The sequence below is a fragment of the Psammomys obesus genome, unplaced genomic scaffold (genome assembly GCF_907164565.1).
Source record: "Psammomys obesus unplaced genomic scaffold, mPsaObe1.curated_primary_1811, whole genome shotgun sequence".
NCBI classification, from domain to species: Eukaryota; Metazoa; Chordata; class Mammalia; order Rodentia; family Muridae; genus Psammomys; species Psammomys obesus.
This window is the reverse complement of record NW_026592636.1, coordinates 544,869-614,300: the sequence shown is the minus strand read 5'-3', so window position 1 is coordinate 614,300 and position 69,432 is coordinate 544,869. Positions and strand designations below refer to the sequence as shown.

At 51.5% G+C, this 69,432-nt stretch overlaps 4 protein-coding genes across 5 annotated transcripts in view; 1 reads left to right on the top strand and 3 right to left on the bottom strand.

The window, feature by feature from the left end:
* The window catches only part of Kcnq1 (potassium voltage-gated channel subfamily Q member 1), a 331,420-nt gene extending 330,084 nt beyond the window's left edge, over positions 1-1,336 (bottom strand). Inside the window, exon 1 of the mRNA XM_055614763.1 lies at positions 951-1,336. Within this exon, the coding sequence (XP_055470738.1) occupies positions 951-1,336 (386 nt within the window). The remainder of the gene's footprint in view (positions 1-950) is intronic.
* Positions 1,337-18,660: 17,324 nt separating this feature from the next.
* Positions 18,661-37,467, top strand: Trpm5 (transient receptor potential cation channel subfamily M member 5). The gene is made up of 25 exons (XM_055614679.1): positions 18,661-18,709; positions 18,936-19,062; positions 19,506-19,686; positions 21,457-21,623; positions 22,292-22,478; positions 23,839-23,903; positions 24,041-24,232; positions 24,517-24,619; positions 25,775-25,893; positions 26,246-26,584; positions 26,650-26,790; positions 26,899-27,022; positions 27,433-27,578; positions 28,250-28,362; positions 28,508-28,600; positions 28,959-29,217; positions 29,852-29,970; positions 30,143-30,275; positions 30,939-31,113; positions 33,785-33,938; positions 34,853-35,034; positions 35,320-35,452; positions 36,185-36,257; positions 36,659-36,725; positions 37,061-37,467. The coding sequence occupies exons 1-25, from the start codon at positions 18,696-18,698 to the stop codon at positions 37,147-37,149; spliced, it is 3,495 nt and encodes a 1,164-aa protein (XP_055470654.1). The 5' UTR covers positions 18,661-18,695; the 3' UTR covers positions 37,150-37,467.
* A 929-nt stretch (positions 37,468-38,396) lies between these two features.
* Tssc4 (tumor suppressing subtransferable candidate 4) lies at positions 38,397-40,255 on the bottom strand. 2 transcript variants are annotated; one of them, XM_055614651.1, is made up of 3 exons: positions 40,005-40,255; positions 39,670-39,757; positions 38,397-39,554 (listed from the first exon to the last, which is right to left on the bottom strand). In XM_055614651.1, the coding sequence occupies exon 3, from the start codon at positions 39,530-39,532 to the stop codon at positions 38,573-38,575; it is 960 nt and encodes a 319-aa protein (XP_055470626.1). In that variant the 5' UTR covers positions 39,533-39,554; positions 39,670-39,757; positions 40,005-40,255; the 3' UTR covers positions 38,397-38,572. The 2 variants fall into 2 exon arrangements, with proteins under 2 accessions (XP_055470626.1, XP_055470625.1); XM_055614650.1 differs by having other exon boundaries at positions 38,397-39,576; positions 39,670-40,255.
* A 1,067-nt stretch (positions 40,256-41,322) lies between these two features.
* Positions 41,323-57,131, bottom strand: Cd81 (CD81 molecule). The gene is made up of 8 exons (XM_055614649.1): positions 56,832-57,131; positions 46,724-46,838; positions 43,852-43,949; positions 43,123-43,197; positions 42,813-42,917; positions 42,442-42,543; positions 42,010-42,096; positions 41,323-41,922 (listed from the first exon to the last, which is right to left on the bottom strand). The coding sequence occupies exons 1-8, from the start codon at positions 56,895-56,897 to the stop codon at positions 41,860-41,862; spliced, it is 711 nt and encodes a 236-aa protein (XP_055470624.1). The 5' UTR covers positions 56,898-57,131; the 3' UTR covers positions 41,323-41,859.
* Positions 57,132-69,432: the final 12,301 nt, after the last annotated feature.

The following is a 69,432-nucleotide window of genomic DNA, read 5'->3' as shown; positions in this document are numbered from 1 at the left end:
GATCTTTGTCTCCCTCTGCAAGGCCAGCAGCCATCAGAACTCACCTTCCTGAGCCCAGCTCTTGCTGTGCCTCAGAGGAGTAAACAGAACCCCACACGCCCAGTGGAGGCCCTGCCCAGGTGGCAAGACAGGAGGTCACCTAATGGAGCTTCCAAAGCAATCAGCTGTGGGGTCGGAAGAGTAGGATCCTGAGCCAGAGGCTGGCAGGGCACCAAGGAACTTGGGCAGCCGGGAAGTGCTGCCTCAAGGTGGCCAGAGGGAGGCAGCAAGGAGGTCAGCCAGACCCGTTCCCAGAGATGACTTTTCTGTGCCCCTGCCCTTGGAAAAAGGAGTGCCCTGCCCCTCTCAGGCAGCCCGTGAAAATGAGAGCCACCTGGGAGGAGTGAAGGCCAGGCGCAGCTCTGCTCCCTTCCAGTTCAGCAGGTGCTGCTCACGGACTCCAGGCAGTGTGTCTGCTGGGCTAAGGGCATGCAGCCCGCCTTCATCAGCTTGGGTTGCTGAAGCTGTGGGCACTCTGCACCTGCCAGCCTATCTTGTTCACATCCCTGCCGCTCTGACTGCCCAAGACAGAGACACCTGCCCCAAACCTGGATGGGTTTGCACACAAACTCCTGGGGGCTCCCGAGTTTCTTGTCACAGCTGACCCACACCAAAAGGCTGGCAAGGCCGGCCCCCAGCTTGCGTACTTCTCCTGTGGGGACTAACACCTAAACCTAGTTCCCTCGCCCCCCATCCCAAGTGCATGACCTGGGGGAACACCCAGGCTGATGTACCCCCCTGTTTCAAGGGTCCCCTCCACTCGCCTCCTCTCTGCCACAGCAGAGTCCCTGAACGTAAGGGGCTGGCTCCTAGTCTGATTTCTATTTTCTGTGATTAGCCCTTCCTCGCCTCCCGGAGGGTCGCAGCGGCACCAGCCCAGAGGAGTCGCGTGTGCAGGGAGGTTTACTTACACGGTGAAGTGGTACACGAAACACTTCCAGCCCGTGGGTCGCTCCAGGAAGTTGTAGACGCGGCCCTGGATGTGGGTGCGCGCCAGCAGCGGGCGGCGCGTGCTGTAGATGGAGACACGCGGGTCAAGGCTCACGCGCGGACGTGGGCCGAGGTCTGCGGGGACCGGGGCTGGCGACACAGGGGACGACAAGGGGGGCGTGAGCCCCGGGGCTCCGGGTGGCGCGATGGGAGCATAGAGCGTGCTGCCCTCCGGGCCACCCTCGGCCAGCTCCAATGAGAAGGGACACTTCTTGGCCAGTCCCGCGCTGCCCCGCCGGGCGCCCAGCAGGCGGCCCCAGCCTGTGCGCTTCCTCTCAGCACTGGGCGGGGACGAGGCCGCGTCCATGGCTAGGCAGGACCCCGGGGCCCCGCCGCGCCTCGGAGCTGAGGTGAAGGGCGCTGGGTGCAGTGCGGGTGGCCTCTGCTGCCAGCCCAGCCACTGGGGAGCCGCTGTCTGCTCCGCTAGGGGGCGGGGGCGGGGCCGGTCCCCTGAGATGGCACGCCCCGCCCCCGGGACGCCCCACCCCCGGGAGCCACCGCTTGCCTACCTGTGGCTCCGCTCAGCCAACAGGTCACCCGGTAAGCCAAGCCCGGCTAGGCTGCTCGCTAGCTCCCCTTGCACCTGCTGGGCGCACCTGCTTCTCCGCACCCCGACGCCTGCTTGCCCTGGTAGGCTCTAGGTCCTCCAACTTGGGACCAACAGGTTCCACCACGAACTGGGCGGAGCACGAGCACCCACTTTCTCGCCCTCTGAACCCACCCTAGAGAGGAAGCGGGAGGCAGAAAGAAGGGCATCCTGGGCCACGCGTGGACACCCTCGGGCACAGATGAGGAAATGTTGGCTCAAAGAACACTTGAGCACCCTTAGATGTCCAGAAGCCCCTGCTCGTGGCGGGGAATGCAAAAATGCCTCCCAGTAGCTAATCGCTGCCCACTAAGGCTGTGAGATTGAGGTAGGGACCGACTATGGATAGCAGTCAGGGAGAGTGGGCTAAAGCTGGCCCAAGCAAGGGCTAGATTTCGGCTTTTACTGGTAGACACCATCCGCAGGGCTGCCTAATCAGGTAAAGGGAGTTTGCACCTCCCCAGGGTCACACAGAAGGAGCTTCTTGTCCTGGGGCTGCTGTCCTGTGGTGGTATGGGAATAGTCAGAAGGTTTATGCAGCTGGGTCTTGGGAGCTGTCTCAGTCAGAACTATACTGCCCTTGATGTGGGGTGGGAGAAGACTTGCATCCCAGGACAATGTACACGGATGTGATTAACATCTACAACTCCACATCCCAAACACAACAGAAGAAAAGTGTGCCTTCAATAAGCATCCAGGTAGTGGGGCAAGCCTATAATCCCAGGACTTGGGAGGTAAAGGCAGGAGGATCAAGAGTTCAAGATCAGCCTGGGCTACACAAGACCCTGCCTCAAAACAACAAAGCATTGACAGTAGAAGGGCATGTAGAGAAGGATAAGAATAACGTTCAGATGGTGCCTTTGTTAGTTTCAGTTGACACAGCCTAGGGTCATTTGAGAAGGGAATCTCAGCTGAAGGACCGCCCAGATTAGATTAGCCTGTGGGTGTGTCTGAGGGACTGTCTTGATTGTCTTAATTGTTGTGGGAGGACACAACTCATTGTGGGCAGCACTGTTCCCTGGGCAGGTGGTTCTAAGCTATGTTTGAAAGCTGAGCGTAAGCCTGAGAACAAGCAAGCGAGCAAGCAGCAAGCAGCATTCCTGTGGGGTTTCTGCTGTACTTCCTTTGGCTGTGAATGAATTCTTTGATGGGATTTGTGCTATGTGGAATGGCGAGCAGGTTCGTGATTGAGGTCCTCCGCTGGCTTTCCTTGAGGACAGACTGCAACCAGGAAACCGAAATAAACCCCTTCCTCATCTAAGTTGCTCTTGGTCCTGGTGTTTTATCACATCAACAGAAGAAAACTAGGACAAGTGGGTCAGAAGCTTCGGTATAAAAGTTAAAATAAAGCTGTGCAGAAAGAACTCAAGGGTGAGGGCTGATGGTATAGCCAGGGGTAGAGTGTGTGCAGACCTGGGTCTAGGGTGGTGGTGGGGCAGTGGGGTCGAGGAGCACCTGCCTCCAGGAACTGTCACTGAGGAAAACATTTCCGACTATGCTGTGAAATCCAGAAGCAGCAGATAAAACAAGAAAGCTACCGCAGGGGAAATAAGAGATAAGGGACAAGCTGGGAGAGCCCCACAGTTTTCACCACCACAGGCAAAGGATTAATATCATTAGTACACAAGGAACATCTAAGACTAAAGGAGACTGTGGCAGACAGGGCTGTGGCAGAGTGGGCTGTAGACGGGACCGGCACACAGGGGAAGAGGCATGTGGCCTTAGTGCCTCAGGAAAAAAAAATGCTCAGCCTCACTCAGAACAAGAAAATGCAAATTAAAAGTACACTCTGATACCAGTGGCCCACTATCTGATTGGCAAACCTCCAGATGTTTGACGGCACAATCTTTGGGAGAGGCCAGGGTGGCAGGTGCTTTCCTAATCACCAGTGGGAAGGGCATCTTGGCAGCCTTAGCAAAAGTGTATGTGACTTTTGACCTGGAAATCCCACCACTAATAACTGAGCAAAAGACCAAAAAAAAAAAAAAAAAAAAATCAAAAGGAAGCTGGGCATGGTGGGGGCATACCTGTAATCTGAGTACTTGGGAGGTAGAGGCAAGGGTATCAGGAGTTCAAGGTCATCCTCAACTACATAAGGAGTTCAAGGCCAATTTGGGCTATGTAAAATGAGAGAGGGGGGAGGGAGAGAGAGAATAAGCACATAAACTTGTATACTGCAATGTGGCTTATTTTAGCAAAAGACAAGAAACAGCTGTAGTGGTGGCTCAGTGAGTAAGAGAGCTTGCCTCTCAAGTATGAAACTGGAGTTCAGACTCTATCATTCACACATATGCCAGGTGTCCACAGTGCATGTATCTGCACACACATGTAAAAGCGTATTACACACATACATAAAGACAAATACAGTAGCCTTCAGTTGGTTGATTTATACTCTACCATAGCCACACAATGAAGGCACATGGTCATTATTATCACTAATATCCAAAGGACAAAATAACTGAACCATAAGAAATAATATTGGCAAGGACCCACTCCAGATGCCCCTCATCAAGCTAAAATTCTCAGTGCTCTAGTCTTTTACATAAGGCAGGGTAGTTTATGCTTAGAAGCTACATACATCTTCCAGTATGACTCAAACCATCTCTAGATTCCTCAAAATGCTCAGCATAATGGGAATGCCAGGTTGAGTATTGATACATTCTATTGTTGGGGGAAAAAATAAAGAGTCTGCCCTCGTCCAGTCCAGATGTAATTTGTTTTTCAAATCTCTCCCATCTGGTGTGTGTTGCAGAACCTTGAGATATGAAATACCGACTGTCTGAACAAATCAAACATATATGTTTACATGTCAAATAAGAAATCCTTTTGAGTTCCTTAGGAACCAAGATATAAAAAGATACAGATGTAAAATCAAAGAAGTACAAACAAATCTTTAAATGTGAGTTTGAAATATTACCATAATCTCCTCTGTTATTTGCTCTCAAAATTACTTTACAGCTATATCCAATAAACCTTTGGAGGGGTCAGGCTGAGGAGGTGGCTCGGCCAGTCAAGTGCTTGCTGGGCAAGCATGAGAGCTTGAATTACAGAAAAAGAAGCTGGGAGTGGTGGCACATGCCTGTAGTCCCCGCATTTGGGAGGCAGAGGCAGGCAAATTGCTGTGAGTTCAAGGCTAGCCTCCTCTACACAGTGAGTTTTAGGACAATCAGGGATAGGTCGAAAGGCCCTGACTCAAAAATCAAGATGGACTGCCCCTGAAGGACACCAAAATCCTCTGGCCTCCATGTGTGTGTGCACACACACACACCATTGTGGATATATATATATATATATACTCCTACACACATACTCACACACATACAAATTTATACTCATGCTTGCACACTTCCACACAGATACACCCTTGTACACACATGCAAATATATACCCATGCTTACATACACACACACACACACACACACACACAAATGTGTGTACACATTTGAAAGGATCTGAGCAACAGCAGAAGAATTCAAACAGCACAGACAATTATGGAGTCTTTGCATACAGACACACATCTACAATCCCTGAATTCTGGAAGCTGAGGCAGGAGGGTTGCCATGAGTTCAAAGTCTACAGCATGAGCTTCTATCTCTAAAAGCAAACAAAAGCATGGATTAAAGTGTGCCTAATGTGCTAAAACCCAATGTGTTCATAATGAGACTTGGAAAGTCCTCATTGCCCTTGGACGGTTGCTTGGCTCATTGTTCTGAAAACTAGAGGGGGGAGGCAGGGTGAGATGTGGTCTGACTTGCCTTCTCTGTACCAACTTCAGGGTGCGAGGAGGCCATGCCTGCCAGAGGTACACACGGAAGAATGTGTGGATGGGAGTCTGTGACGCAGGGAAACTGCTTTGAAACGATCAACAGGAAGAGGATGGAAGTCAGGTGCAGATTAAACCAGATTGCCTCTGAATTGGGGATTGTTGGAGCTGCAGTGAATGCATGCTTTATACTGAGCTATTGACTTTCATGTGTGTTTCCATATTTTTAAATTATACTAATAGCTGCCCAGTCCATTCTGTGGGAAGATGGAAAAGGGGAAGAATGCTCTCGTAGGACCTTTGAGGTGGCTCAGTGTCCCAGCAAAGTTGCTTGCCACCAAGTCTGACAATCTGAGTTGGATTCCCTGGGATTCACATGCAAGAAGAGAACAGACACCCCCAACTTGTTCTCTGACCTTCGCATGCATTCCATCATAGGTGTATTTCTACACACACAACAAATAAAGTTGTTTCTATTTTGTTTTTAGCCTGTTGGGGTTGCCTGCCCTGCCCTGGACAAGTTCTAGAGGACCCCGAGTTAAGAGGGAGGCTGGGCAAGGGGCTACTATGAGGTCCTTGCTCTCTTCAAAAAGCTGGACAGAGAATAGGGGGTGCGGTGGAGCAGGGTGGGAGCCAAGGAAGAGGGACACCAGGTGCATTGAAGAGCACAGGGCTAAGGTGGGCTGGGTTCAGGATGAGGCTAAAGCTGAAGCTGAGAAAATAAAATCTGGTAGCCCCAAAGCCACCGAATACAAACAGTCCTGCATATGGCTTGGTATCAGAGTGGGACCAAGCCAATGGCTACTGTGGAAGTGGGTGAGGACTCCTGAGGGACCCATCAGCCAAGAAGGAAAAAACCTTTTATGATAGAGATTGGGGACATTGCTTAGGCCATGGAGGTCTGTAACTCTGGGTATGGGACTCTGGGGTGCCACCTGCTCTCTGCAGGACCTCTCCTTTACCGAGGGAGCACCTCCCGCTTCCACAGTCATCCAGGGTGTGCACACATCCTACCAAGCTGCATCCTGTAGGAGTACCCTCTCACTACTTGTCTCCAAGCCTTAGAATGTTTTGGAAGCCTGGTACCTACCCTTCTACATGCTGACTTTCTAAGGACTCTTTGCCAATCTTTCTGCAACCCCCTCACCCACTTATTTCTTGCTCCTCTGGCGAAGTCAGAGGGTAACAATGGGAGGTGACTCTGAAGCTATCACGAGGAAAAAACTATAGCTGAGGTCTTCTATGAGAACCAGGGTCTACCAGCCGAAGGGCTATAGGGGAAGTCAGATTCCCAAAGGCTTCCCAGATGTCATCTTTCTTCAGATGAACTTCCTGTTCATTCATTCCCAAAGTCATGGAGCCACCATGGGGTAAGCAAAACAGTGAGCAGACAGGCAGTGCCCATCATCCTAGACAATGTTAACTGTCAACTTGGCACAACCTAGAATTTTTCTGAGATGCAAAGCCTCAACTGACAAATTGCCTCGACCAGACTGGCCAATCAGCCTGTCTGTAGGGGATTGTCTTGATTGTCAATTGATTTGGAAAGACCTAGCCCGCTATGGTGACACCATTTCCTGGACAGGTGATGCTGGCCTGTGTAAGAAAGCTAGTTAAGCACAAGCCCGTGAGAGAGCCAGCAAGTTGTACTCCTCCTTTGGCTTCTGCTTTAAATAATTGCTTGAATTTCTATCCTGAGTTCTCTCAATGGTGGACTGTGGCCTAGAAAGTGAAATAAACCCTTTTCCTCCCCTAAGTTGCTTCTGGTCATAGTGTGGTACCACAGAAACTTAAATCAAACTAGAACACTCACTGAGTGCTCAAGGTATCTCCACAGAGACTCTTCAGTTAAGCTGGGGGAGAATTTGCTGTCAAACCTCTCTTCATGCAATAGACACTCAATGCTGAATAGATGGATGGCAGGGGTTGGGGTGGAGTGGGGTGGGAACATGAGGAATGAAACTTCCTACTGTGAGCCACTGATATCTCTCTGTCGATCCTCCTGGCTGGTGACTATCTTTGTAGATGGGCAGACAGCAGAGGGACTGTACTTCCATCTCTCCTGCACCTCAGGTAGCTGCTGGAGTGTCCTCTTCTCTGAGGACATAAAAATCCATCATTTCAATTAGCTTGCTCTCAGGCCTGGAAACGGGGACCTAGGATCTTCTCTGGGCAAGCACTGAGATGGTCCTACTAGGAAGGACTCCGCACTCTTCCCTCTCATGAAGGGATCCCGGGGTCACAGTAGAACAAAGGCAAGATTGGACTTCTCCAGAATCCTTCAGCTCTGATGTATTGTTCTCCTACTCACACTGTATCTGAAGTCATTTCCCTAGGGGCACCAAGTACTCTCTGTACTCTGCACTGTGGGCGAAGGCTGGACAGACAAACCAAGCATACATTCATGGAAAAAGTTGTCCCATGAGCTGGCAACTTATGTATATATGGTCCTGTATATGTATATATGTATATGCATATGTCTATGTATATAACAGAAGCTTTTGGGGTGTTCCTCTTCCTCTCTCTCTCATGCCGGCTTCCCACCACCCCTTACTCACAGGCCACACTCATCCACACTCTCCTCTTCCAGGATGCCAGGCTGGGAAACAGCTGAGAACACTGAGGGTCATGTACAAGTGCGTGCAGTGTGCCTATGTGTTAAAGAAGGAGCCAAGAGTTCTACATCCGGGTCAGCAGGCATCAAGAAGAGACAGTGACATGGGGCTTGGCTTGAGCTTCTGAAACCTCGAAGCCCACCCCAAGTGACACACTTCCTCCAACAAGGCCACACCTCCTAATAGTGTTACTCCCTATGGACCTATGGGGTTCATTTTCACTCAAACCACCTCACCATGTATCCACCTATCCATTCATCTATGAACTCCATCATTTATCACCATCCACCATGCGTCTAATTATCTATCATCCTTATATCCACCCATTCATGCCTCTATCTACTTCATTATTACCATATATCTATCCACCTATCCACTAGCTACTCACCCATTTACCCATTTATACATCTAACTACCCAAATAACACTGTCCATCCATCCATCCATCCATCCATCCATCCATCCATCCATCCATCCAATCAACTGGCCACGCATCCATTTACCCACTCATTTACCTATACAAATTCCCACATATTATCCACTTACCATCACCATTCAAGCACCCATCCACCTACACAGCAACCCCCTCATTTCTCTCCAGTCACTCACGTTCAGAAGCCTCTCTGTTCCTGGACTCACTGAGGTGAATCAGCTTCCTGTCATGCAATGCCCACACATGGGGATGTTGGCAGCTGCTTCACAGGCTCTGGGTCACATAAGGGTAGGGGCTGGTCAGAGCACCCAAGTGGCATGTGAGGTTCTCATGTGCTTCCTCTCTGCTTCCATGCATCTCACAGATGAGATCTTTATCCCCCAAAGCTGGGGCCTTTCTTTCCATTGCTCCAGCCTTCGCCACAGTATAACTAGAAGCAAGTTTAGAAACGCAGTATGTACCCAGTAAGTGCTCCTGGCAACTAAGTTGTTTCTGCCTCCTCTTCTGTTCCTCAGTTGCACTGCCCCTTCTCTGGGATCCAGGCTTGTGTGGGGCCATGGTGGCTTTCCATGGTGAGCCCCTCTAGATGCGCTGACAAATTGGTATCACTAATGAGGACCAAAGTTCTGGCTGGGGCTGTCTAGAATGGCATTGATTTTGGCTAGTATTTCTACCAGTGGAGGCTTGGTGGCTTAGTAAATGCTGTTGGGCTAGAGATGTCTGGAAGGCTACCAGCCAAGGGTAGCCTCCTGAGTGTAGTGGGCTGTGCTCTGGGTCAGGCTATTACCACAAACTCTGATGAGACCTTTCAGGCCTTGTTGCTGCTCCCCAGAACACCCACTTGGAAGGAGAGGTGTGGATTCTTTGGAAAGATGGTGGTAGCTCCCCAAAGGGGACCCTTCATTACTTGCTAGAACTGAATCTCTCAGCATAAGGCAAGTGACAACAGCTCACAATTTTTCTAAGTCTTTCCTTGGATTTGGAAGATCAATCCTGACCCCAGAACAATGTCTAGAAGTGCTTTCCATGCTTAGGTGGGGCCCTAGAGGTGTATGTGGGTTTCTGGGGACCTGAGAAAGACCCAAGGTAGCTTTTCCAGAGGACTCAACTTAGTAAGCACTATGGTAAGTCTCTGGCAGCTCTCTAGCACTTGCTTAATGCTGGTGAGGGAAGGAGAGTGTACAGTTTGCAGAGAGAGCCTCGTCACCAAGTGATCCTAGTACTGCCTTGTTAAATAGGGTATAGTTGTGGCCTCATGGGGTGGTTCCTTCCTTATTGGGCTGCTGGTCTCCCCTCTGAGCACACCCTTCCCACTATGTTCTTAGGAGTCTGTCCTTGGAGCAGTCACAAAAGGGAGCTCATTATTAGAAGGTGTGGCCTTGTTAGAAGAAGTGTGTCCCTGGGGGTGGGCTTCTAGGGTTCAGAAGCTCAAGCCAAGCCCAATGTGGCTGTCTCTTCCTGCTGCCTGCCAACCCAGATGTAGAACTCTTGGCACCTTCTCCAGCACCATGTCTGCATGCCACCATGATTTCCACCATGAAAATAATAGACTAAACCTCTGAACCCTATTTAATTGGGGTTCAGCCAACCCCAATTAAATGTTTTCCTTTATAGGAGTTGTCATGGTCATGGTGTCTTTTCACAGCAATGAAACCCTAACTAAGACAGATGGATAACAAGATGGATGGGTGGATGAATGGGTAGGTGAATAGATGGATCAGTGAGTGAATGGCCTTATTAGTCTTGGTTGTCAACTTGACAGGATTTAGAATCACCTGGGAGAACTGTCTCTAAGCATGTATGAGAGGGTGTTTCTAGAAAGGATTAAGATTGGAGAAGGCCTACATGAAAAGTGCTCCTGGTATACTGAGGTTCCAGGGAAAGAGCAATGTCCACCGTCTCTTGCTTCTTTCTTCTGAGCAAATGTGCCCATCATTGCTACTGTTGTCCTCTGCTGACCTTGGTCTCCAGCTTCTTTGGGTTTTCAGCATGGACTGAACAGCAGTGATTCTCCAGGGATCATCTAAGCCTAATTGGTACCAGATTGGGACAACTGAGGTGGCTGACTGGCTTCATGGGCTCAGCAGACACTGGGCCTCAACCTCTGCAGCATGCAGGTGGCCATTATTACACTGCTAAGTCCCTAGCAAGTAACCAATCCTATAAATCTCATTAACAATATGTATATATTCTGTAAGTCCTGTTCTCCTGGAGAGGGTTGCTTAAGTTGGATGGCTAGATGGATAGATGGTGATACACAGATTAATGTATGTAAAGGCTTGGGTGGGTTGGAGCATGGGCAGAAGGTGGTGGGTGTCAGTTAGATGCCTAGATAGATAGATAGAAACAGGGAAGATGGCTCGGTGGGTAAAACATTTGCTGCACAAGCATAAAGGCAAAATCAGAGTCCCAGAACCCACATAGTGTGTGTGTGTGTGTGTGTGTGTGTGTGTGTGTGTGTAATCTCAATGCTCCTTCAATGAGATGGGAGGTGAAGACACGAGAATTCCAGAAAGCACAAGGCCCAGCAAGTCTAGTGTGTGTGGTGGCAAAGAAGAGACCCTGTCTCAAACAGGGAAAGGCAAGGACTGACAAGGTTCTCTGACCTCCATACATACTCTGTGGCATGTATATATCTACATGAGAGAGAAAGTATAAAACAAGGTGCCTGGGTGGATGGGTGATTGATGAATGGGTGGGTGTTCTCAATTCTCAATCCTGGGTGCTGTCCTAAGCATACTCATCTTGGTGTGTCCTCATCAGCTCCCAGGAAATGCTCATGGTCATTATCCCCATTGCCTGATAGGACCTGGAACAGGTACAGGGCTGGTAGCAGAGGCCACACTGAGGCCAGCCACCACTCTTGGCCTGCTCTGTAGACATAGAAGTATACAAGTACCTGTGTAGATGGCATCCATCTATGCACACATGTGTGCACAGAACCCTAGTGCACACCATGGAGCCAGGCAGACATTAGCTTCTATAACCTGGGCATGCTCCGGTGGCTGGAGTTGGCCCCAACTCCCTCACTGTGCTATCCTGTACTTTCAGCTCTGCCATAAGACTGACAAGCTTTTGTAAGGGCTGAGCCTGCCACCAGATGGTAAGAGGAGAGGTCAGTAGCCATGAAGCCTGCCAGGAGCTCTGAGTTGCTCCCTCAGCCTCCTTGGCCCTGGTCTACATCTGTGGGATGAAGCCAGGACCAGGGCTAGTCTGTCTGATAGACAGGGCTCAGGCCTAAGGCCTGTCCTTGCCCTTCCCAGACCCTGTCTCCAAATTAGAGAACACAAACAAGAGTCCATCATGCTAGACAAAAATCCTGGATCAAGAAGGTACTAAGGCCAGTAGTCTGCTGGGCCTTTGGGTACCAAGTTCTGCAGGCTGGGGAGGCTAGGAGGCCTGCCAGTAAGGCTTCTTCTGCTCCAGCCCAAACAGCTACCCTGATAGCTCAGGGTACTTAAGAACACTGGCCCTCAAGGAACGCAGATGCCAAACTTGGCTTTTGAGCAGGTAGACATGCCAGGTGGCTAGTGAATGAGGCTGTGCAGTCAGTGGTGGGAAGGAGAACTGCCACCCTGGGGACACAAACTGGGGTAGGAATAGCCTTTGCTGGAGACTTGCCCTCTGGGACACGGCCTCACCCAAGAGGAAGTATCCTCCTGGCACCAGCCAAAGCAACCACAAGAGAGACAGAGGCAGTTACCAGCCAAGCCATAGTGAGCAATGTAGGGAATCAGCTGTTGAGGGCAATGTAGACATTCCTCCCCATGGCACCTTGATTCTTCGTCCCCTCATCACAGGGCTCACATCTGGGAGCATATTGGGAAGCTGAGCCTCTCCTGATGTCTATCTGCCCTGGGTCCTGTAATGGCTTAAAATCTGCTTCCCACAAAATGGCTGTCTCCCCAGACATGACCTAGGCCTCCATGCGGCTCATGCCTGCACAAATGACCAGGCACACACCTATCTAAACACACAACTGCCTTTGAGCACATGTTCTGTATATGGAACATGTATTCTATACTTGGGGCTAGCTGTGACTGCCCAGTGTTCAGCAGTCCTATGGGGGAAGCAGCTGCTGATAGACAAATGAGGAAACAAAAGATCATTTCAGATGACAAGGCAACATTGAGCAGAGAGGGTATCTGGCAGGAAAGGGAGGTGTCCTGTGCTGGTGTGGTCCTGAGTGAAGGGGTCCCTGAAGGACATGGGAGTCTGTGGTGACAAGGAGCCTGTAGGAGATATTCCAAGGAGTGGTGCTCCAAGGCAGCAGAAGGAAAAGTGCCAAGGTCTCTTGGGGTTTGATTATTATGGTAATAGGGGACCATGGAAGGTTGTGGGTAAAGAAAACTGCAATATGCTATAGGCCTGGAAATGGCTAGGGAATGTTTGCTGCAACCCTTCAAGTGTCCAAAAGATGGAGACAAAAGGCAGCACCATATGGAGGAGGGGTTGTGGAAGGACTCCTGTTCTCCATACACCCCAGACATAGTGGAAGCCATAGGAAGGCCAGGCCCTGGGTTGCTGGGTGGGTCTGAACTCAGGATGGACCTCCAGAACCCAGTAGACTTTGGCCTTGTCCAAGATAAGGTCTGGCTGTTCCAAGGTCTAGGCCCCCAAGACCTCCTCTAGAAGTGGATCTTACAGCTCCCTAGCTCTGAGAGTTTGTGATCTCTGCCCTTTAGTGCCCAAGTGTCTGGAGCTAGTTCTGAGCCTCTGACCACAGCCCAGCCTGTAATCCCAGAAGGACCTCAAATGGACCTGGCTTATGTCATGGTAATGCCACAGGCATGTTAGTAAACACACTAGCCCAAATGGTCATGCCACTGTGACCCTCTTGCTCAGGGCAAAGCCAGGAGACACCTGTCTTTGACCAGTCTGAGGCAACTACCTCCCCACAGGTCTTGTTTCTGCCTGTGGTCCTGGCGCCCCCTGGAGGCGAATTTTGGTTCCTTGAGTGCTGCCCAACCCTAACACCCTACCCCCTAGGGCTCACGGCAGGGGAATGGGGGCCAGATCCTGGGGTCTCTGGGGGAAGGGCTCACAGAAACATTGTCAGGTGCTGTCGGGAGGATCCTTCCTCCCCAGTTACCCACAGCCACCTAGAAGCTGGGCTCAAGGATCTCTGTCTACAGGCAGAGAAACTAGGGCCCAGAGTGTTGAAGAAGCTAAATGAATCAACAGGAAAGCAGCCAGTGTCACAGCTACAGAAAGCATGGTCTGTGCCACATGTATCAGTCCTGAGCTGTAGAGGCAGTCCTCACACAGCCCACAAGGCACTGACTATCTGGTTGTTAAGCAGACAGTACTCAGCTCACCCACACTGTAGTATCACCCAGGAGGGTGGCACACCACAGATCAGGGCAGACATCTCCAGACTTCCTGGGACCTGGGAGAACAGTTCTGCCTGACTTCTTTGGGACAGCTTGTCATGGGTGGCATGGTCTTGAAGCAATCCTTGTTTCCTCAACTAGAGAAACCAAGGCTTGATAAGAAGTGAAGCAGAATCCCCATCTGATCTCATATTAGAGTACAGTCATCCAGACTTCATTTCCCCTGCCGTGGAAGGGAAGAACAGGACCCATGCTTCATCTAACCCCTCTTAGCAGTGGTACAGCTTCCTGGACAGCCTGGATGTGTTCTTAGACCAATGGCACCAACCTGGCCCATGGTGGCTGGGTGGCACCTATGTTCACTCATTCCCAGCTACCTAGGATATCATTGGCTGCCAGGTGCTGGGTGTGGTGTGTGAGGGGGAGCAAGGGGACACACAGCCTGCACTAGGTGAGCGGCTCCACCATTCGGCACCAGCAGCCACATGCCAGGAGTCTGGAAGGAACAGACAGGTAAGCTCACACCAGGGTCAGCCTCACATAAGGAGTAGGTCCAGAAATCTGCCCAGGTCATCTGTGGGGCAGGTAGGACTGGTAAGCAGAAGCCATGTTCTAGCCACACTCCTTCCTCATGCACTTCTTTCCTCAGCTTTGTCAAGGGTGGAGCTCCTCTTTCCTGTGGCATCAGGGGAACAGGTCTACCATGAGCAAAGGAAGGGGCTACCCATTGTTTGGGAGGGTAATCCAAACTGTGAGCCTCAGGCTTGGGGATTACATCTGCCAGAGCACCCTGGCAAGTCAGCCAGAGCTCAGAGGCTGGGCATGGGGGTGGGGGGGCAGCTCCCCACAGCTGTGTCTAAGTCCTGCTTTATCAGGAATGCCGGATGTCATCACTGAGGGGGTGAGAAGTGCCACGTTATTTCATGTTTGCAGTAACCTTCTTATCATTGTGGTTTTACCAAAATATCACTGTAAGTTGGCACAGAGAACTTGGCCGCAAATAAGTTTAGGGCCCCTGGGTCTGGGTGCCAGTTCTGACATGCCCTGGGCTCTTCCCATGTTAGGGGTTAAGAAGTACATTTAATTCAGGCTGTTCTATGACTGCCTCAGCTGGTAAGAGACCCCCCAAGATCTCTACTGCCTTGGGATTAAGTATCTGTTTTTTTTTTTTTTTTTTTTTTTCTTTTAGAGTTATGGTTTAGAATAATGACCAGGGTCATGTAGCCCAACCCCCCAAAAACCCTCAATAAAGAGGAGGGACATTTAAGACCCAGACACCTGCACATGCAAATTCTATTTGCATGCCTTCCCTCTTGGTGGCCACATTTGCCTGGTACTTGGCACCTGCCCAAATGTCCCTCCACCCCAGCCTGTTGGGGGAGGTAAGGCCTGGCTGTTCTTAAGTGTTACATCCGCCTCCCATAGTATCCAGGGGTCTTGACCACCCATCCAGTCTATCTGAAGCAAGGCGAGGTGACCTGGTCTATGGGGTCCAATCCGTTGCCCATGGGAGGGGTGCTTTATTAAGCCCCATCTTGAAAGGCACTCTCTGGGCCCTAGAGCTCAGGAAAGAAACCTCCAAGTACTTGGCGAGCCCCAGAGGATACCTCCTCCAGCCAAAACAAGACTGTCTATGACCTTCCCACCAGGGACTAAGTGGAAAGAAGAGTGGAAGGTCCCATCCCCAGCCCAAAGACTAGGGACAAACATCATGGCTCCCATACTCCAAAACAGGGTACACGTATAGCCTGAGTCACCTCTTTTACTGCAGAGCATTATCCAGCTGTGACTGTGGACACTTTATTTCCAATAGTGGGGTTTACTGTGAGTGGCATGGTACCCATGTTGACCCTAAGACAGTAGCTTTGTCTGAAAACAGGGTCTTTGTAGATGAGATGGAGGGAAGGTGGCCGCTCTGGTCTAGTGATGGAGTCCTTACAGGAAGAGGAGAGGACAGACATGCACAGGTATAATTATGTGACCACAGAGGCAGAGACTGGGGCCTTGTGGCCACAAACCAAGGGATGCCTGGAGCCCCTGGGAACTAAAAGATCCGGGAGGATGTTCTCAGAGCCCTGGAAAAGGCTATAGCCTATCCATGCCTGGATTTGGGGTTTCTGTCCTTAACACTTCAGGAATGCCCCTCAACTGGGTCAGGCCTCCCGGCTGGTGGCTCTTGTTCCAGTAATGGGGGAATTCCTCTGACCCCAGCCAGGTTCCTACAGGAAAACCATAGGCTGTGTATTTCTGTGACCGGAGGACCTTATTCAAATCCTTCACTCCACAGGCCCTGGATGTGAGTTCCTGGTGTGGGTGGGAAGAATTTACAAGCCCACAACTTGAGCAGGATGGGCTGCAGGGACCTATGGAGCTGAGCCTGGCTACAGAACCCAGATACAAGGGAGGGGACTTGACTGTGGCCACACAGTGACCCATGGTGGATGCCTTCATACAGGGCTGTACACTGGAAAAGTCAGGGTTGCAAGACACTCTTTGTTTGGAGGCCACAGTGAAGCCCAGGCATCCTAAGCTGCCTTTCTGCTTCTGTGATGAACACCCTAACCAAAAGCAACTTGGAGAGGAAAGGGCTTATTTCAGTTTGGAACTTGCAGTCATCATGAAGGAAAGTCAGGGTAGGAACAGGGTAGGAAAATGGAGGAAGGAACTGAGGCAAAATCCACAAAGCAATGCTGCTTACTGGCTTGTTCCTCATAGTTTACTCAGATGATTATATATATATATATATATATATATATATATATAACTCAGGACCACCTGGCCAGGGGTGGTACTGTCCCAGTGAGCTGGATCCTCCCATATCCATCACTAATCAATAAAAGGCCCCACAGATTTGTCTACAGGACATTTGATGTAGGCATTGTCTCATCTGAACTTTCCTTCTCCCAGATGACCTTGGCTTATGTCAAACTGACAGAAGAAAAAAAAAAACTAACCAAAACACCAGATAAGGGAGGAGAAAGAAAGAAAGAAAGAAAGAAAGAAAGAAAGAAAGAAAGAAAGAAAGAAAGAAAGAAAGAAAGAAAGAAAAAGAAAGAAAGAAATCTGCCATAGCACCTAGGGTAGACCCAAGAAGCCCACATCTTCCCAAGCCAGACAAGCCACAAGGAGGAGACTTCCTACCTCTTCTGCCTCTGAAGGTCCTACCTCCAATTCTTCCTTTCTGACCCTACACCCACCCCTGGTAAAGAGCACACCCTACTCCACACAACAGCTTATCACATCCCAATTACACCTACAGCAACATAAGACAGTGCTCTTGCATCAAAAGCAATGAGTTAGTTTACACTTAACTAAGTATGAGTAAGCATGGCCAACGAGACCCCAAAGGACATGTCCCACTGTGGCCATGGTTCCAATAGACCCCAAAGGACATGTCCTACTGTGGCCATGGTTCCAATAACCTTTGTAGTCACAGAACAAATGACAACATTAATTCAAGGCACCTATCAAAGACATTGGTAGAATGACCAGGTAGACAGGTAGGTTACAGCCAAGTGGGGGAATCTCTGCTATAGGCCTCAGATGTTGTCTGATGACATTTTTGACATTCGGGTTGGTGGAAGCTTGGGGTCTGCTGACAACACAATCTAACGGTTTTGCCTGGTAGATGGATGTTAGGTCAGACAATAGAGAGGGGGCAATAAATTGAAGATGGCCCTGGGATAATTTGGATTTAGATCTATAACATTTCAGCCTCCACAACCAGGACATCATAATGAGTCAGTCATCGGCAGAATCTTCACCACAGGTAAACTTCAGTTCACATCTGCAAAGACTGAACTTCTGTAGAAGGTCACGTGCACAGTACCAGGGGTTAGGGGTCAGATGTATCTTTTGAGGTACACTTTCCTTTGGGGTACCACCATAACCATGTTGGCTCTGGAGGCATGTAGGAGGGACTTTGGCCTTAGCTCCTGTTCAGGATCGCCACAGGAGGCAGGGTATAAACCCCTTCATACCTAATACCACCCTGCCTCCTCCTTCTCAGCGCTCTACATGCACAGATAACCCCCTGTAAAAAATTCAGGGTCTAAAGTGCTATCACGCTGGCACCCCAAAGCTGGGCGCATGAGACAGCTGTGCAGACCTGGGAAGCATGAGGAAGCAGTATTATAAAGAGCTGTCCCAAGTCAGACAGTAGCTCTTTACCTACAGTAGAGCCAAGGGAGGTCCTTCCAGTGTGTCCTTTTTCCTGCCCGTAAACCTGATACCAGGAAGGCAGACACAGGAGCCAAGGCATGGCGCAAGGTCAGAGTCTTGCTGTGACCTAGAGATTTTTGTCAATCACCAGAGAAACACAGGGCATCTTTAGGGGGACCCAGCTACATATCATGAAGGCTAGTCCACCCAAGTGAAGGGTGGGGCTGAGGAGCCTGATCTGGCTGGGTGTGTGGGAGAGAATCTGAGCCAAGCCAGGGTAAGGGATGCTACAGGTAGCCTCTTCATCCTCTGCCAAGGTAGGAACTTGGAGGGAAAGGTCCTGGTGGTATTCCGGCTCTGCGTCTGAGGCCAGGAGAGCCAGACTCCTTCCTGCCTCTGCTTCTTCCCACTGCCTTCTTCATCTACTGCTCTCCCGAGACTTCCCTTCCTGCCTTTCCATTCTGCCTTCTGTTCCTGCTTCCACTTTCTAGCCTTCATCTCTGTTTCCCTTCTCCGGACTTTCAGGTCCACCTATGTCCCTCCTCTTCTCTACTCTGACCCCCCCAGCCCCTTGCTTCTGAGCTGGATCACCTGCCTTCTTATCTTCCTATCTACCCAGGTACAAACCAGGATGTTCTCAGACCGTGTCTAGGGCAGTCTAGGGTGTGTCTCCCTTGGGTTGAGAAACTGAATTCCCTGCTAAGTCTTTGGGGGTTTTCAGGTCACTCCCTGCAAAAGCCTCTGGAGAACTGTAACCAGTGTGTTGGAGTCCAGATATGCCAGGAGTTCGGTAAGTGTGAGAAACAGAGGCAGGTATATGGGTGTGCTGTGCCCTGTTCCTAGTGGGGAATGAGCCTGGCTTTAATTACAGCTACTGTGAGGAAGGTGGTAGAGCCATGACAGGTGGGGCCATCAGGCGAACAGCTACCTCATATGTCAGCTAGGATGGGTCTTCCTTGTGAAAAGGGGAAGAGGGCGGTTACTCCACCCTCTGGTTTCCATCATCTGTTTCACAGAGAGGCCACCATGCAGACTGCCCAGAGCTCCTGCCCTGGCAGCCCCCCAGACACTGGAGATGGGTGGGAGCCAGGCCTGTGCAGAGGAGAGGTCAACTTTGGAGGGTCTGGGAAGAAACGAGGCAAGGTAGGGGCAGTGTGGACCTGGTTGAAACCCACCATGCCTGGAATCCCCAAGTCTTACTTTTCCTTCAAAGCCCAGTACCTGGACCTACTCACCCTGGGGCTATTCCTCATGAGCTGAGTTCAGAAACCTCAACCAGATGGGCAAAAGCTGAGAGTTTCTTTCTGCCCTAATAACAATGGGAACCTTGAGGTTCAGGACTCCTACCTCACTCCCCACTCACAGGGGGAGGATATATTGCAATGGCCATACAACACAGAGGCCTTGCCCCCAAGAAGGCTCTAAGGCCTGCCCTTTTGTAGCCTGTCTTGTCCCATCAGCCCAGCCTCCTCCTCCATGCCTCAAATCTCTCCAGAACTTCTTCCAAACTAGCATCTATCGTATGCCCAGAATCCCCCACCCAGTGCTGCCTACCTGTGCCCCATCCTAAACCCAACAACCTGCAGTTTGTGAAGGTGCCAAGCAGTGTGGCCCCCTCCATGCTCTTTGAACTCCTGCTCACCGAGTGGCACCTGCCAGCCCCCAACCTGGTGGTGTCCCTTGTGGGTGAGGAACGGCCTTTTGCTATGAAGTCCTGGCTCCGGGATGTCCTGCGCAAGGGGCTCGTGAAAGCAGCTCAGAGCACAGGTAAGGCTCCCTCTAGGCTGGGCCTGCTTGTGCCTGCTGCCCTGCTGTCCCTGGAGGGTCATTTCTTGGTGACATTACTTACCCACTTTTGGTGGTGCCCAGGGAGGCCATGGGAGCAGGTCATGGGGATGTGAGGGCGAACTGAAAGGCTGTCCCCAGCTGGTCTGTGGTGGGAGGCTGAGGCTGGTCCTCCTTGAGAGCTACCCACTCCACTAACAGGCTATAGCCTCCCATTGCCCCCTCATTGGCATCAGTGCACCAAGGAGCACCTAGGGTGTGTCCCCACACACCACCCTGGTGGAGCAATCTGGCTAGTTGTAGATGTCAGAATCAAATCCATGGGCTTTAATTTTAAAAATCCATGGGTGCAGGGGATGTCTGATTTTCATTTCTCTTGCTGTGGTAAATACCTTGACCTTAGGCAACTCAGGGGGAAAATTATTTATTTGGCTTACAATTCCACAGTTTACACTGTCACAACCCATCACTTCAGAGACATGAAGGCAGGAATTCAAGGCAGCTAGTCACATCTCATGCACAGCCAAGAGCAGAGAGAATAAACACATCTTTGCTTACTCATTCTCATCAAGCTTTCTCTTCTGAGGAAAATAATGATTCTCTGCCTAGGGAATGGTGCTGCCCTCAGTGGGTGGAGTCACTTTACAACCAAGAGAATCCACCATAGACACACCCACATGCCAAGCTCATCTAGATTAAGATTCCTTTTCCAGCTGATTCTGGGTTGTGTCAAACTGATGGTTAAAACTCAGCACAGGGGTCAGAGAGATGCTCAATAATAAAGAGCACAGGCCGCACTTGCAGGGGTCTGGAGTTCTGTTCCAAGCCTCCATGTCAGACAGCTTGAAACTGCCTATAATTCCAACTACAGGGACACTCAACGCCTCTGATCTCAGGCAATTTACCCACATACAAATACTAACATACACTTACATAATTTTTTTTAATGTATTTATTTATTTATTTATGCACATTTGCTGTTTGGCATTTAAGTTCCAGACCGGACAGTTGTGGATGCTGGGAATTGATCCACACTGAGCCATCTCTCTTGCCCCCACTTACACAATTTTTAAAAATAAATTAAAACTAACCAACATAGGGACATAGGGAGATGTCTCAATGGGTAAAGACATGAGTCCAGTCTCCAGCGCCCATGCAGAAAGTTGGACATGTAATCATGTATTTGTACTCCCAGTGCTAGGGAAAACAGACAAGACAGTCCCTGTAGCTGGCTGGCCTGCTAGACTTGCCAAATCCGTGAGCTCCAGGTTCACCAGAAACCGTCTTACTGAAACAATAGCACCTCTGGCCTCCACATACATCTGTCCCCTGACACTGGTGTCCTGCACACACGAGCACACACCCAGCAGGAGAGCTGGAGGTTCTGAATCTCTCACTGCAGGAGTGGTTGTAATAAAGGAACGCTCTGCAGTCAGATGCAGGTGAAAACTTTGCCAACAACAGGCTACAGGGCAGCATCTAGGACAAATCTTGGAAAAGGTAACTGTCTACCACACACACACATCCTCCCGGAGCCTTAGTATCCCCATCAGCCTCCAAGGGTTCCCCATTGCTGGGCATATTACAGTCCTAGTACATGGAACGCTGAGGCTACCCCCTGTCTGAACGAAAGGGGAAAAAAGCATTTCTCATTACCCAATTCCCTAGTCACGGACTGTGGATATAGCCAGCCGATGGAGTTGGGCCAGCCAGCTGTGCAGACTCTAGGACCCTTCTCTCCCCCTCCCATAGGTGCCTGGATCCTTACCAGTGCCCTCCGTGTGGGCCTGGCCCGCCATGTTGGGCAGGCTGTACGAGATCACTCTCTGGCTAGCACATCCACCAAGGTCCGTGTAGTGGCTATCGGAATGGCCTCTCTGGATCGAATCCTTCACCGTCAACTTCTAGATGGTGCCCAGGTTAGTGGCAGGTTCGTGGGACCATGGATGGTGGGGTTTGGTGAGCTTGGGTGGATAGAGGAAAAACTATGAACAGGCCGAAGAACTAGGCCACCCGTGGAGGCCCTAAAAACAGTGAGAGGTGGGAGACAAGGAGGGGCTGCAGTGGGAAGAAAGACATGGACTCCACGGGCCCCAATACTCGCCAGCAGGTGGCAGCACCACTCTGAACTAAGGGTGGCAACCTGCCTCACTTCCCCATGGAAAGCCAGACTGATAGGGCTCTGGGCCCAGCCGGCTGGACAGCTCTCCTCAAGTCCCAGGAAACCCTGGCCAGGTGGCTTCTGCTCTCTGGTATTCACACACATCCCCCACCCCGTGGACTGTGTAAGGCATAACCAATGAGACGCCCAGGAGGCCCCGCTGAGGTGAAGTCTGGACCCCAGCCCAGAAGAGTCTAGAAGGTGGAGCTTGCACAGCCCTGGCCCCAGCTGTTTCCATGGTTCACTCATTCCAGGGAGGCCCCCGGCCCAGCAGTCCAGCCTCCCTCTGCCTGAGGGGTGGGGACTCTGAGGCCTCGCTGAAGCGCTGAAGCCTTGCCCAGGGCCCCAGCATGGCCTGCACAGCACAGCAAGGCCCAGCCCAGACTGCTCCTGAGGCCTCTGCCTCTCCATGTCTTCTTGGCACAGGAGGATACCCCCATCCACTACCCTGCAGATGAGGGCGGCATCCAGGGACCCCTCTGCCCCCTGGACAGCAATCTCTCCCACTTCATTCTTGTGGAACCAGGCGCCCTTGGGAGTGGAAACGATGGGCTGGCAGAGCTGCGGCTGGGCCTGGAGAAGCACATCTCTCAGCAGAGGACAGGTTATGGCGGTAAGACTCACTCTAGCTGCCCAGAGCAGCATCTTGGGGATGTGGACATGGAGACATGGCATATGCCAGCAAGAACTTCCTAGAGAGTGGGAAAGGGCCTTCCAGGAAGGGGGGGGGGTGTCCCTGAATGCTGAGCATACAAGACCTGGGAAGAAGTGCTGTTGGGGTGGGATGGAAGAGTGACACAGCTAGGCAGTATGGTCCTGGCTAGGCAGCCACCTCTACTGCTCTGGCTGCAGACTCTGCTAGTCAATAGGTCTTCCCAGAGGCACTGTCCCCTCCGCTGCCACCAGGGAGCATAATAGTGCATCTTTAGCTAATGGAGGGTGTGAGAGAGGGATGGACTAGAAAAATATTAAAGGTTGAACAGTATTTACAAACTACTATATCGTTGCTTAGAATGTGTGTGAATAATATGTTAACATGCAACAATGTAAACCTTTGGTGAAGCCAGTACACTTTAACAGTGGAAATAAATCTGTCTGATACCACAGAGCTCTCCATAGGATGCCAGCAGGTTGAGGCCACTCCCACCAGCTACTTTGTTGGCCCAGTGGGTCTCTTATGATGCAGAGCAACTCTGTCCTATGCTGGTAGAGTGGCTTCCTAGCCACAGCGTGGCTGCCCTTAGGATGTGGCTGGCCACCGACTTCATTTCTCTCAAGTTGCTTTGTGCTTAAGTTGTCACATGCCAGCTCTGGACAGTAGTGTTGAAGTCTTGGGCCCACAGCTCAGGGATTTGACACACTGTCAGGGTTCACTCTTGGTTTGAAAGGGAGAGGAGAGAAAAGCCACCATGGGCTGGGGACATAGCTCAGTTAGTAGAGCGCTTTTCTTTTGTGCACAAAACTCTGGGTTTAGTCCCCAGTGCAGAATGAACTAGCACTGTGATAGACACCTGTACTCTTTGCACTCTAGAGATGGAAGCAGGGGGTCATCCTAAGCTACATTTGGCCAGCGTGGTGGTGCACACCTTTAATTCCAGCACTCAGGAAAGCAGAGGCAGGTGGATCGCTGTGAGTTCAAGGCCAGCCTGGTCTATAAAGCAAGACCAGGACAGCCAAGACTACACAGAGAAATCCTGTCTCAAAAAACCAAAAAGAAAATAATCAAGATCAGACTAGGCTATATCAAACCCTGTTTAAAAAAGATTAAAAAAGATTAAAAAAGGAAAGAAGGAAGGAAGGGTGGAAGGGTGGAAGGAAGGAAGGAAGGAAGGAAGGAAGGAAGGAAGGAAGGAAGGAAGGAAGGGTGTGTCAGAAACGTGGTATCTGGGGATGTCTGAAGTTGGGGGTAGTTGCCCAACCTAATGATCTCACTTTCTGAGCATCAACCATTCTCATGGCTGCTCTACCCACAGGCACCAGCAGCATCCAGATACCTGTCCTTTGTCTGCTGGTCAATGGTGACCCCAGTACCCTGGAGGTAAGGTCAGGGGAAAGGAAGGGCTTGACTGGAGCCCTGGAGGACAGGGTGGTTTCACAGGGTACCCACAGGGTGGTGTGGAGGGCTGAGGCACCTTCTAAGCATGCATCTTGGTATCACCTTCTCTGCCTCCTTAGAGGATTTCCAGGGCAGTGGAGCAGGCTGCCCCGTGGCTGATCCTGGCAGGTTCTGGGGGCATTGCTGATGTGCTCGCTGCCCTGGTGAGCCAGCCTCATCTCCTGGTGCCCCAGGTGGCTGAGAAGCAGTTCAGAGAGAAATTCCCCGGCGAGTGTTTCTCTTGGGAAGCCATTGTGCACTGGACAGAGCTGGTGGGTGCTGCTGGGAGCTGCTATGGTTGTCTGCTGCCTCTGTCCTCCCATCCTCCCTTGGGTGGGGGTGTTCTTCCTGAAGGTCCTGCAGGCCTAGCCTGTGCCCTTTCTTCCTATCACACCTCGAGATCATCCGGGTCCTTGTGCAGCAGAGAGGCCAGGCAGCTAGCCTGTCAATCTGTGGGCGGTCCTGAGCTAGGCGTGTGGGTCAGTCAGGACAGAGTGGTTCACCTGAGAACCCTTCCAGGCTCCATTCAGACCTCAAGGCCTCTTCCCGGTCTTAGCTTCAGAACATTGCTACGCACCCCCACCTGCTCACCGTGTACGACTTTGAGCAGGAGGGTTCTGAGGACCTGGACACCGTCATTCTCAAGGCACTTGTGAAAGGTGAGTCAAGTAGACGTGCCCTCAGAGGCAGCAGGACTCAGCAGGGTTCACACTGGAGGCCCATCAGCCCTTCCCAGGTAAGAGGGATGACTCACAAATTCACGAAGCATCTCTGAAGTATTCAGTTCAATAGTTTGTAATCTAGCCTCGGGGTGTTGTAACCATCACCAATTCTGGAGCTTTCCTATCACCCTCACCCCCTAGCCAATACCTTAGCAAGAACTTTACCTTGTCCCTTGGTCCTGGTCCCCCTCCTGCCTCATGTCTATGAAAGTGAGTTTGGGGGCCACTTTACATGAATGTGTTATTTGTACTTAGCTTCCTTCATAAAGCATAATGCCCCCATAGACCCATCCCTATGGCTGCCTGTGCCAGGAAGTCCTTCCTTTCCAAGGCTGAATTCTAACATTTACTGTGTAGAGGTACCATGGATCTGTCCACTCAAGACACTGTTGGAGATGTAAGAGTACTGCCCAGGCTTGTCAGGGTATACACAGGCCGGAAGCTGGGAGAGGCAGTGCTGGGGAAGGGATGGGGACATGCTTGGGTAAGGGGCCACTCTAGGAGGGCCTGGAGCGTGTGGGGCTGGGAAAAGTGGCTCAATTGATAGAATGTTTGCCTAGCATTTACAAGGCCCTGGGTTCAATTTCAGCACCACGTTAAACCAGATGTGCTAGCTTATACCTGGTAGGCAGGAGGATGAGCAGCAGCTCAAAGGCTTATTTGGCTACAAAGCAAGTCCAAGATCAGCCCAGCCTACAGGGAGGAGGGGGCGGCTCTAGATTTAGCCACTCCTCTTCCCAAGGCAGTGAGGTCCAGGAAGCCCCACACAGGCCCACATATGTCTTTTAGTGAGTCACAGTCCCATGGAGGCAAAAGCCTGGTGCTCTTAACTCTGGGGCTTGGGGGTAACTGTGGCATTCAGTAAAAGTGTGAAGCCATCCCCATGGAAAATGCACTTGCATGAGAATATATGCCCCTGCCTTTGTCTTGGGCGAGGAGATGCTGGCCAAGGTGCTACATTATTGAAGCATGCTTCTGCCCCACCGGACCATGTCTGAGGGGTTCTGGGCTTTAGCCCCTAATCCTGCACCTCTTGCTGCTGTTTAGAGGCAGCTGCCAATCCCCATCAAGTCCTCATACCCCTACCCACAGCGTGCAAGAGCCACAGCCAAGAGGCCCAAGACTACCTGGACGAGCTCAAGTTGGCCGTAGCCTGGGACCGTGTGGACATTGCCAAGAGTGAGATCTTCAGTGGGGATGTGGAATGGAAGGTACTCCCCCTCCCAGAACTGATTTGGGAACATCAGGCCAGGAGTACACTGAAGCCTGAGGAAGTGGGGACCAGGAATGTCAGCTGGGTCCATTCTGTCTCAGCTGTTGTCCCAGAGGGGGTCAAGAAGATGCTAGGAAACCCCCAAAGTCCAGCCTGGGGTGTGGGAGTCCTAACACTCTTAATGTCAATTCACCAGACCTTTCCTATCCTTGACACCTGAAGCCAGCATGATCTGCTAACCTATGCCGGCCCCAACTTCAGGGTACAGGTTGAGGTACACAGGGGAGGTTGTTCAGCCTCTCTCCCTTCCTCTTACTATCTTGATCTCCTCCTCTACTGTGTAAATCAAGTCTTGCGACCTGGAAGAGGTGATGACAGATGCCCTGGTGAGCAACAAGCCTGACTTCGTGCGCCTCTTTGTGGATAGCGGTGCTGACATGGCCGAGTTCTTGACCTATGGGCGGCTGCAGCAGCTTTACCACTCCGTGTCCCCCAAGAGCCTCCTCTTTGAACTGCTGCAGCGTAAGCATGAGGAGGGTCGGCTGACACTGGCTGGCCTGGGTGCCCAGCAGGCCCGGGAGCTGCCCATTGGGATGCCCGCCTTCTCACTTCATGAGGTCTCCCGTGTACTCAAAGATTTCCTGCATGATGCCTGCCGTGGCTTCTACCAGGACGGGCGCAGGATGGAGGTGAGTAGAGCCAGGTTGGGCCAGGAAGTGCTGGGTAGGCTGAATCTTGATGTCCTGTTCTGCAGGAGAGAGGGCCGCCCAAGCGGCCTGCAGGCCAGAAGGGGCTGTTGGACCTCAGTCGTAAGAGTGAGGACCCTTGGAGGGACCTGTTTCTCTGGGCTGTGCTGCAGAACCGTTATGAGATGGCCACATACTTCTGGGCCATGGTGAGTGTCTACCTCTGTCCACAGCTCCCTTGGGTACCCCAAGAGGCAGACTGGAGAATGTTGGGACATTTGGGCCACCTTCCAAGACCCTATTTCTCCATCTTCCAGGGCCGGGAGGGTGTGGCTGCTGCTCTGGCTGCTTGCAAGATCATAAAGGAAATGTCCCACCTGGAGAAGGAGGCGGAGGTGGCCCGTACCATGCGTGAGGCCAAGTATGAGCAGCTGGCCCTGGGTGAGTAACAGGCAGAGGGCCTCTGTCTGTGTTTCCCTGCAGACACCTCTGATAGCCATGTGCCCCCCCCCCCCATGGCCTCCTGTGTAGAGAATACAGAGCAGTTCCTTCTGGGGCTGGAGGTTGGTCAGAAGTCCTGACAGGGAGGTGGAAATGTTACAGTACACGATAGTTATGTGCTGGGCCCTGCCACAGGGTGGAAGCCATTTGTGGTCATTGAGGCCCTCACAATCCTGAGGGAGAAGGAGAAAGGACAGAGGTTGGGAAGGGCCCTGAGGCCAAGCAGGGACTCTCAGTGGCCCTGTAAGTATGAGAGGTCTGGGATGTAGACTTAAGACATATGCTGCAAAAGATGGGGACCTAGAGACCACGCCTCAGCACCTCATCCCAGCAGCTGGCTTTGTGCACAGATCTTTTCTCTGAGTGCTACAGCAACAGCGAGGACCACGCCTTTGCCCTGCTGGTGCGCAGGAATCACAGCTGGAGCAGGACCACTTGCCTGCACCTGGCCACTGAAGCTGATGCCAAGGCCTTCTTTGCCCATGATGGTGTGCAAGTAAGTGGCTGATCAGCCTGAGGATGGACAGTGGGCAAGGAGGGTTGGCAGGGCTCAGGCTACTCACACAGGACACTAAGGTTCCTCAGTTCATGTCCCAGCCTGCAGCTTCCAGCCCAAATGCAAGCTAAATAGGGGAGGGACCAGGAGAGTGGCTGAGTTCCTGCTTCATTCATCAGGGATGCTTTTATAGCTTGGTTTTGGACCCAGTAACACTTGTTCTCAGTTTGATTGTCGCTAACCCCAATCTGTAAATCTGTTATTGAAAGGTTTCATCAGGCTGAGGATGTAGCTCATTCCATAGAGTGTCCAGCATGCTTGAAGCCCTCAGTTCATTCCTGAGCACTGAATAGACCAGATGTAGTGGTGCATGCCAGCAATCCTAGCACTAGGAAGGTGGAGACAGAAAGATCAAGAGTTCAAGGCCACCCTCAGCCATGTAGTTGATAGTTATCCTGGGTTGTATGAGACTACCTCAAAGAAATAAGGAGGGAAGGAGGGAAGGCTGGCAGGCGGCAAAACAGTCAAACACATGCTCCTGGAAAGAGTCTGACCAGGTCCTGTCCAAGCAGGCCTTCCTCTCTTAAGCCTGGAGAGGGCATCTCAAGCACAGGGCCCTATGTGAGTTAAAATATGGTGGGACTCACCCAGAACATATGACTCTATTCTAGGCATTCCTGACCAAGATCTGGTGGGGAGATATGGCCACAGGCACACCCATCCTACGGCTGCTGGGTGCCTTCACCTGCCCAGCCCTCATCTACACCAACCTCATCACCTTCAGGTAGGTTGACGTAGGCAGCAGCAGGTGCCAGAGGCTCATTGTTCCCACATCATAGCCCAACATCCAGCTGGCTATATAAGCCACGCCCCCTTCTTTTCAGTGGGCTCAGTACTTCCTTCTTGGGATATTCTTTCCTGTGTTGCAGTGAGGATGTCCCACAGAGGGTGGGCCTGGAAGATCTGCAGGAGCCAGACAGCTTGGATGTGGAAAAGAGCTTCCTGTGCAGCCAGGGCGGCCAGTAAGAGGTGGCGGGGTGTGTGTGTGTGTGTGTGAAAGGGATAGAAGGAACCAGGAAGGATGGGAGGAGTGAGGAAGGATGGAAGAAGCTAGGAAACTGGGAAAGATCGAGTGGGCCCAGAAAGAGAGGGGACAGGAAAAATGGAGACTAGAAGGGACAGAGGAGTGCTGAGAATGATAAAGAAAGTAGGGGCTGGTGGGGGGCATCAAAGAATGGAGGATGCTGGGAAAGAAGAAGAGAGAATAAGGACTACTAGTGTGTGGTGGCCAGCTGCTGGACACATGGTAGGCAGGCTCCCGCCAGGCACTGTGATTAGGTGCCCCTTCACACCACAGTCCTCTCCTCTGCACCCACACAGACTGGAGAAACTGACAGAGGCACCGAGGGCTCCAGGAGACCTCGGCCCACAAGCTGCCTTCCTGCTCACACGGTGGCGGAAGTTCTGGGGCGCTCCTGTGACCGTGTTCCTGGGGAACGTGGTCATGTACTTCGCATTCCTCTTCCTGTTCACCTATGTCCTGCTGGTGGACTTCAAGCCACCTCCCCAGGGACCATCTGGGTCTGAGGTTACCCTCTATTTCTGGGTGTTCACCCTGGTGCTGGAGGAAATCCGACAGGTTAGTGGCCAGCGCGGCCCACTCCTGGACTCTGTAACTAGGGCTATGTTATATGTGCCTCTGGGGCCTGCTTTGGAGCCTGCTAAGACTTTTCATCTATAGAACAAGAGCAATGTGTGGCCTTCTTGTCAACCCAGGCTACTGAGTCCTGGTCCTGGTTACAGACTGAGCCCCAATCCCAGCTCCAGACAAAGCCCCAATCTCAGTCAGACTAAGCTCTGATCCTAGTCACAAATAGTCTTGATGTTCATCACAGTCTGAGCCCTGGTCCTGGTCATGAACTGAGCTCCAGTCCTAGAACCAAACTGAGCCAATTTTAGCTCCATACTGAGCCCTGATCTCTGCTGCAGAATGATCATGATTCCCTAGTCAGACTCTGAACCCTGACCTGAGTCACTGGCCAGGTCCAGACATTCAGTGTACCCTGAGTTTTAGTCAAGAACAGTCCTGACTCCAAATTCAGACTGACCTCATTTTTCATCCCCAGACTTAGCCCTGAAATCTCTTCAATTGATAGCCCCAGTCCTAGCCATATACTGGGTTCCAGCCACCAGTTGATTCTGATCATCTTGCCAAACTCCTTGCCTCAGCAAGATAGACCTGGTGCTGCAACCAGGCTTTCTCTCTCTGCCAGGGCTTCTTCACAGATGAGGACACACACCTGGTGAAGAAGTTCACTCTGTATGTGGAAGACAACTGGAACAAGTGTGACATGGTGGCCATCTTCCTGTTCATTGTTGGCGTCACCTGTAGGTCTGGAGCTTCACATGGGCTGGTGGGCAGGCTTTAGCAGCCCTCTGAAATCCTAGTGGGGTCCCGGATCCTGCTTTTTGGTTATTTGGCTATTGCACAGTGTGTTGGAGAACACCTCTTGTTCTCCATGGGCACCGGCAACCTTAATCAATCAGCCTTTGTCTCTCCCCAGGATGCTGCCCTTGGTATTTGAGGCTGGCCGTACTGTTTTGGCCATTGACTTCATGGTGTTCACACTTCGGCTCATCCACATCTTTGCCATTCACAAGCAGCTGGGTCCTAAGATCATCATTGTAGAGCGGATGGTGTGTTCTGGGGTTCTCTGACCCTTGAGGGGGGTGAGGCACTGGGACCCCAATCCTGGATAGATGAGGAGCCTTGATTGAGTGGATGGTGAGTCCTCAGGACCCTAAACTTCAGGTTTCGGGAGGAGGGTGAGTCCTTTGGGATCCCAGCTCTGAAGAGCTGAGGAGCCCAAAGGAACACTGACTCAGATGAGCTTAATCCTGGATCCAGGTGAGCTACCACTGCATCGACTTACAGGGGTGACCCCTATAACCTCAGCCTTGGGTAGATGGGAAGCCCACAGGACCCTGGGTGGGTGTGAGCTCCCTGGAACCCCACCTTGGGTTAGGGGTGAGCCCCCTCAGATCTTGACCTTGAATGGTGGTGAGCCTCATGGTATCCCAACTGTGGGTAACAGTGAGAATGCTGGGACCTCCAACCCCAGAGGGGGGTAAGTTCTGAAACCCCACCCAAGGTGGTGGTGAGAACCCTGACAACCCCAGGCCTTGGAAGAGATGATCCCCTTGGGACTGTCACCCCCAGTTGAGGTGACAACACTGGAACTCCAAACCTAGGTGAGAGTAAGCTCTCTGGACTCCAACCTGGGGGAGAGTGAGCCCCTCTGTGACCCTGGGCTGAGTTCCCACCCAGGCCAACCATGCCCTGTGACCTTCCTTCTGCAGATGAAAGATGTCTTCTTCTTCCTCTTTTTCTTGAGCGTGTGGCTTGTGGCTTATGGCGTGACCACTCAGGCCCTGCTGCACCCCCATGACGGCCGTCTGGAGTGGATTTTCCGCCGCGTGCTATACCGGCCTTACCTGCAGATCTTTGGGCAAATCCCTCTGGATGAGATTGATGGTTTGTGCTGAGCCAGGAGGGTGGGATGATGGGCTATGGGGCTCCAGGGTATGTGGCCCTCCACTGGGACTTTTGTGTCACCATGCCTCTGGCTGGAAATGGCTGAGAGAATGACATCCTAAGTCTAGGCCACAGGCCTTGTGTATGTTTTCCGTTGAGATCCAGAGCAGGGCAAGATACAGCCAGCCATGGTGACCCCAATCTTTGCCTGGCTGGGAAGTAGGCCGTGGATCCTGAAGATGCAGGGCTGGCTTTCTGCCTGGGGAGGCCACGGGATGGGATGGGCCTTGGAGGCAGGGGTCTTGTGAGGGACAGAGGATGGGCAGACACTATGAGCACAGTATGAAGAACCCAGGCCACCCTGAGCACTCTGTGTTGCTTCACCTGACAGCAGTCTCCCTGTGATCCAGCTGCTCACCATTTCCAACTATCTTGCCTCCACTAGGGATCCCCTCAACTTGTGCGTGTTGCCTGATGGTGTGAGTGGTGTGGGGCTTATCTGTAATCATGGGTGTCCCCTCAAGCTAGACCACACACCCATTTAGAGCTGATGGAAATTCTAGGGACTTCATGACAAGTGGGTACAGCTCTGTACTTACTGCAGGGGTCTTGTAGGTGGTGGAGAAAGGAAAACCCTGGAGCCAGAATGGGGATCTAGAGTCAGCAAATAGTGATTTGGTTCATTAGGCTGGAACGAGGCCTAGAGAGTGGGAGCTCAGGACAGTGGTACCACATGGTACTACTGCACAGCCTTAGAGATGGGGTACAGAAGGAAGCATAAGAGTCAGTGTTCAGGCTAGTGTCAAGGGACTTGGGGTTGTCTAACCATGAGGCCATGTAGTTTGGATGTTCAGTAGTGACCTGACCCCACCCATCCTTGGGGAGGCCACGAAGGAGGCCAGGTCAGCAATCACAACTGTTGATAAATATTTGTCAATAGATGACAGTGAGATTGGAGTGAGTCCAGGCCTTCAGGGACAGAATGGTTGGAAATTAACTTCGGATTTGGGTGTTCCCAAGCCATACTCTGGCCTGTTTTTGTCTTCACCCCACAGTACCTTTGGTGTTTACTCAACCTGAGCTATCAATTTTCTAGGCCATTAGCTTAAGCAGACATTGCCTGCCTCTCCCTTCCCCCTCACCACATGGCCTTGTGGCCCCAGCTCTTGGGGCAGGAAGAGGAAGGCGGGTGCCCTAGCCAGAGCAGCTCTGGGGTCTCAGTTCCCTAGTAACCACAACTCTGGGTTCTTCTCCACAGGTATTGAGGAACAGGCTCAGGCCTGCTGGAAAATTAGAAGGGCAGTGGGGTGGCTGGTCCTTGGTCTATCGTGGAGGCCACAGCAGGGTCAATAGAGCCACCAAGGACATGGCAGGCAGAGTGAGCAATAAAGCAGCCTGCCAATCCCCTCCCTAGTTTCTTTTTTTAGGTGCCCTTCCCGATACACTGTGTCTACTGTGCTGAGAGTGGCCTGGTATTCTCTAACATGCCTATGCTGACAGGGAAACTGAGGCCTGGGTAATTCTGGCTCCATTTGTGCAGTATAGAGACCTGGAAGTCCTCTTCTCCCCCTCTACACTACACCACACTGCTCCTTCTTCCACTAGGCTCTGGGCTCTAGGGATGAATTTGTGTCACACCAGGCCAGGTGGGCCTTCTCAGACCTCAGGCAGGACGTACATTTACAAAGGAGGGTTTGATGGCCCCTCTGGGGCACCGAGGGGATGGAAGAGGGAGGAGAAACAGAACCTGGAGCAGATTCATAGGCTTGGCAGCGGGGGTTGGGGGGGGTGGGAGGTTGTGCTAAGACAGCCTTGGAGGGAGCAAGATGGGATCTGGCACTCTCAGGTGGCTGCATGCACCCTTCCATAGAACATAACACCCCATAACTCATCCATGGATTGACTGGTGACAGCCTAAAGCTGCACCGCAAGGCAGCCTCCCTGGAGCATCATCATAACACAGAGACCTGAAAGGATAGGAGCAGCAACTCACTGAAATGCACACGTGGTAGGCGTGGTAGGCCCGCATGCACACACACACACATATGGCCACGCCTGCTTACACAGACAGCCATGCACGGGCACACGGCCTGGAGAAGACAGGGAATGGAGCCAGCAGGGGGCACGGCAGCCTCGGCAGATGCTGCTCTGTGGGCTTGGCCAGGTGTGGCCAGGGTGAGGTCCTGCATAAAGGGGATGACAGCTCTAAGGGGCTAGTGTGTGACCCAGAGCTTTTGAGGGATGCCCAGGGCTTTGAGAACTCCCAGAGTGGGCAGAGATACCTGGAAAGTTGCCGACTCACTCCCGGCTGGAAGCCCTGGGTGGAAAAGTCATAGGCAGGAAGCCCTTCTAGGGTAGATGGGGAATTGTTCCATGCAATGACAGATAGAAATGGGTTCCATGACCCTTGTGCTCAGTTCCATTCCTCGATTGGACTTGGCTTGCCTCTATGACCTGTGACCCTTCCTGGAGTTCCAGCAGAGAGGGATGATGAACAGTCCACCTGCTGGTTTGGTGCAGTTAGAGCCAGCTTTTCACAATGGGACTGTTGGGGCTGAAACTAGCCAGCCCCATGTGAACCAGGCCCCCGGCCACCTAGCCAGCACCTGTACCCTGGTGGCCTAGGCTTGGAACCATACTCCTAGGCTGAAGGTGTTTTCTTGCCTTGCAGAGGCCCGTGTGAATTGTTCCCTTCACCCTCTGTTGCTGAAAAGTTCAGCTTCTTGCCCCAACCTCTATGCCAACTGGCTCGTCATTCTCCTGCTGGTCACCTTCCTGCTGGTCACTAATGTGCTACTCATGAACCTTCTGATTGCCATGTTCAGGTATCCTCCTGCCTCCACCTCTCCCAACCACCTGCCCTCCTAATCCATGCTTCCTCTTAGTAGAGCTAGTTTCAGAGTGCCAACAGAGATACCGTGTCCCTAAGTATTTTCTGTTGTGAAAATATTTAGCTGCTGTGTCCACTGGGGCTGAACCTGGAGTAGAGAGTCAACACTCCAGGTATGGGCACACTATGAGCCCACCCCCAGCTAAGTAGCTGCTGTCTATCCTGCTAGGAGGGAGGGTGAGTCTACAGGGTTGGAGGCTCAGAACTGTGTAAACACCCCCAGTGAATAGGCCCCATGCAGTATAGCTGCGACTGTGATGGAGGGGTGCTGGGCCCCCGTCCTAGTCTCTGTTCTGTTGCTGTGATAGAAACTGGCTGAAAGCAACTTAGGGGAAGGGAGGGTTTATTTCATCTTACATTCCCAGATCAGTCCATGACTGAGAGAAGTCAGGGCAGGAGCTCAAAGAGGGAACTGGAGAGGAATGCTCTTTGCTAGCTCACTCAGGTTCATGTTTAGTTAGAGACCTCTTACACAGCTGAAGACCTCTTGCAGTGGGCCTCCAGAGTGAGCTGGCCCTCCTACACCGATAAATAGTCCTCCACAGACATGCCCACAGGCCCATATGATCTTAGCAGTCCCTCAGCTGTGGTTCTCAGGTGACTCTACGCTGTGTCAAGTTGAGAGCTGAAGTAACTATGTCAGCCTCCATCTCTCTGCAAGGGCTCCCAGCACAGCCTTGCTACCCACTGGATGCAATGGGGGATAGCATAAAGGGACTGGGAGGTGAAGTGGGAGATGAAGGGTGGGAATACAGGATGGGGTGGCTTGTGGGGTTGGGTGTAGATGATGGGTCATGGTAGGATGTTTCCATGAACAGGGAGAGCAGCTTTTGGCTCTGTGTCCTGTAGCTATACATTCCAGGTGGTACAGGGCAATGCGGACATGTTCTGGAAGTTTCAGCGCTACCACCTCATTGTTGAATACCATGGTCGACCGGCCCTGGCCCCGCCCTTCATCCTGCTCAGCCACCTGAGTCTGGTTCTCAAGCAGGTCTTCAGGAAGGAAGCCCAGCACAAGCGGCAACATCTGGGTGAGGTCGCAGGCTGAATACCCCTGATCCTGAGAGTTCCAAGTGTCAGAGGAGCTCACAGAAGGGACCGGGATTTCTTGTCTAGGCCCTTTCTCGGCTAACCAAATCTTCAGGTCCAGACTAGACAACTACAGGACTAGTCTGTCTCCTTGCAGCCCAAAATCCTAACACAGGGCTTATTTCTGCCATCTGCTCTTGGTCTCCCTTGCATTAGCCTAGACCTGGGCTCTGCCCTAGGGGCCCACACAACTCTCTGAAGCTTGCTGCTGTCTCCCACCTTGCCAGAAAGAGACTTGCCTGACCCCTTGGACCAGAAGATCATTACCTGGGAAACAGTCCAGAAAGAGAACTTCCTGAGTACCATGGAGAAACGGAGGAGGGACAGCGAGGGGGAGGTGCTGAGGAAAACGGCACACAGGTGGGGCAGCCTGTGGAACCCTAGAGGCTCAGACTCACAGATGCCATCATTCCTGTTCATGGGCCCAGAAATGTAGAAAGAGATCTGCCTGGAGGCAGGTGGCCTCAAATGCAGCGGGTCCAGGCTGACTTTGATCAGCTGGGTGTTATGAGGGGCAGTGAGTCTGGGACTCCCTGTTGTGAGCATGTGGACGTGGGAGACTATCTAGCCTTTTTAGTAATGGGTGTGGTTTTCTGAACTGCCTTGAGTCTTGATGAGGCCCTCTAGTGCCAGTTAATAGGACCTCTGTGCTGAGGAAACTTGGCTGGGTCACAAGACCCAACACTCCAGCCTCTTGTTCTAGGAGGAGGGTGTATGTGTGTGGGTTGGAAACCTAAGCCCATAACTAGGTATCTTTCTGCAATGGGACTCTCTCTTTCTCCTCCTCCTTTCAAGTCTGAAGATCCACGCCTAGCCGGTGCTGGATGATGTAGGGGCTGTTCCTGAACACTTATATGGATGACCTGTTTTTCTCTTGCTAGGTAGTCTAGTCCAAGCAGGAATAGGTCTATCCTCAATCTCTGGGAGGGTACAGAAGTGCTCCATTTCCATAGACAGGCCCCAGATTTAGATTAGAAGGACAGAAGAGCAAGAGGCAGACTGAGACCCTGAGAGAGCAGTTAGAGCAGGCAAGCTCCCCCTTGTGGAGTGCCATGAAAATGTCACATCTGCAGCTGGTTCTGCTTTCCACAGAGTTGACTCCATTGCCAAATACATCGGGGCACTGAGAGAGCAAGAAAAGAGGATCAAGTGTCTGGAATCACAGGCAAGCCAGCAACCTATTGTCCATTAATCTTTCTGAGGTGGGGCCATCCTTCCAGTTCTGTGGGAACTGCCACAGCCCTGTACCAGCATCCTGATGGGCAGCATTAGGGCCTGGACAGAGTGGAAGACCATGAGCAGGGCAGGCAAGACCTCAGGGCTTATGTGTATGTTGACCAATGCCTATCCCTGCCTCAACTCACTTTTGAGAACCATTGTTCTTCTAGACCTGGTCCAACAAAACCTAGGTTCAGCACCACCTCCTGTCACCATTTCTTATGCTCCATAGGGGAGCCTGGTCCAGAGTGTGGAGTCCCAGGGTAGTAGTAGCACCCGGCAGGAATGGAATAACAAGGGAGGGAGGCCCTATGCCCAAGTCTCAGCACCTCCGTTGGCTCCCTCCAGGCTAACTATTGTATGCTCCTCCTGTCCTCCATGACTGACACGGCAGCTCCAGGAGGCACCTACTCAAGTAAGTGTTGGTTCAGGCCACGGAAATGAGATGGGCACAGGCTCCTCCCTTTAGCCACTCACTCAATTAGGTCAAGAACAAAGCTGCAGGCTGCAATATCAGGTCTTGCCTTCCTGACCTGTGCTGGAGATTCCTGTGGCCCTTGGCAGGCCACTTTTTCTGAGGCATACAGATGCCTGGGGCAGGGCCTTTGTTTCCCAAGGCTTTGTCTAGCACTGGCCTTGCTGGCCTTACCACTTTCCATGTCCTGACCCTTGCCTCTCCCCCTGCCTTGCACTGCCCTGCCCCAGCTGGGACTTCCCTGCTGAGGGTCCTTTCTCCCTTCTTGCTCCCAGGCTCTCAGAACTGTGGTCGCAGGAGTCAGCCAGCCTCTGCTAGAGACAGGGAGTACCTAGAGGCTGGCTTGCCACCCTCAGACAACTGACATGGAGAAACCACTTGTCCTAGAGACCCAGGCCTGGCCATCTTGAACTTTTGGGACACATCAACCTCTCCTCCCCCCCAACTTCCAGCAGCCCCCAGAAATGGTCAAGGCCACTTCTTGGACAGACCACTTCTTGGACATCCCTTCCTATGAGAATCATCTCCCTTGATACCTATTTGGGAGGCCCAGTGTAATCTTCTGAAGTAGGAGTTTTTTCATGTCCTACCTAGAGCTTTTACTGTGTTGAACTGGACACCTGGAACCGGCCAACTCCCTCACAGGACATCATCTGCCTAGGTCTAGCCTGTCTACCCTGAGTTCTTAAGAAACCAACCTCTTAAACACTAACGGTTTCTTTTTGCCCTTAAAGACCCTTCATTGGCTGACCAGCTTCTGGAAGGCAGGGTCCACTGTAATCAGCTTCCACCCTTCTGGCCCCACAGCATTGTGTGCCCATTCTGGCAGTAACCCCAAGATACTATTCAAGGGTACCTGATGGTACTTTATTTTCTATAATGCCTGTAGACCACCTCAACTCAGCTGGATTACAGGGGTCACTGAATATGTATTTCAAACATCTGGGGTGCATGGAGGGCTATCTGACCCATCAGCTGGCATCTTGATTCCTTCCATTGCTCTCAATGAAATGACCACGAAGGCTAGTTCCTCATTTTTAGGAGGAACTCAAGCCCTTCAATGAGGAGTGCAGAGGCTAGGGCAGACTTGATGCTTAGCAGGCTAGGCTAGATATGTTGGTCCAAGTCTATGGCCTCAACATGAAGTACTCACCCATTTATCTTCCCTACATCCTTCTCTTCCTCCCTGGCCCAGCTTCAGCTGAATGATGTAGACATCAGCCTATAGCATCGGCTATGTCCTACACAGAAGTCACAAGTCCTGGAGACATACACCCAGGACATCAGCTATAAGCTGGTTCACAATCTACCCTCTTCCAATAACCTGTAGTCTGCACAGGCCTAATGCTGAGACTGCACTGGTTCCTGGGGGGGGGGGGGGGGCAGATTTTGCTCATCCAGTATCATTAGGGACACAAAGCTAGATGTGGCTATGAGCCCAGTCCCTCTAGGTTCACCAGTGACAAACGTAAATGATCATAGCAAACCTTCTCAGCAGTCTCCATTGGTGTAGGAAGGGCAAGGTGAGGCTGGTATAGATAAGAGTCCTGTTAGTCATCCAGAACTATTTGAACAGAACTCTTGAGTGGGGCCCAGAAAAAAGCCACAAAATTCAAATACTCCAAACCTTTATTATTCACCCCAAGACACTGGGGCACAAGGTCCTCCAAGGTCCCCTGACCCACAATTCCCAGTCCCAGCCAAAGCTGCTGCACACATCCCCTCCTACAGATAGCCCACAGCTTCCCACAGACTGGGCAGGTGAGGTGGGAGTGATGGCACTGCACTTAAACTGAGGGGCCTCTCTCTGACTCTGGCCCCTCTGGGTTACTGTCCCTGTTCCGGAAGTGGTCTCTACTCCGCTTCTTGCTACTGTGGAAACCAACAGCCTCCATCCCTGTGAGGTCTGATGAGGACCCAGGATGAGCAGCTTCTGAAGGTATTGCCACCCCTGGCAGTCCCTGGTGGCCACCCCACTCCTCAGCTTCAGGCCCAGCCAGATGGGCTAGCTCAACAGAGGCCTCACCACCAGCACTTGACACACACCCCTTCTTTAGGACCCTCTTTCTCTCAGTCCTAGTCTCACTGCCTCGAACTGGTTTGGTGAAGACCACTCTCCCCTCCCCACAGCTAGAGGGGTCCTGGTTGAAGGAGGGGGCATACTCTGTGGAGGATGCCTGGCTGTGAGAACTCAGGAAGGCCAGGGCAGCATCACGATTGCTCTGCTCACTGGTTTCAGCCACATCTTCCAGACTGTACTTGGTCCAACGCTCAGGGTGTGACACATAATCAGGGACAGGGAGTACCCTGGTCAGACCAGTGCTCTCACGCATTCTGCTCAGGCGTCCTGCTGGAGTCTGACTTGGGGGAGCCAAAGGCCGCTTGAAGCTGCCATTGTCACTCACACTGGTTTGGGGTGCAGAGAGGGGTGTCTGCCGGGCTGCACTCTCCAGGCAATCAAAGATGCTGTGGCTGCGCTGGGAGAAGGTAGAGCTCATGTCTCGAAGGTGGAACGGCTGCACTGCGGTGGTGGGGACGCCGGTGGGGGGCGAGGGAGGGTCATCAGGGTCAGAATCCTCCTGGCCTTCCCCGGAAAGCCTCTCCGGGGACAATACTTGCACCTCCGCACCACTAGGTAAGCTGAGGTCCGAGTCCGAGTCCGAGTCGCTGAGGGAGACGGTGTCAGAAGGTAGGGTGTCATCCTTCGTGGGTTCCTCAGCCTCCAAGGCAGCCTCTGGCTCCTCCATGCGGACCTGGGACCCGTCCCACCTGCAGCGAAGCAGCCCGGGTTCTGCAATGAGGGGTGTAATTAAGGCCGCACCCTTCCCTACCCTCCCAGGTTCCCCTCTTTCATCTCCACCATGTATCGGGCGCCTCTACTCACAGACGGGCGCTGGCTTGGTCACGCAGGCGGGCGGAGACCTCGCGAAGCTGGGTGGCTAAAATATATCCTTGTGCGCAAAGATGTGGAGCTACAGATTAGGTGGGGTTAAGGAGAGAGTCAACCATGAGATCAGTACAGTGCAGACATACAAGGGATGAGCGGTGGGAGATGCTGGAAGGGGCTCTCCATCAGCCGCTCATCCCATGACCGGCTTTCAGCAGAGCGCAGCCTCTCCGGGTAGACACACCGCAGGCACCACCTGGGTCCGGAGAGAGGGCTGGCAGGGCCAGACACGGGACTAGCCTAGTCGCGGTCCTAAGGAAGCCAATGCTCACCGTCCCAGCGTCCATGCACGCTTGAATACCCTGCCGCCTTTCCCGCAGCGTCCCGCCGGTTCCCCGGGATTCGGGCCGCGGTCTCCGCCTACTCTCGCACGGCTTCCTGGGAAACCGAGTTTCCGGCTGTCTGAATATTGGGTGCTTTAGCGCCTATGGACTACAACTACCAGAAAGCAATGGGTCACTGCCTAATGCCTGTCGGGACCTGTACACTTCACGTCTGCGCAATCCTGAAGACCGGAGCAGACACGGATATCTGCCAGGAAATTACGAAAGAGGAAAAGGCGGAGCCAAAAGCCATGATTCCCACAATACTGCAGGGCTAACTGCCAATCGCAAAGGGTTGAGGCCTCCAGCACCGCCTGTCGGAAGGCGCCTGGGCCGGGTCCGTCACAGGGAGGAAGTGCGTCACTACGCACTGCGAGCGCCAACCAGTGTCCTAGACATTTTCGGCCTTGGCCGGAAGTGGTGGGGGTCTTGCGCTCTGTTGGCTTCCCAAAGTGGGGCGGAACCAAGGTCTTGGCTGGTTCTTGGCATTTAGAGATGCGGTGGTCCCTTGGGTACTGGATGGGTTGCTTAGAGCTGCACAGATTCAAGGCCACTCCCTTAGGCACTGCCTGTCCGTGCGTCCTGACACAGGAACGGACGCTTTAGCTGCTGGACGCCAACCCCACTCTTCAGGGCCACACACAACCCTACTCCTCCACTATCCAGGGCCACACACAACCCTCCTCCAGGCCTGGGCCTGTCCTCTTGCTTTCCTGGGGACCTGAATCTTAGTCAAGACTTCTCTAGAGACCAATTAAATATGCCAGCAGCCTGGGGGAGGGGTGCAGACTTGAGTCTAAGGAAAAAAAAAAAAAAAGTGGTTGCTTATGTCCAGAAGGTTTGAACTGAGTAGGCTGCCACCCAGCTCAATAGAACATTTCCGAGCACCCAGATACTTGGGATGAGGCAGTGATTTCGCCTTTACTGTGTTGTCCCTCAAAAGCAGGGGGTTCTTGCCACCTATCTCCAGCATTCTGTGCCAAATTCCCCAGGTACGTGGCCACTCCTGCCTGTCTCAGCCTGACCTCTCAAGTCCAACAGATGAGTGGAAATGAGGTCAAGGCTAGTGTTAAGGTCAGCATTGGGCTCCCGATATGGGGAGGTACAAATAAGGGGATAATCACGTGAAATACTCCCAGGGTCCCGGCCCTGCCACCCAGTATGTTCCACAGCCTCTCTTGGACCTGCTCACCCTGTGCCTGGAGAGGTTCAGAGCTGAGCCAGGTCTCTTGACACCACTGGCACAGGAAAAGGTCTGGCAGTCCCATTAGCATGCCTGATTTTCTCCTCCTTTATTAAATGACTGTTTCAAGATGTAATTACAGTTGAAGGTGACACGTTAGAAAGAACAGGTGCATTGAAGGCAGTAAGAGTGCTTACAAACCCAGCTCTTGAAATGGGGGCAGGAAAGGGAGAAGGATTAAAAAGATGTGAGCAAGGAGACCCCACAATGGGCAGAGTGGGTGGACATGGCCCTCTAGCTCAGCTGCGTAACCTCTGGGCAAGTAGCTGTGAGGGAAGTGTGGCTCAGCAGGCAGAGATTCCCAGGAGTCCAACAAGTACAGGGGCCTGCAAGCCAGGGCCAGCTCCACCTCTACATCCCCACATATGCCACCTATGTGTGATGCCAGCCCCCGATACGTAACAGGAAAGGTTCAGAACAACAAAACCCTCAAAAGTAAAAAGGCTAAATGTAGCAGAGTAATACAGAAATATTATATACACAGGCCACGGTCCCCAAGGTGGCCTCTGGTCACTCCAGGGGTGGGGCGCTGCAGGGTCCTCTGGTGCAAAGTAAAGGGCTTTAGTACACAGAGCTGTTCCGGATGCCACAGCACAGCACCATGCTCAGAATCATCTCAAAGATCTGCAGGAGGGAGGGACATGTATGGTCAGTACCCAGGATTCTGGAAGGGGTGGCACACCCACCACCCATCCGAGGCCCTGTGCTCACCATGATGACGGCTACCACAATGGCTGCAATACCAATGAGGTACAGCTTCCCAGAGAAGAGCTCATCAATTTTCTGATGGCAGTCGCTCTGCAGAGATAGCAGAGGGTAGTTAACAGTCAGTGGTAGGGCCTATGTCCCACGGCTTATCTTCTGTCCAAAAATAAATTTAATAAACACGGACCTGCTGCCTATGGCCTCTATCACAGGGTAGTACTCCTGACCTCACTAGTACCGTAGGGTCACCAGTGTGTGTGAGAGACCATTCAGGAAATCAGTTTTCCAGGACGTTCCAGGGGAAACGTCAGCTGTCAAGATCCTGTACCCCACTACCTAAGATGTTCCATGAGCCTATCTGAGGTCCTGCTTGAAGTGCTGATCTCCCTGGTGGGTCAGACCACCCAGGATATGATGCCCAACCCCATTCGGTGCCACCTTCATTAGAGTGTTGAATATGTTGCTCCCCGAGGGACACAGGCTGTTCCTCAGCACAGAGGTGGTCAGCGCAGTCAGCGTGCTGGAGCCACAGCAGTTGAGCTGCAGAAAGCAAGAGCATCATGTCAGCTTTGGAGCTTCAGGAGACAAGGGAAAGGTCAGGCACACAGCACAGTCAACCCAAAACACCTGGGAGCACAAGAGCCCAATTTCTCCTGAGGCCCATTAGGTTCCTACCCGGAGACCTACAAATCACAGAGACTGTTGGCCATGCCCTGTCTTGCTGCTGAGATCTGGGAAGAGATAGGACTCATCCCCCCACACACGCCAGGAATCCCACAACCTGCCAGCCTGCTCCAGCCCAGCTGTACCGTCTCATGGAAGGTCTTCACCACAGCCTTGGCGTTGTTGGCATCATCATCCACCACAGCCTGTTGAAGGGCCTGGTCATAGAACTGCTTCACATCCTTGGCGATCTGGTAGAGAATCATGGCCACAGGGATTACCACACCAAAAGCACTCTGCTTCCCCTGAGCCACCTCTTCCACTGAGCTCCCAAGACCCTCCTAACCAGGAGGACCCAGAAATTCAAAAAGCACCCTATAACCCATGGGCTCAAGCAATCCACACTTGCTGCCTGGGCAGAGGGCATATCTCCCTCCCCTGTGAACCTAGGCTTACCTGGTCTTTGTTTACGAAGCCCCAGATGCCAGCCGCCACCTCACAGGCAAACAGGATCACAAGGCAGGTAAAGAACTAGGGGAGAGAAAGAGTCAGAGCCTCGACCAGCAAGCTCAGGCCTCGCTCTCTCTTTATAGGTACCCACACAGCCAACAACTATGAGCCAACGAGGTTGGTGATATCCACCCAACAATGTCCTGATTAAGAATGGGCCACACAAAGCCATGAGACAGAGCCTGATGCAGCCCTCCACTGAGATGTCCAAGTTCTTGTGACCTCACCCTGCTTCCGACTCTGCAGGATGTGGCTGGTACAGGAGATGCAGCTGACAAATCCAAGTGTCCACAGGCTTCAAGGAGGCACATGCAGCAATATGACCCCAACCTTGACCTCAGTTTCCTTACCCCCTTTATCCTACACCCGTGAGAAGGTTAAATTATGAGCTGTGCTTCAGTTTCTCCAGCTTATGATACTGGCAAGGCCTCCTTCCCAGGCTAGCCAGGCTCTAGAAGGCACATCTAGGACTCAGCTCCACCAGTAGTTGGTGTTGCCAGGGGCACTAAGGCTGGCTTTAGGGGTGAGACAGTCCTCTGAAGAGAAACTCCCTTTTCCAACATGTGTCACCAAAGACTCAATGGAAATCCAGAAAACAGAAAAACCAAAGCCCTGGGGAAGCCACAGAGGTTGCCAAAAACCCTGCTTTCCAACCCTGCAGCCCTTCCTACTTACCGTCCCCAGGAGGCACTGGGACTCTTGGATGGCTCCATAGCACCCCAGGAAGCCCACAAACATCATCACAGCTCCCACAGCAATGAGAATGTAGATGCCTGGGGAGAGAAGGACCTGAGTGAGCAGACTGCATGCATCATTGCCTGAGACAGGAACACCCAGCTCACACCCACAACAGGCAGAGTTTGGCAAAGTGAGCTGTTTGGGCCTCAGTGTCCTGATGGCAGAGCTGCCACTGCCACCAGAGGATAAAAAAGCAATCCAGTATCCAGAGAACATATATGCACTTCACAGGTATGTTCTGCCCTGTAGCCAGGCACCCACCACCTGCACCTGAGAACCCTCAGCACTCACTGTAGAGGGCTGAAATGGTCTACCCATCTCAGTGCATGAAATGGGGAAGCAGCATGGGTGTCGGAGGCAGAGGCCCAGGACTACCAATGAACGCAAGGGACAAGCTATACCAGTAACCAACTCCAGGTACCTCATCTCAGGGACACTGGTGTATTAACTCTTCTGCTCACCTAACTCTAAGGGACAGCAACCTACGGGTAGGTGTCTGGAGGGCTGACAGGATGATAAGGGCAGCTTGAGCAGAGTACCCAACACCTGCCACTGGCTGGACTATGAATTTACAGGAAAGCACCGTGGTCCATGAGGCACCAGCTGGGCCACGTCCCTGCCTCAGTGCCCACAGTACCCCTCAGCCCCTTGGAAAGACCACGGTGTCTCTGATGAGCCCTGTATCTCTTGGTCCCTCAGCAGAGAAACCCTTCCCCCAATCTCCATGGTAACACTGAAGGGCAGTCCAAGATCCCTTGCATAAAGCCAGGCCCATTGTCCCCTGCCTGGACAGCCCAGGGAAGAAGGTGCCATGGCCAGGACCTACTGCCAGGCTTAGAAACAGGCCAGATCCTTTGGCCTCACTAAACACATCTGGTCCAGGAAAAGCCTCCCACCAGAGCTGCCTGGAAACTGGCTTTTCCTCTGCCTCCCAAAAGGCAGAGCACCTTCAACCACGGCCCTGTCCTCAGGCCCTGAAACTCCAACCTCAAGATGAGGTGGGCTCTTGTCACTGAATCAGGCTCAGCAGGAGGATGCAAACAGGGCACCTGACCCATGGGCACTGTCCCAGGGCTTCCTAGGCTGAGGCACCCTCCTAGGCCTAGCACGTGCCCTATCTAAAGCCCATGGGGTGCTATCTGGGATGTTAAGCAAGGCCCCAAACTAACTCTCCTAAACACAAGACAGAATGCCTTTGTCAGGGCCACATCTGCTCCTAATAGAGCTCAGTCCAGGGGCGATAGGGGGCTCCAGAAAGCCAATTCAGAATGGGCAGGGACATGGCAGCCAGAGTAGTTCCCACTCATAGGCCATGGGTGGCCTTGCTGTCCAGTGCCCACCCTGCTACACAGTCCAGTGCCTGAGACTATTTCCCCAGTACCCAGGAGACCATAACCACAGAAAGGCAGGTGGCTGAGCAGCTCTGGAGCTGAATGTGAGGACAGAGACCTGCTTCCTAGGCTATCCTATCCAGGCTCTGCAGGGTACCCTGCCTCTCCTGCCAAACCAGTGCAGAGTGGGAGCATGGCCTTCCCCGTGCAGAAGGCCTAGGGGCAGGAAAGAGTCCTTTATGGGCTAGCACTCCTCCCATCTGTCTCTGATGCCCAGATCACCCTTGTGAAGACACCCATACTAGTTGCTACAAACAAGCCATAGTCTCCATATGACCTGGTGGGTATCCTCCTCCTCTTCTGAAGGTACTAGATCCAAGGTGGGAGAGCTAGTGTGGGACCTTCCCCAACTAACAACTGAAAACTGCTATCCCTAATGGCTTTCCTCAAAGGAGACCAGGTTCTGCCCCTGTCCACATTGCCTGGATCCCACCACCGTCCATTCTACACATGGGAATGCTATGGGTAGGGAGGAAGGAAAAACAGCCAACCATGGGTTGACCAGAGACCTTGTTTGCCCTGGAACACTTGGGCAGAAAGGGAGAATACGAACAGTTTCTGATCTAATGGTCCCCACTCAGCCACCAGCCATGTCTCCCAAGCCCCTTCTAGGCTCCACACAAGAAATAGGATCCACCTCAGACCGCTGACGACAGCTGGGAGCTTTGAAAGGGCAAAAACATCTCCAAATAGTCCTTGAGTTTCAAGGGCACCAGGTCCCCTTTCCAGGGAGAAGCTGCCTCCATCAGCACAGTGAGTGTATCACAGCATAGCATAGCATAGCATAGCATAGCATAGCATAGCACAGCACAGCACAGCACAGCACAGCACAGCACAGCACAGCACAGCACAGCACAGCACAGCACAGCACAGCACAGCAGCCATCTTTCTGTTTTTACTGCTCAGGAAGGAGGGTGCTCAGTCCCCCACAGACAGCCTAATAAGGCAGGTGTAGCAGTCGGGCCTGTGTGCTGGTGAGGGGTGAAGGGTGGGGGTGGAGAGGGGTGTCTGAGTCATCCACTGTCGGCCCAGTCTCCAGCCCTCCCCAAATCAGGACTCCTGGTGCCTCAGCTGTTGCTAGCCCAGGCATTCAGCCCCACCCTGCCCAGGGAGGTTCCTCCAGAAATGCCCATGTTAAAATAAGCAAGGTCCCACAAGGCTCCTGCCACTCCCAGCTGCTTCCCTTCTGCCTAGCCTAGTCTCAGATCTGTGGGGTCTCCAGCAGCACCACACCCAACCCAACTCTCTTGTCTCAAGACCCCCTCTTGTAGGCAGCCTCCCCGCACAGCACAACTTAGGCCTAGGCCACGGCCAGTTCTAATACTCCACCCACCAGATTTAGAAGCTCAGCTTCTTCCTGGAAGGGGGCCCGTGACTGTTCTGGGCTTATGACTAGACCCTGTCTCCTTGTTACTCACCCACATAGAAGGTGCTGGGTGCTGGTCTGTCTCCCAGTTCCAGGTAGAGCAGGCTGGTGGTCTGCGGGTCATGGCGCAACCACAGAGCCACACCTAGGATCACACCTCCGGCCAGCTGTGGGGGGGGGGGGGATCAGAAATAATATCACACATAGGCCAGGGCATTATGGGGCGATGCGATGAAACCCTACTGTGCTCATCAGGTAGGGGCATCACTTCTAGTTGTGAAGCCAGGCTAGAACCAGGACCATGCGTCTGTCCACTGTCCGACCCACTGTTCACTGGGGGCCCTGGGTCCCACCAGCTCCTTTGAGTTGTGATCCCTGAAAAGAATTCAAGTGTACCCCCAATATTGCATGAGGCATTCAAGGTTTGGGATGAAAACGTGGCTCAGTTGGTGTGAGTGTTTAGCATGTAGAGAGCCCACATAAACTGGGTTTGGTGGTACATGCCTTTCATCCCAGCACTTGAGAGGTAAGAGGGAGAAGGAGCAGGAATTCAAGGTCATGTTGAGTTTGAGACTGGCCTGGGCTGTATTAAACAAAACAAAACAACAACAAAATTCCTACTGATCTCAAGTTCAGACTGACTAACCATACAATATTTTTGTCCGAGAAGTGGCCACGGTGAGCCATCAGGATACTGGTGGGCTCTCCTCTAGTATCCTGCCCCAACAGTCCTGAGATTGTTTAGGGACTGCTACAGGCAGGGTACCGGGGACCCTGTGGTGGAGATACCAAGTTCTCGCTGCCAGGAGGAAAGGGGTGACAACGTAACGTCACCAGGCCCCACAGGAGGTGTCAGCAGGGCACCACCTACCATGGCTTTGTGTGAAGCCCTATAATAGAAGCACCTGGAAGCAGGAGGTGGCCCTCAGGACAGATCAAGGGAGAGGCCGTCTCTTTCCTTCTTTTAGGCCTCCTCCTTACAGGGCTCAGTAGCTTTCCCCAACAGACACAGGAAATGAAATTCAAAATCTGGGCCTGATAAAAAAAGCACGAAGTGGCCCACTTCCTGCCCTGGGGATCCAGGCCAGGCCAGGCCAAGATACAAACTCAAGATGGCTTTGGGGAATCCCCAAGCAGATTGGTTCATGAAAGAGGGCCAATGGGAGCCACTTAACTCCTACACTAGGTCCTTGTCCTCCGCCTAACCCTCAGAGAGAAAGCTGGGTGTGGGGAGAGCTTTCTCCAGAGCACCATCTCCCTGTACCTCCACTCCATGCATGGGCCCTGTGGTTTCTTAGCCTCTTCTCTTAAGTTTTAATTCAGTTTTCACACTCTGGTCCAGAAAGGATGAGTCCTCAACCTCCACCAGGGCCTGAGAGAATAGGGTGTGTAGAACAGCAGTCAAAGCCACACTGTGCACCTGCTGCCCAATCCACAAATGACATCAAGGCTGGGACCCTCAGGGTGCTCTCATGTGCAAAGGCCCTAGTGATGCTGGAGATCCCTACAACTTCCACAACTTTACAGTGACAGCTCCATGTCTATACACTCTTCAGAGGGCAGCCTTCAGCTTGGGCAGCAGAGGCAGGAGGGTTGGGCATAGGCTCCAATAGGCAGCACTGCGAGCAACTCCTCTTGAACTGGCTGAAGGGGAGGAGGTGACTGGTCTGAGTTGCCCTGGTAACCTGGCTTCTTTTGCAGCTTTGAAATGCCATGTATTTTGTTTAAGAACTAGTCCAAAGGTCACTCTGAGAGGTCCCAGGGCAGGAGAACTAGGTGGCATATCCCCACCCCGATACTTCCCTCTGTGGTAAAATGACCCTATAGTGACAAACCCTGGTAGTCACCGAAGCTAAGGGGCAGCTGGTAGGTGATCCTGCCTTTCTCAGTCAGCATGTTTAACATGAAAAACAACTGCAACCGTGCAACCATGCCCGACTCAGGCTTCTCTACCGGTAGAGAATATTCTCTGTAAGCTGGGAACAGAAGTGGGTGAGGCATGATGTCCAGCCCAGCCCCAAAGCCTGCTAACGTGGGTGTCTGGCCAAACTACCACTTACAGCAAGGTTTATGAAAAAGGTGGGGTCAGGAAGCTAACTCCAGAAAAGTCTCTGGGCTTTAGTCCTAAATTGACAAGCCTGAATCAAAAAAAAACAAACAAACAAACAAAAACAGAAGAAAGGCCAAACTGGGTGGGGTGGGGGTTGGGATGGGGGTAGGCGAGGCAGTGGAGGATGGGGAACTTGGCCAGTCACCCCATTGCCCCACAGGCAATCAGAGTTGAGTGGGAAGGAATGCCAGACACTGGGCTGGCTGCCTCCAGCAAAGTAACCCCACAAACCCCTACTCTAGGAAGAAGCAGAGGGAGTGCTGGGGAAATTAAGAGGCCCAGGAAGGTGGGACAGGGGTCTTCAAGGAGTAAGAGGCTGGAAAGAAAACTCAGCTTCAAAAGTGTAACTGCCTAACACGACCGAAACAGGCAAGGAACTTCGAAGACTCTGTGCCAAGAAAGCAAAACCACCCACGTTTCACCAACAGACATACACCGAGAAAGGGCATGAAAGTACGGGCTGGGGCTATCCTCCTGACATCATGAGGCATCAAAGGAGCCACCGGAAGATTACGAGCCTACCCACTAATTCAAATTGCCACCGGGTGCTGCAGGGCAGGGTGAGGGGTGCTGCTGCACTGGTGAGCAGCTTGCCGCTTCTAAGAAGTCTCTTTCTGAGCAAGTTAGTTGGCGCCTCCCACTCACCACAGCCGGCCTAGCACCCCTCGTGTGTGCGTGTTCACCAAACTTTCCCTGTTACACCCCAACCTACAGCAGTCCATTACGTCCCCGACCGGTGAACAGACAGGCCCTGGGTCCATCACATGGCAGAACCCCCAGGGAAAGAAAAGACACACCATGAGTTAGCCAGGGGGACAGTTCAATTATGCAGAGTTAAAGAAGCACATAGAAGATGAAGCAGCTGCTGCCTTCTGACTAGGTTCATAGGAAAGCAGAATTCAGAGCTCGTTCGAGATGGTACAGTGATAGCTCAGCAGAAGTTCTGGGGTGAGAAGGAATAAAAGGGACCACAGAGGGTCTCAGGATAATCTACTGATGGTACTAACAGTTTCATGCATCTAAATGTTTACTATGTTAAATGTCAAGCACAGCTACAGAAAGCTTTTTAACACCACCCATGCTCTGGTCCCTGGATCAGAGGCTCTGCTAAAGTACATTCCCAAGGCCCAAGAAAGGTATGGGGGTGAGGGGGTCCCAGTGATTAGGATCGATCAGGCTGCTATAGAATCATAGGTTCAGAATGAAATGCAAAAACTGGGCAACATTCACATCCACTAAAACAAACAAACAAAACGCAAAAAAAAAAAAAAACAAAAAAAACAAAACAAAAAAAACAAAAAACAAACCAGTCCAGTGTCCATGGAAACATGGGAGTATTGCCATTGGATGGAGGCCCAGATAGGGTTAAGGATGGCTTGAACCGCTGGCTGTGTCATATATGAGCTGGGGTACCACAGGCCCATCTCAATCTCCTCCACCCTCACCTTCATTTGTAAATAGGGAAGTAATACACACAGGCTGCTACATACGATGTCACACTATTTGGCTCGACAGAGTTGAGGAAGTGATACATAATGAATCTTACTAACAGCAGAATCTGGAATTTCTTCACGCATCCACTCAGGGGCCTAAGACACCTCTGCCCAAAGCTTCCCTTCTCCAGGTGGCTCTACCACCTGCTCCTGTAGCCTAAGAGACCTTCTGCTTAGAAGTGGGGGTGGAAAGCACCCAGGTGGCATGTCCAGGTTCCTGGAGTTCCTTGCACAGCACAAAAGGATGCATTCATGACTGTATCAGGATTATGTTACTTCCTCCCGCTTGAGGACTAATACATAACAGACTCAAACTTTAACAAGATGAGGAGCTGCCAAGCATGCTGGGTTCTTGCCCGGCTGGTCTTGTGGTTTCCCAGAAGTGACTGAAAGGGAACAGGCCTGGGCAGCATTCTATTCTGTGCTAGCTGTCCACTGTCCACCTCCCACCCTTGGCCAGATCTCAGATGGGGGCTTCCCTGGAGCGTTCCTATTGCTACCCATACACACTCACGCCTCCAGGAGGGGACAGGGTTCCTGTCACCAGCTTGGTGGGTCTGAATGATCACCCCAGATACCCCACATTCCAGAAGGCTGACTATAACATCAGCTTGTTCCTTTAAATGACCCTTTGTGCCTCAGGAGAAGAACCAAAGGCAGAGACGGATAGGGTTGGGGCTTATCCAAAGCCTTCTGGGAAAATGATGCACATGGATAAGGTACACCAGAAAGTGCCTGCCCACCTAAGCAACTGGGAGGTGCTGAGAGTCCAAGAACCTCCCGGTGATGGCAAAGATAGGGAAGACCAAAGGCAGTGGACAGAAGAAGGCTTTCCTGGGCAGATGGGATAAGTCAGAGTAAAGAGGCTCAGACGGGCTGTTTTTAGCAGCTGTGGCACGGGTGAGGCGAAGAGGCTGATGGAAGAAGGTGACTTTGGTGCCGCCCTTCCAACCTGCACGTTAACCTCATGCGCTCAGGCACCACCGAGCCTCAGGGCCTGGTCTGGGTCTGGAGGATGGGGACAATATCTATCTCTGAAAGATATTGGATCCTGCTCAGGCCTTCCTATAAGGTAAAGACTTGTAGTCCACTGACGGAAGCTCAGGAAGGAAGCTGGAGAGAGGGGCAGGAATCCTTGCCTTGGCCAGGAAGCATGGTTCCTTTCACAAGGCCCCTCGCCTCAGGAAGCCACTGTCTTAGCATCTAAAAATAGGCAGCAAAGCAAAAGTCTAGCTCTGGGGCCCAACTGACAGGCTAGGGGTAGTGGTGTAAAGGGCTGAGGCACGGCCATGGGGGATACACCACTGACTTGAGGTACAGGAGATCAGGCTGAGCTACCCCAGCTGGGCCCCTTCCAGGGCTGGGCTACATGGCTCCTTCTCGGCAAGGAAGCTGCAAGCTACCTTCCCCACCAACCCCTCTAGAAAAGCCAGGGTCTGGTGAGACCCTGAAGGGAAACTGTGTGGATCCAGATGGCCAGTGATATGCCAAAGTTACGTACAGCAGAGGCTGCAGGGAGGTCAGGTTTCTTCCAGCTGTTTGCCTTAAGAGAAATCTCAGGTGGGTCTGGTACCCACGTAGAAGGTCCAAGTGAGGCAAGGGGCTGGGGTAAGTAAAGGAGTCTACTTAGCTCTGGTGTTGCCACCAGCGGCAAGAGGCTTTCACCTGCTCCAAGCTAGGAATGGCCCTCTGTCCCAAGGCAAGGCTGCTGGGCTGGTATAGCCTTACAGCCCATTTTGACTATGGAGTGTGGTGGAGGAGTGGGGCATGGGAGGGGTATGGTAGTCTACTCCATCCCACTATTTCCTCATGTGGCAACTAGCTGCTTGGAAACCTCAGTCCCCTTATCGCTGCAGTGGGTCTGATAACAGCCTAACAGAGCGCTCTTTGGGCGAGCTGGATGAGCTGTTATCATGGTCTCCAGAGTACAGGAGAAGACTGTTCCCAGGGGCAAAGGCCAGGCCATGGCCCAGGACAGAAACTTTTAGCCATGAAAAGCTGTGAAAGGCTGGGCAGTGGTAGTACGCACCTTTAATCCCAGCACGTGGGAGGCAGAGGCAGTTGGATCTCTGAGTTTGAGGCCGGACTGGTCTACAGAGCGAGTTCCAGGAGGGCCAGGGAAATCCTATCTTGAAAAACAAACTAAAAAAAAGTTGTGAGAAGGTGAATAAGCACTAGTGGATGGGTGGCAGCCACAGTATGTGCTTACAACACCAGGTACCACTCCAGAGCTCAAGGCATGGTGCTCCAGGAGGACAGGTGGCCTGGGCTTCCTCATTCCTGCACCCTGCTACACCAGACACCATTAAATACCACTGGGATTTTACTTCAGTACAGAGCCAACGTTGATGCTTGACCACAGGTGAAAGCACGTAAGATAAACAAGTCACTGGGTGTCACAGACCCACCCTGAGAAAGCACCGAGTGATGTGTGATATAGAGCAAGGGGAACACAGAGCATGGGGGAGGGGGCCCCATCACCCAGCATTCTCTGCCCTAACTGTCTGGCTTCCAGGCTCTTGGCCTGGATAGCAACTCAAGGTGCTTTGGGGCCATAAAACTCTGGGAACTGTGGTTCTGAGGCACTTCCCTATGCTCCCATCCCTACAGCCCTCCCCAGACTTCACATGCAGGGAAGCAGGTGCCCTCTCCCAACACCCCCTGGTAGCTATTCTGGCAGCCAGCTCAAGATGCCCACCACCAGCTGATCACTGGCCAATGCCTTGTGAACAGTTCCCCCAAAGGGCAGAGACCACTCAGGACCCCAAATGGTTTTGAATGACATAGCCTATGCCTTACACAGTGGCTTAGACTGGATCCAGAAGTGTGTTAGTGTGGTTTCTTCTCTCTCTGTGTCTCTCTGTGTGTTTGTAGGGAAGATAAGAGAGGGGTCACAGTCAGTCAAAAGAACACTGGCATATCAGGTCAGAATATATCCTACTGAACAGATGAGGGCCGCCAAAGTCTAGTTCTTAGGACACCTGTTTCTCTAGGAAGAGTCCTAGAAACAAAATGGCTACCTATAGGGGCTCAGGGACATGCAGCACTCAAGTGTGTCCTCCCTAGTTTCCTGGTGTCAGGGCCAGAGCCACAGGTACCTGGTCTTTTCCACAACCTTGCCCCGCCCTATCTCCCCTTCCCCATCTTCCCCCCACACCTGAACTCTCTCCAAACACCAGACCTGTGTGCAAGGGTGACTGCCTGCTCTCTCCCTAGGGCATCTGGACTCTAAGCCTATTGATTTTATGACTGAGGTTCCTCCCCTTTGCAGGGCTCCGGGTGCTGGAATTGAAGTTGGCAGATGTTGGTGCTCTCCTGGAGCAGCACAGAAGCTCCATTTGAGGTAGGACTGAGCTAGGAGGGGAGTACGGAGAAGCCTGAAGGGTCCAGAAAGAATTGGGGTGGGGTGCTTACTATGAGGTGGTAGTGCATGGGAACTGGGGCAGAGGCTGCCAGGGGGATTCCCACTCTTTACTCCAGCTCTGTGCCCTCCTCTGCTCAGACATCCTTTTTCTGAAGCCAGTCTGGGGAGGAAACACAGACTGCGCCTTCTTGGGCAGACCAGCCCAGCAGTTGTCTTTCCCAGAGCCGGGCAAGCAGACAGCCTGAGGGAACAAGGGGAAGTCTGCTCTCCCACCGGTGAAACTAGGCACAGGAAATCCTCATTCTACCCTGAGCCCACAGGATTGCAGCCCCTCTGCCAGAAGGAAGGCAGCCGACCGCTAGGTGACAGACAGTCATGTGCAGTCTGGAGAATTAAATGCCAGTTAAGAGGCTGTAATCAGCTTCTCGTGGTGGGGCTGGCTGCCTGGGCCACTGGAAGGGGCCACCAGCAGCCATAGGCTGGAGGAGCAGCCAGTTCTGGGCAAGGGACATAATCCCCATTCCAGTAAGGACGGTGGCAGCCTCCTCCCCTTAGCAAATTACTCCTTTGAAGACATACTACACAAAGCCCCTGTAGACCCACCCCAGGACATAGGCTGGCAAAGTGATGAGCAGGAATACCATCTCCTGCTCTTCTGCCCTGTTTCCATCAAGAGTCGGGAGATTGATCCCTCCATTCCAGATAGGTTTCCACTTGCTTCTAAGAGCATCTCACATCTGACACCGCTCATCTTTCAGGTTTGTGTCCTGTCCCATGTATCTTGGGAGTCCAGAACTCTGCCGGTCCCAAAGTAGTCTCTGAACAAGATGGGTCTCAGCCCAAGGACGGCTGGTGCGCATGAGATCATGCAGGCAAGGGTGCCTAGGATATCCCCTCCCCCCTTTAATCTTTAAACTGGACATTTTAAAAAGTATCAATTGAGACATTTACTGTCAACTAAATCTCACTTGTAGAGCCCTTAGCCCCCATAGCCACCACAGGCTCACAGGACCTCTCAGGACCCTCCCCAGGCACTTCTTACATCATTACTCAGCTTTCCTTGGCCCAACTCCCTGTTGGACAATGTGCCCAGCATCCATTTCCTGAGCCTTCCCTGAGCCAAGCCCCTTGTTCCACTCTGGAGTGCATTAGCTAATCTGCCCACAATCTCTGGAGGCAGAGACCCCAAGAACTCCCACTTCAGAGGGAGGAAGTAGAGACTAAGGCCTGGAGAAGGAGGTGGAGCTCCCCAAAGTTCAACTTCATGGCATCGGACAAGCCTTGTCACATGGGACACAGAAGGAGCCCCTCTGACGGGTGGTGTTCACTAGTTGTGGCCTGGCTCTGCTCCATATCCCTGCCCACTGTGGGCCAACATGGGTGGGAAGGAGAGGTCCATGGGATTGTGAAGGATATGGTTTTCACTGTTCTGCAGTCAGTAAGCAGGCCCCTGGGAACAGGGAGAGGCTTCAGAACTGTTTCCTGGAGCCTCAATAGAGAGCACCCCAGGGACATGCTGGGACTCCACCCCAGCTGCCTGGGAAACAATCTGCCTTAGCCATCCCCAGCTCTCCAGGGAGACTGGGGGGCTACCAGTTGGATCAGGTGTGTGGGCCAAAGTATAGTAATAGTAATACCCTGCAGGATCCTGACATCCTACATCTCCTACTCTGGGGCTCAAGGCCCAGTGTGGGGGGCAGCACAGGGACTTCCTGGGTGTGCATTTAACTTTTTGCATGGCTCAGAGTAGGCAAACACTGACCAACATAGCTACCCAGGCAAGACCCCAAGGCCTTCCCCCAGAAGAGGAAGCTTAACCCCATCACCCATGCTGTTCCCCTGAGAGTATTCCCTGGGGACAATCAGGGTTCACCCCCCCCCAACAGGCCATGCAGCATAGCCCCAGCTGAGTCCAGTCTAGTCTCTGCCAATCTCCAACATCTTATTGCCGCTACCCCACCCTGACCCACCCTGGGATTCTCAGCAGTCTAAAATGGAAAACAGGTGTCTTACGTACTCACTCTAGGGGCCATCTTACAAGTTTGCCCTCCCAGCTTCAACTTCAGAGCCACACTGTCTTGGCATAACCACATTTCGTGCTGGGAAAAAGGAGGGTGGCAGCACTCTCCTGAGGAGTGGCCAGAACTGCCCACTCAAGTCCCCACAGGAAGGCCCGTTAGATTTCTCATTCTCAATCCAGTCAGGAAATGGAAACAAGCACACACCACCAATGGTTATTTCCCCAGCAGTGAAGACAGTCAGGAACCCAAGGACCCTTGGAGACCCTCCTACACCCTCCTACACCCAAGTCTGCATTCCAAGATGACCAAATGGGCATGCACCTCTTTCCAAAGTGGAGAAAGCCCACCTCAGACCCTGTATGTCTGAAAAGATCTCAAGCCCCTAGTTTGAACAGACCCTAGATCTTTGCATGCACCAACTCAGAACAGCACGCCCCCTGCCTCTCAAAAGCCCCCACAGGACCTTAAGGGCCAGGCCAGGGCTGTAATCTGCGCTGTGCGGGGGAAACCACAGACAAGGAGGAGGGGCAGCTGGGGGGTTGGGAGGGGCAGGAACTGGGGCATGGTGCGCAGCAGCACGCGGGCCGGGCCACCTTGTCCTCTGGGCCTGGAGCTCGAGCCTCTCAGGGTGGCAATATCAAGCTGGAAGGGAGGCAAGGGTGGAGGAATAGTGGGGTGGACGTCTCCAAGGCAAGTACGGAGTATGCCGCCCCCCCCCCCCCATTTCGAGGCCGCCCATCCAGGGGCGGTGGCTACGATGAGCTCATGGGGGCGGGGCGCCAAGATCCCGCCCTTCTCGAGCCCCCTCAGTACTCGGCGAAGCAGAATGGTCCCCAAAACAGCGTTCAGGAGGATGCGTGTACCCCCTTCACAGCCGAGGGCTCCAGGTTATATGACTCTAGCCCGCAGACCCTTGCACTGGTCCCCAGCACTTAGAGGGGACAGGCCAGCGATTCCCTGATTTTCTGGCCCCAGAAGCCTCTCGAGCGGAGGCCCGGAAGCTCAGCTCTCGGCCCCAACCCCGCGGGCGAGGGGCGCCAGGCACCCGACCGGCGCAGGGAGCCCACAGGTGGCGCCGCAACTTCGCGGCTGCGCTGCGCTTTCTTAGCTGGGCCTAGCGCACTACCCAGCCTTGCCTCCGTAGGGTGAGCCCGTCCCCAGTGGCTGCTCACCCAGAAGACGAAATTAAAGACGAAGAGCAGGTATTTGATGCATTTGGTGCAGCCCTCCACCCCCATGGCGGCGCGCGGCCTGCGGAGCTTGAGCTGGTCCTGAAGCGGGTGGTCTGGGGATGCAGGACCGGGGTCCGAGACTGGCAGATGGCCAAGGGCACTGGAGAACCGGAGAGCTGGGGTGCGGAGAGCGAGAGGCGGGGTGGAGAAGGGCTGGAGGCCTAAGCAGGAGGCGCGAGAGATGCAACCGCTTTGAAGCTGGGGCGCGCTCGCTCCAACCGGGCGCGCGCCGCCGAGCTCTGCACTCTTTATAGACCGCTAGGTCCCGCCCCTTCAAGTCCCCGCCCCAAGGACGCTCCTCCCCGGACCCCACCTCCCGCCTGCGGGGTGCCCGACCAAGGGGTGCTTGGGTGCTGCCACCTCAGTCCTAGAATAACCGTATGGGAACTATGTTCAGCTAGTTTTCGGGACATCGGTATACTGTGCATGCGCAGAAGGAATCCCCAACCCCCGAGGCAGGCTGCTGCTACTGAGGACTGGTTACAAGATAACCACCCCCCCCCCAAAACAAAACAAAAAAACCCAACCCTACTTTCTTCCTTCCTTCCTCGGGTTGGACTTTTTCGGAGGGTTCCCCAGTGCAGGTATCTCAACAGGAAAGGGTCTTAAAAGTTAGCATGTTAGCGGGAAACCGTGGCGCACACCAGTAATCCCAACATTCAAGGAGGTAGAGGCAGGAGGATCTCTGTGAGTACAAGGCCAACGTGGTCTACAAAGTGGGTCCAGGACAGCCAAGGCAATGCAGAGAAACCCTGTCTTGAAACAAACAAACAAAAAGTTAGAAGGTTTTGTGTGTAGTAGGTTTTGATCTTCCAGGCAGCAACTTGAATGGGCCTGAAGTTCTAGAATGGAATTCTATGTAGCCTGGCTAATCCCATAGCTCACAGATAGAGTTTCTGGCTGTAGTTCTGGAGACTGCCTTTACGAAGGTCAAAAGTGTACCCAGTCTCTAGCCAATCTTGTGGCTGGAACACCTTCAGGGGCACCTTCAAATACTATATTCTATCCTGCCTGTGCCTTCCAAGAGTCCTTCCTCCATTTTCTGGCTGGCTCCCTGAAAGTTGGGGCTATGAAGAAGTGAGGAAAGATTTGGATCAGGGGTACCCCTTCCCAGGTGAGGAATAGCTGCTGTCACTATAAATGATATTCCTGTGAAATTCTTGGCATCTTCTCCCCAAACTGGAGGACAACAGGGCTGTTTCATCAGCAGGCACTCACTAAGAACCATGGATGGGCCAGTTCCCATGACACAGCCTTTTCCAGTTCACTTTGTGTTCTTAAAACTTTGAGCAGTTAAGTACATGTTTCCAATGGGGCTTACCCCTGGCACCCCTCTGTTTACAGGGCACTGGAAGTATGTTGACAAAGGGGTGCATGTGCATTTGTGTGTGTGTGTGTGTGTGTGTGTGTTGATTTTCAGACAGGCTATGTAGCCCTGGCCCTTGGCACACACAGAGCTCTGCCTGCCTCTGCTTCCCAGGTGCTATAATAGGTGTGGGGCCTCATGCCCAGTAGTCTAAAGACGAAAATTTGAACTGTTACAATTTACCTGTAAATCTGATGGTTGGCCACTAGCTGCCTGGTGGAGCTACTCGTTACTATGCTAAGCTAGTAGGTTTCTTGAGGGTTAAGTTGTGCATTTGTTTTGGCTTCAGCCTAGTATAACCATAGAACTACAGTAATGGATTATGGCTACACTTATAGTTCCTGGAGGCTGAAGTGGTGTCACAATAAAAGCAACTCAAGCCACCAATGCTGAAGTGATATCACAATAAAAGTCATATAAGGCCAGGCATGGTGGTGCACACCTTTAATCCCAGCACTTCGTGGCCCAGGCAGGCAGATCTCTGTGAGTTCGTGGCCAGCTCCATCTACAAAGAGAGACCAGGACAGCCAGGGCTCTGTTACACAGAGAAACCCTGTCTCAAAAAAAAAAAAAAAAAAAAAAAAGAGCAAAAACAAAACAAAAAGACATTTGAGTTTGAGGAGGAAGTCTGTGAGGATTCTTTTTGTTTAAAGGGGGGAACAAAACACCCTTGCATGTGCAGAGATGGATACCTGCTCGCTTACCAGCTCTTTACTGTCTCCAGTGATAGGGACACCTCAAGCCTAAAGTGGAGATGCACATTAAAGGTCACGAAGGGCCACCTGTTCTGCCTATGTACTGTGTGGTACATAAGGATTTTAGTGGGTGCCATTGTGTTCCCAGAACTGCTCCTAGTGCTATAGACAGCCTAGGAGCCATGGCTACTCCCTTTGGGGCCCTTAGGTTCTGGTCACATCAATACCAAGGAGGACTTTTCCAGTATGCTTTGCTTGACCTATCATGATGGGGAATTATTATTTTCTTTTGTAGCAGTTTCCTTTAAATGAAAACATCCCATCTTGCAGGAAAGGTATTAAAGACTCAGGAAGTAAACAACTAACAAGTCTCAGACTTTCCTGAAACTTACAAGTCCCCTTCCTCCCCAAAGATATATAAACAGGAAGAGAGCCCATGCTCTGAGCTACCTAGGTGCCAATCTCCAGGGTGCCAGCTTTCAATCAATGCTGGAACTTTTGGTGATCAACAACTGTTTTCAAGTTGTCTCTGATGCTGTACGTAAGCCCTCATCCATACTCCTATAAAGTAGCCCCAGTCAACTGATTGATTTACCAAGTGAACTTTGGAAGAATCTTTCTTTGTTTTATTGTCAGTTACCTATGTGGAGTGAGTGGGATGTTCACATTGCATCTCCCCAGGGATGTCACACAATAGTAGACCTGCACTGTGAGTCTTAGAAGATCTAAGCTGGATCCAAACTCTCACACCTGAAAAGCCTTTTGAGCTGGGAGAACCATTCCAGGACAAGGCACAAAAAGGAGGCTCTTAGGCCAGAAGCTGGTGGAGGCAGGAGAAAGCCAGACAGGTCTGTTACGTAGAAGGCAGTCTTAGGCGGCATTCTATTCTGATTGAAGGTGTTGGGGTGGGGAACAATCTCATAGATTCCAGAAGACTTGCTGAGAGTACCAGTTGCAAGAGCATATGGGGCCACCTTGCAGGGACTGCATGTCTAAGTGCCCTGCCTAACATCCTGCAAGCCTGACCTTATGAAGACATGGGGGAACCAAGGGGTCCACTTGGTGGGACATATGTCAGGTAGGTACTCAAAGAGTGCATCAGAAAAGGTCCCCTTGTGGTTAGCTCAGCCTGACAATATCTTTTTTCTTAGTTCCAAGAAACCAGTGATAAAGGCAGATGTGATGTTAGGGATGAGGGAGGAAGCCCAAACCTGGGATGGGAACTTCCTTCCTGTTTCCCCTGTCCAGCAGGTATGGAAGGAGAGAAGAACAGGCCTTCACAGCCAGGGCTTGTCTCACAACTCTTCTGTCTGTATGACTTTGTACTGGCTTCTCAGTTTCCCCAAATGTGACAGAGGTGCTTCAGAGTGTCTCTAAGGTGGGTAAAGGCAATATGTCCTTGTCACTTGAAGCAGAGCCTGGCCTGTGGGAAACTCAAGGTCAAGTTCTTTTTGGCCCAGTCCCAGGGTCTTGTGACTCACTCCACAGAGGACTCCCACTGTGTGTGTTTGGCAGGAGACAGGGGGAGGTTGTTGCAGAACCACTCTGTTTCTCAGTTTCCTAAAATTCATGAAGACTACCCAAAAATGGGCTATTTATGCAGAGCTTGCTCAAGCGAAGAGTTGACCGCCATCACTTCTGCTTGCTAGAGATTCATATTCAGGTCAGGGAGCAAGACAGCTGTGTTATTGAAAGAGTTCCGCATCCAAAAACAGCCAGAGCAGTGCCAGACTCTTGTGAGCATCTCCATAGAAATGAACTTCATTCACCAGCAATAGAAGGGGATCTGTGCTCCAGACCTGAGGAAGGGCCGAAAATTTATAAAAGCCCTGGGCCTGTGTCTTCTCAAGGAAGTCTGGAGGCTCCTCATCCAGAAAGGTCAGAGACAAAATAAGATGAAGCAAACAAGACAGTCTCAGCATTTCTCCCTAGGGTTCTAGGAAGGATGATTAGGCAAGATGGAAAAGGTGCCATCCAGGACAGTTTGCTGGTGAATGTTCAGAATCTTCTATGAAACATACCTACAGGCCTGTGAGGGAGTTTCTAGCCTGGGGTGACCCCCCCCCCCAATGTGTCCAGCACTATTCCGTGTACTGGTGTCCTAGGCTGAATAAAACTCAAAAAGTGAGCTGAGTACCAGTGTTTATCTCTGCTTCCTGGTATGGGTGTAATGTGACCGGCTGCTTCATATTCCTGCAGTCAGGCTTTCCCTGTCATTATGGACTATGTGCTCTTGAACTGTGAGCCTGAATAAATCTTTTCTTCCTTAAGTAGCTTGGTCAGATATTTTTTTGCACGGCAACAAGAAAATTAGCAGTTGGATGAGTCAAAGTGTTTAACAATGTGGCAGATATAAAAATCAATATGCAAAAGGCAAACATATTTCTATAGGCTAGTAGTGAATAATCCAAAGTGTAAATGATGATCTCATTTAGAATAGCAGAAAGAACAAAACATCAGTGGATAAAGACATGAAGGGCATGTGCGAAACTTGCAGATTTGGAAAAAACCAAGGATCTAACCATGTGTGAGAGGATCTGACTTGGACAGGTCAAAGACAAAATTATCATTCGGGAGGGAGGTAACACTTCAGAATTTGTCTGGCTATTTACATGCTGGTTCTAAGTTCAAGGCTCTTTTTAAAATTATTTTATTTCCTCTGTATGCATGTGTGCGTGCACACATGCATGCTATAGCATGTCTGTGGAGGTCAGAGGGCAACTAGGTTCTCTGTATCTTAGCTAGGGTTAATATTGCTGTGATGAAGCACATGACCAAAGCATCTCAGAGAGAAAGGAAATTTATTTGGCTTACACTTCCATATAACTATTAGTGATCAAATGAAGTCAGGACAGGAACTCAAAACAGGAAGGACCCTGGAGGCAGGAGCGGATGCAGTGGCACTGGAAAAGTGCTGCTTATTGGCTTGGTCCTCATGCTCAGCCTGCTTTTTTATAGAAACCCAGGGCTGGCGTCACTCACCATGGTCTGGGCCCTCCCCCATCAGTCACTAATTAAGAAAATGCCTTACAGGCTTGCCTAGCTTATGGAGGTCTTATGAAACACCGATCTTATGGATCTTCCTTCCTTCCTTTCTTTTTCTTTTCTTTTTTTTTTTTTTTAAAGGTATTTTCTTAATTCAAGTTCCCCTATCAAATGACTTTAGCTTATGTCAGGTTGACATAAAACTTTCCAGCACAGGGAGGAAAGAATTTATTTGGCTGTGCATGCTAATCACAGTTCATCATTGAGGGAACCTAAGGCAGGAACTGAAGCAGAGGCCATGGAGGAATGCTGTTTACTGACTTGCCCCTCCTAGCTTGTTTAGTTTGTTCTTATACACAACTCAGGACTACTTGCTCAAGAGTAGCACCATCCATTATCTGAATGCTCCCATATCTGTAATTAATAAAGAAAATGCTCCACAGACTTGCCAGCTGTCCAATTTGATGGAGATGTTTTCTCAGTTGAGGTTCCCTCTTCCCAGGTGACTCTAACTTGTGTTGGGTTGATGGAAAAACAAAAAAAAACTAACCAACACAATAGCAGTGGAGATCAAAGGAATATATAGAACTGAAATTCTAGAAATAGAGCTTTGGTTTTAAATGAGAAGACAAGACAATTCAATGGGGGAACAGATGGTGTTTCTGATATATGGTTCTGGTATAGCCATTCTCATACACAGAAAAACTAAGGCAAATATATCCAACCTCATGCCTGTCAACATTATGACCAAAATGAGACCTAAGGGATAAAGCCATGACTCAATGGCTAAGAGCACTGGCTGCTCTTTAAGGAGATTTGGATTCAGTTATCAGCACCCACATGGTAGCCCACAACCACCTATGACTCCAGTTCCAGGGGGTCCTATGCCTTCATCTGGCTTCCACTGGCACTGGATGTGCATGCAGTCTGCAGAGACATGCATACAGGCAAAACCCTTATACACATAAAATAGTTAAGATTAATTAAATAAAAATCTTTTTTAAAAAATGAGTCCTAGATATGAACGTGAGAGCTAAAACTTCAGCTGGGCACGTGCCTTCAATCCCAGCACTTGGAAGGCAAAGGCAGCCAAATCTTTGAGTTTGAGGCCAGCCTCATCTACAGAGCAAATTCCAGGACAGCCAGGATGAAATTCTTTAAAAAAAAATGCTGCTTGTGTTAAATAGCAATTTCCTGTCCATGACACCGAGCACACAAGAGCAAAGGAAAAAGCAGAGGCTCCAGTCCATGGGCTTGGTCTCAGGCTGCATAAGGAAGGAAGGAAAGAAAGGGAGGGAGAGAAGAAGGGAGGGAGGGAGAAAAGACAGAGGGAAGGAGCTGGGTACCAGCATTCATCTTTCTGTATCCTGACTATGAATGTGATGCCATTGGCTGCCTCAGCTCCCTGCTGTCTTGCCATCCCTGCCTGAGCCTCAAATCAAAGAGCCAAAACAAACCCCTTCCTGGAGTTGGTTTTGACAGGTATTTTGTCATAACAATGAGAAAAGTAACTAACTCAATATTTGTACTAAAACAGGAAGTCTGAGCATTGTATTAGCAAGAAATTGCACTGATTTGTTGAGAAAAGGGGAATTGAAAATCGTATTTGTAAATCTGTCACGCTACCAGAATGCAGCCAGGTGCCAGCCCAAGGAATGCCTTGTATTGGCCTGCCTGGCAGGAGTGAGCATCCCTGCCCCTCCCTAGGCTGCTCCATAAATTCTATGCTGGGGGGAGAAAAAGGTTGACACGGTGGAACAACCAGAAGAGGATTTTTGTTTTCCCGAAAAAAAGATATACAGCTTGTCAAAGGACATTGAAGGAAATGTTTTGGGGCTGAAATAATGTTGGGCCAGGGACCCATACCTTGACCAGGTCTGCCTAGTTTTGTATACCTGAACCCTCTAACTCTAACTCATGTCAGGACCCTGAAGATGGACCTGGGCAGGAGATTGCTGGATCTCAGTCCCCCTTCCCAGTGTAGCTATGTTGGATAAATCTCCCTTTTTCTGTTTATTAATTTGTCTCTTTTTTAAAAGATTTGTTTTCATTTTTTATGTATAAATGTGTCTGTGTGAGTGTCTGCTCTGTGTGAGTGTAAGCATGTTTGTGTGTGTGTGTTTGTGTGTGTGCACACCTACAGAGGCCAGTAGAAGTTGTTGGAGCCTCTGGAGTTGGAGTGACGAGTTGTGAGCTGTCGTCTGACGTGGGTGCTCAGAATCAAACTCAGGTCCTCTGCAGGAGCAGCAGCTCACTCCCTGTAATTCTGTACGTGTGTGATAAGAATGGAGAAGATGGTATACATTCAAGGAAAATATTCATTTATTAAAGGAACTTGTGACAACTGGCAGTTGTTGCCAGTTGGCTATCATCTTTGTACTGTCAGGAGAGGAAAGTCTCTACTGTCATAAAACTTCTCAAACCCCCTAAAGGAACTCTGAATTTGTCTTGAGGGAGTTTATAACCAGGAAATTTGGACCATATATTTGCCTATATGTAGAAATATGTGTGTTTGTACAACCAAGAGCAATTAAAACACATCCATTCGGAAATGAATCCACATACTTTTTCTATGTGCATTTTGTTATCATAGCCAAAAAGTGGAGCCAGGGCTGGTGAGGTAGTCCAGCAGTTAGGAGGGCTTGCTGCTCAGTCACAAGGACCTGAGTCTGGATCCCAGAATTCACAGCCAGTGGCTTATGATGGCCTGTAGCTTCAGCTCAGAGGGACATAATTCCTTCTTCTGGCTTCTACGGGCACTGTATGCATGTGATGCACAGACAAAGCACCCATCACTTTATAATTACTAATTGTGGCTATTAACTACATCTGGAATCAACTAAAACTCAAGCAGCTGAGTGTTCCTGTGAAGGATTTGCTCAGTTGCATCTTTTGAGGAGGGGAGACCCACCCTAAATCTGGGCCACGCCTCCTGGTGGCAGACCACATAAAAATGAAATGTAAGAAGAAAGCTTTCTTCTTCTTCTTTCTTCTTCTTCTCCTTCTCCTTCTCCTCCTCCTCCTCCTCCTCCTCCTCCTCCTCCTCCTCCTTCTCCTCCTCCTCCTCTTCTTCTTCTTCTTTCCTGTTTTTTCTTCACTTTCACTGGCATGTTCATCTGTTTTGTGAGTCAGTCATTCCATTGCTGGTGTTAGAATCTACATTTTTCAGGCTTCCAACACAGACCAAAGACCAGCATCTCTTCAGGAATCCACCACGACTCCAGCACTAGGAGAGACTGCTCAGACATCCAGTCTCGTCGATTTAACAACTACCAGATTCTTGGCATTTTCACTGGGAGACTGCTGTTGCTGGAATACCAGACCACAGCCTGTAAGTCATTCTAATAAATTCCCTTTAAATATATATTAATATATATTCATTCTATCAGTTCTTTTCCTTTAGAGAACCTAATGCACACACAAAAATATCATATATTTTTAAAGTAGAAACAACAAAAATAACCATCAAAGCAACAAATGTATCAACATGACATTGTCCAGACCACAGAGTATAATGCAGCCATTAAAATGAAGGGAGCAATGTTGTAAAATAAAGAAAGGACTCATGTTATAACTCAGATGAGCCTTGAAAATGCTGAACCATGTATTGTGACACATGCCTGTAACCTGGAAAGCAGAGGCAAGAGGATCTCCACAAGTTCCGGGCCAACCAAAGTTATAAAGTAAGACCCTGTTTCAAAACAAAACCCTTAAATATTTTGTTGATCAGTGAGGCCAGGAGTAAAAGACCATATATTCACTTTCTTTTAAAGTGCTGAGAAAATCAGGTGTAGTGGTACATTCCTTTAATTTCAGCACTCAGGAGGCAGAGGCAGACAGATCTCTGTGAGTTTGATGCCAGCCGTGTCTACGTAGAGTTTCAGGATAGCCAGGACTACATAGAGAGACTCTGCCTCAAAAAAATGTGCTGAGAGTATGTAAACTGATAGTGGTAGAATTACAGAGATATAAGGGAGTCTTGCTATTGCTTGGAGCTTGGAGGGTGGTGCTAATGCTACCTGAAAGATCTTGCCACCTCTTTAGGGGTTTGGCTGCATACCTCTGATTACAGATAATGTAGACCCCATTCTGTCCATGGGAATGCTTTTATTGTAGATGAATTGTGGCTGCCTAAGATATAAAATACATAAAAACAAAACAAAACAAAACTCAGGTGGGCCTCCGCAGCAGATGGCTGGTCTGGGAAAAGAGGAGTAGAAATGGGTGTATGCCTTGGGGTTGTTTGGCAAGCATACTTGAGTTCTCTAGTTGGTCCCGCCACAGTACAGGCTTTCTGTACTATGTCCTGATGTTTGGGGCTGATTTGCCCTGTGGTCAGCATTAGGCTTTCCTTCCTAAGCAGTATGAATCCTAGTGTCCTGTATGGACATTGTCTATTTGTGGAAATGTCCTAGTTAGTTTTAACTGTCAACTTGAAACAGTCTGGAACCACCTGATAAAGGTGTCTCAGTTGAGGTATTGTCCAGATCAGATTGGCCTGTGGCCTTGTCTATGGGGAATTGTTTTGATTTTTAATTGATGTAGGAAGGCCTATCCCACTGTGGGTAACACTAGGCAGGTTGTCCTGGGATGTATAAGAAAGCTAGCTAATCATGAGTCTGCAAACAAACCAATAAGCAACATTACTCCATGGTTTCTGCTTCAAGTTCCTGCCCTGGTTTCTCTCAATGATAGACTGTGACCTGGAAGTATAAGCCAAGTAAATAATTTCTTTCCCTAAGTTGCCTTTTGATCATAGTATATTATTATATAGCAACAGAAAGCAAATTAGAACAGGGAGTCTTTTGTCATTTCTGGTCATCACATTCAGTAGACCCAGAGAACTCTTGGGCAAGAGGAAGGGGACAGAAAATAAGAGGGCCTGTCAGCAAGTTAGGGGTTTGGGGAGGAGCCAGAAGGAGATGAGAAAAGTGGTATCTACTCACCATAGGTGATTGAGTGGTTAAGCAGAGACATAACTGAGAGACATATGCCTGACACTTAGTCAGCATGTGGACAAAAACCCCAGACCAGACAGCACAGGAAGGGAGGGAGAATAAAGGTTAGAGTGTGAACCTGACCCCGGGTACCCGGGAGGGTCAAGCTCTGGACTGTGCTTTTAAGTGGTGGAAGAAGAACCAGCAGGGGGTCAGGGAAACCCACAGGGGCAGCAGTGCAGGTTCAGAAGGAATAACCAGTGGCTTGCCTGTGGACAGAGATAGTTAAGAGGTCACCAGAAAGGGAGACCTTCCTGCTTTGGGGACAACAAACAGCCCCAACTTGTGAGGTTTTCAAAAACCCCAAGCCACCAAGCCTTCAGAGTCAAGGAAGAAAAGGAAGCTCAAGGCTGGGTCATGTAGGACCACCTATGAGTGTTCCAAAGGCTTGAGAGCTTGCCTGTGGCCTGCAGTTGTCTGTGGAACTGCCTGCAGTGAGGCTCTGGCCAGGTGCTGGGAGGCCTAACCTTGCCGTACCCAGGATAGCATCTTGGTATGTCCTGGAAGCCCTGAGATGTGGGTTCTGTTCAGCTCTCAGGGAGCTTGTAGAGGTCACACGTAGGCCAGGATGAGCCTCCCTAGGATCTGCAGGGACCCAACCCCCCTTCAGTCCAGCTGTCGGAGGAAGAGGGCAGCAACAATTCTGGATTCCTTGGCGGGTTTGGGGGATGGTTATACTGCAGCTGTGGAAAGAAAAAATCCTGGCTGGCTACTGAAGGACTGTGACACTGGCCGGACATTGCAGCTGCCCCTACTGTGGGACCCTTGTCCCTCAGATGGTGCGATCCCAAGGTTGGCCAAGTGCATTCAGTTCTCTGGGTCAGAGAGGGCTGGCCAGAACTTCATATTCTTTCCACCTCAGGACTCCGGGCAGTCAGTGGAATCCGGAAATCTGGGCTGAGTCTGCAAGAGGAGGCCCTGTCCCTGAGGAGAGGGTCAGATGATCCAGTGTCTGTGCTGGGGGGAGGGTGGAGCTTCAACCTGCAAGGCTAATCCTGCCCTTATGGTCTCTGTGTCACTCTGTGCTAAGACCCCAGCAGTGCTGCCTTCTAATGTGAGGCCGGGGTTGCCTTCACTATCTACCCAGGAGTCCGTGCCCAGTACTGGGAGTAGTAGCCTGTCAAGATCCATCCCCTGAGGAAAGAGTAGTTCTGGGGAGTGATCAGGGGTGGCTGTGATGCTCTTGGAGTTTCTGTTCCTGTGGATTATAAATCTAAGGAGGCCCAACAACCTCTCTCTGACTTCCAGTTCTGTCTCATCACCGTGGATTAGACGGGCAGTGACCAGACTCCCACAGGGCTGGTGCCCACCTAACCTGGCACCTTCTGGTCAGAGCCAATCTGCCCTAGGCACAACTTTAGCCCCTATTTCCCCAAACTGTATTCTTGAGAGCACACAGGGCACATTAAAACTTCAGGTCCTTTGCTTTGTCGCAGGAACTCTTCCTGATCTGTCTCTTATTGTTTAGACTCTATCAGGGACTTCCAGGACAAGCTATACCCTATGTTGACAGCATTGCCTGCCAGCTTCCACATGACCAGGCCACACAGGGGAGGCAAGCTTCCCTGAAGGGGACTCTGAAGTTCCCACAGAGAGGCTGCAAGATGAGCTCTAAAGAAATGGGTGGTGCTTTGGAAAAGATGGTTGTTCGTGATCAAGTGTGTCCCCTACTCACCTCCAGTCTAGATCCTGATAGTTAGTCAAGGAGGGGGGTCACTGGGTCTGGGTGGGGAAGCCACTACAGGTTGCAGTAGAATGTAGAAGGAAGGAGGGTGGGTCTACTCAACAGAGAACCTAACGTTTGGACTGAAGGCAAATCTTTAAAAGCAAGGAAGTAGCTGGAAATACTCAGGGGGAAGCCAGGAAGGGTGGATTCGGTGAGAGAAAGTTCTGGAATCTTTAACTGTCTCTGCTTCCTATTTCCTCAAGCATGAGGGAATGGCCACGCCAGCCTGGGTAAGGCTGTGGGATAAGGAAGTGGGAAGGTGCTTATGAGAGAGTGAGTGGCTGGGAGGATGGGCTAGGGCTAGGCCTCAGTACCCACCAGTGCGTGGGTGGGGTGTGGCTGGGTTCAGGACCTAGCATTAGGAAAGTGAATGGCCACCAGCACTGCCTGCTAGTAATCCTTTACAGTGGAACTGGGCTCTGGTTTCCAGATCAATACTAAGTAATTAAGAGAGAACAATTAAATAAGACTCAGAGGTCAAAAATTTTTGGTAGACATGAGAGTCAGAAGACTCCACAAAGGATGTTGCCCCACAGGACAGGGACTGCAGAAGGTTGTGATAAAGACAGGTCTGTTTGGAGCCCAGGTGGGCAGTGAGGAGGCTGAGTGGGTCAAGGGCCTCTTGGCAGGGCACTGCTGGGAGAGGAGAAGAGGGAGAAGGAAGGAAAAATAGGTTCAGAGTCCACTAGAGAGAGGGGTCCAGGAGGAGGGGATGAGCCCCAGGTATGGGGTAGAATGTGACTCCAGCAAGGAGTGTGCCTTCTGACCTTAT

Coding starts and splice junctions, on each gene's coding strand:
- Trpm5 (XM_055614679.1), top strand. Junction 21,624..22,291: donor AACTTCTAGATGGTGCCCAG/GTTAGTGGCAGG, acceptor TTCTTGGCACAG/GAGGATACCCCCATCCACTA. Junction 28,363..28,507: donor ACCAACCTCATCACCTTCAG/GTAGGTTGACGT, acceptor CCTGTGTTGCAG/TGAGGATGTCCCACAGAGGG.
- Tssc4 (XM_055614650.1), bottom strand. CDS start 39,532: ATGGAGGAGCCAGAGGCTGCCTTGGAGGCTGAGGAACCCACGAAGGAT.
- Cd81 (XM_055614649.1), bottom strand. CDS start 56,897: ATGGGGGTGGAGGGCTGCACCAAATGCATCAAATACCTGCTCTTCGTC. Junction 43,198..43,851: donor CCCAGTGCCTCCTGGGGACG/GTAAGTAGGAAG, acceptor TCTCTCCCCTAG/TTCTTTACCTGCCTTGTGAT. Junction 41,923..42,009: donor TTGTGGTAGCCGTCATCATG/GTGAGCACAGGG, acceptor TCCCTCCTGCAG/ATCTTTGAGATGATTCTGAG.